Source organism: Astatotilapia calliptera, chromosome 4 (assembly GCF_900246225.1).
Source record: "Astatotilapia calliptera chromosome 4, fAstCal1.2, whole genome shotgun sequence".
NCBI classification, from domain to species: domain Eukaryota; kingdom Metazoa; phylum Chordata; class Actinopteri; order Cichliformes; family Cichlidae; genus Astatotilapia; species Astatotilapia calliptera.
This window is the reverse complement of record NC_039305.1, coordinates 14,917,605-14,989,693: the sequence shown is the minus strand read 5'-3', so window position 1 is coordinate 14,989,693 and position 72,089 is coordinate 14,917,605. Positions and strand designations below refer to the sequence as shown.

At 37.1% G+C, this 72,089-nt stretch overlaps 3 protein-coding genes and 1 long non-coding RNA gene across 4 annotated transcripts; all 4 read right to left on the bottom strand.

Annotated features, from left to right (window-relative positions):
* Positions 1-14,320: 14,320 nt before the first annotated feature.
* On the bottom strand, positions 14,321-19,167 carry LOC113020781 (uncharacterized). Its single transcript, XR_003272231.1, has 3 exons — positions 19,036-19,167; positions 14,656-14,720; positions 14,321-14,557 (listed from the first exon to the last, which is right to left on the bottom strand). It is a non-coding gene; the product is annotated as an uncharacterized LOC113020781 (long non-coding RNA).
* A 3,744-nt stretch (positions 19,168-22,911) lies between these two features.
* Positions 22,912-37,200, bottom strand: LOC113020766 (nuclear GTPase SLIP-GC-like). Its single transcript, XM_026164991.1, has 24 exons — positions 37,107-37,200; positions 36,975-37,022; positions 34,172-34,236; positions 33,992-34,073; positions 33,274-33,386; positions 32,637-32,681; positions 32,525-32,554; positions 32,422-32,446; positions 32,146-32,235; positions 29,892-29,979; positions 29,128-29,344; positions 28,815-29,036; positions 27,649-27,855; positions 27,378-27,553; positions 26,140-26,233; positions 25,972-26,059; positions 25,722-25,843; positions 25,298-25,471; positions 25,055-25,209; positions 24,826-24,943; positions 24,643-24,751; positions 24,407-24,537; positions 24,117-24,198; positions 22,912-23,932 (listed from the first exon to the last, which is right to left on the bottom strand). The coding sequence occupies exons 4-24, from the start codon at positions 34,056-34,058 to the stop codon at positions 23,847-23,849; spliced, it is 2,439 nt and encodes an 812-aa protein (XP_026020776.1). The 5' UTR covers positions 34,059-34,073; positions 34,172-34,236; positions 36,975-37,022; positions 37,107-37,200; the 3' UTR covers positions 22,912-23,846.
* A 2,206-nt stretch (positions 37,201-39,406) lies between these two features.
* Positions 39,407-50,704, bottom strand: LOC113020768 (nuclear GTPase SLIP-GC-like). Its single transcript, XM_026164993.1, has 21 exons — positions 50,638-50,704; positions 50,280-50,392; positions 49,975-50,010; positions 49,639-49,663; positions 49,410-49,496; positions 48,751-48,838; positions 47,592-47,808; positions 47,249-47,470; positions 46,238-46,444; positions 45,964-46,139; positions 45,295-45,388; positions 45,120-45,207; positions 42,745-42,866; positions 42,331-42,474; positions 42,088-42,242; positions 41,859-41,976; positions 41,668-41,776; positions 41,434-41,564; positions 41,144-41,225; positions 40,873-40,950; positions 39,407-40,663 (listed from the first exon to the last, which is right to left on the bottom strand). The coding sequence occupies exons 1-20, from the start codon at positions 50,702-50,704 to the stop codon at positions 40,877-40,879; spliced, it is 2,355 nt and encodes a 784-aa protein (XP_026020778.1). The 3' UTR covers positions 39,407-40,663; positions 40,873-40,876.
* A 3,262-nt stretch (positions 50,705-53,966) lies between these two features.
* LOC113020762 (nuclear GTPase SLIP-GC-like) lies at positions 53,967-67,046 on the bottom strand. The gene is made up of 24 exons (XM_026164982.1): positions 66,628-67,046; positions 66,411-66,492; positions 66,128-66,240; positions 64,664-64,702; positions 63,994-64,035; positions 63,838-63,876; positions 63,396-63,420; positions 63,187-63,273; positions 62,778-62,865; positions 61,773-61,989; positions 61,450-61,665; positions 59,624-59,830; positions 59,356-59,531; positions 58,034-58,127; positions 57,863-57,950; positions 57,624-57,745; positions 57,169-57,342; positions 56,936-57,087; positions 56,713-56,830; positions 56,489-56,597; positions 56,255-56,385; positions 55,967-56,048; positions 55,700-55,777; positions 53,967-55,546 (listed from the first exon to the last, which is right to left on the bottom strand). The coding sequence occupies exons 2-24, from the start codon at positions 66,475-66,477 to the stop codon at positions 55,428-55,430; spliced, it is 2,583 nt and encodes an 860-aa protein (XP_026020767.1). The 5' UTR covers positions 66,478-66,492; positions 66,628-67,046; the 3' UTR covers positions 53,967-55,427.
* Positions 67,047-72,089: the final 5,043 nt, after the last annotated feature.

The window sequence follows — 72,089 nt, the reverse complement described above, 5'->3', positions numbered from 1 at the left end:
TTGCACGCAACAGTGAATTTTGTTCACTCAAAATTAGCTTTTCTTTGCTCAAAATAAATTTCTCCTCAAAATGCAACACTTGTGCCTGCAAATTTTTTTTTACTACGCTCAGAACAGTGGCACAAAAATAACGCCATAGATAAGAAAATCTGCTGGGGGCAAAAAGGTGTCATGTTCTTAATGAAATGACAACAAGACTGAGTGACTTTCAGTTTCTGATTAAAAGAAAATGAAACTGAACTAAAGATCAAATCCTGCCACTTTTCCATTTACATTTTGTTCTCATACACAAATCTACTTAATGCAAAACTTCCCAGAGGTACAGGAAAATTTGCATTAAGCAAATTGTTTCTCGTACACATAATTAACCTCTGCTTCTGTCCTCCTCTTCAGACATGAAAACAAGCACAAGAATCAAACTGTCACGGCTGGGGGAGGGAGCCGTGTGGTGTGGAGGAAAAGGAGGACCCAAAATGCAGCAAACTGATGATACGAATGACGTTTTATTTACAGGGTGGTAGTGGCAAAAACAGGCAATGAAGCACGAGTAATTACAAACGGAAACCTAAACTGGGAGAAACTAAGTGACAAACCTGGGACCATACAAAGGGGTGCGGGGCAGAGAGACGCAGAGACAGGAACACCATAGAACGCAGATGAATGTAGATTAACGCAGTGATACATGGATGAACGCAGACGAGCCGACAACAAACACAGACCGACACCCACTAAATATACACACACAAGGTAATCAGGTAATCGCACACAGGAGGGAAGAACAGCTGATCTGAATACACATGATGACTGGAGGACACAAGCTGAACACAATGACAACAGACACAGACTTTCAGAACAAAACAGGAAATCTAGAACCCGAACCGGACACAAGGGGGGAGGACACAGAATAACTAGACAGAGGGAAATAATCACAAAACAAAACGCTGGGTCAACGACCCAGGACCATGACACAAACGAAGCAGGGAAAACAGTCCACACCCAAAACACTAAAAGGCCTGGATCAGTTCTGTTTTGAAATCTCTCGGCCCTTATTTCTGAAGTGAAGTTGTGGTATATCTTGATTTAAAAAAATTTCTTCATGTAAAACTAACCTTTTCTGGAAGAATAACACAAAAAGAAGGTTGGCAACAAAAGTTACCCTCTCACAATTTGCACCTTTACTAATGTTTTATCGAACAGTATACAATATCAAATACATGCACACCTTTAGATTTAGAGCAGATTGAACTAAATAAAACAAAAAAAAAAGTTGCAAATAGCTGAATGATGTAATTTTCGTCATAGTTTAACAGTTTCTTCTATTTTGCAACATTTCTCATGTGGTCATTGATATGAACCATCATCGTACAATAAGCAAATATTTGTCCTTAAAAACTTTTAATTCAAGACCATTATTGTGGAGTATGTCTCAGCTCTGTGACCAATGAATAAAAAATATTAAAAGAAACTTGCCAAAACTGTTATAACTGTTCTACTTGGACACTTACTCTAAAACCTTACTGACTTTTGTAAGAGAATTGCAACAACATAGATAAATAAAGAGCAATTGTTGAAAAGGAAGATACATGTGAAACTATCGTCTTCTTTCAGCTGCTTCTGTTTAGGGATCGCCACAGCAGATCTGCCTCATTTTACTCTATTCTTGGGATTCTCTTCAGTCACACCCTCTGCATGTCCTCCACCACATCACTGCATCTTCTCTGTGGTTACATGCTTTTATTTGTTTTAACTAAACTTCTTCTGAGAACATACATTTTTATTTGCTTTTAACTGAAGGACAATTTCACTGCTACCACTGACAGTAACCAACTTGCCTCACTCTTTCACACACTTTTGAAAACAGTCTCTACAAATCTCTGCTTATTACCGACAAAAGTAAAAAAAAATTGCAAAAAGCTGCAAGATTAAAAAGAAAATGCATCAACACAACAATATAATGTCTTTGGTAATGATGTTACCAAAGACATGATTTCAGAACTGCATTAAGTGTGTTTAAGTAGAATGAATGTAGGACACATTTTGAAAAGAAACTGTCGTTGGTACAATAATAACAATAATAGTAAAAAACACTTAAATATAAAATTGAAAACAAAACATGTGCTTGAAAAAATTCAAAACTATAGAAAAGATACTTAAAAATCTTAACATAACATGGAACATGAATGGAAATCATATTTGCTTAAAATATGTATTGAAATTTGTATGTTTAAAAAACAAATACAATATTGAAATTGAGAATCTCATTAGTAACATTGTGGAATCAGTTCCTAGTCAAAATATGACCTTTTGATATTCCCTCAGTTAGTGACATTTCTTCATCTGACGACTGCGCTATTTTTAAGTTTGTCATAATTTTCCTTCACCATTGAAAGCTCTGTTGAAAAATCTAAAACAAGCAAACAAAAAAGGTCAAAAATATTAAAAATAAGATATTCAGGTTTTGGTGAAGTTGAAGTTGTATTTATTGTCTTTAGAAATGTTTACCTGGAAGTGAGCAGTTATCAGTCTTAAGTGAGAGTTCAATTGATTCCATCATCGTTTTCTGCAGCGTCTCTAGGATGTATTGCTAAGATAGTACCAAACTTTTAATCACTTATCAAAGAACCAGTGAGAAATACATTTAAAAAACACAACTTAAGATGCGTTGGAGGTTGCTAGGACTGAGGAAAGTACTCAAGGAAACACTTTTCTTATAATATCCACTCAAACAGAAAAAGGCATTGTGTAAATATTGGACAAAGGAAAATTGATGTGCAACAGTATGGTTTAAATTGTGTTCAAATATAAATATGTTTAAATATAAAATATAACAAACCATCAAGGCATTCAGCTTCTCCAACATGGTATTTTTTGCCCGCTCAAACATGTTCTTATTTGAGTGCACATGTCTCTCAATAGTCTCCCTCATGTTGTTCAGTGTGCCTGGTCCTCTGAATGCTGCGGCCTCTAGAGTAAGACATAAAACATCTGTCAGACTTTTGATGCAGAATCATGATAAAAAGAAATGTATCGTAGCGGCAACTTATAAATCTCTTTATTACTGATGTAGCTTTCTTCCATAATTTCTTTAATTTTCTGTGTCACACTGTTGTAGACATCTTTCTTCTGCGTCCGGATGATTTTATTGAGTTTTGCCTTGATTTTTTCCTCCTTAGAAAAAAAAAAAAAAAAATATATATATATATATATATATATATATATATATATATATATATGAATCATTATTTTTCTGTTTTCACTAATATTGGGAAGTTTAATCTTTTACCTCTGTCTTGAGAAATCTCAGCTGCAGTTCAACATCTTTGTGGTATTTATTCAAAAAATCGGTGTTAAGTGAAAATGTTTCAATTACACCATTAAATGCGCTGCATTTAACTTCATTTCTGAAACATTTAAACAGGATGCTTTTAACAGACAGAAGTAGAATTTTTTATTTTAAAACTGACTTTTACATATCCATTTCATGTTTTTATTTGTTAAAAGGTGTGGTATATAATGTGTATCCTTACGGGAAGGTCTTTCTGAAATCTTCATCAATGCTGTCCATCAAGTATGAAGCTAACATCATGTTAATGTTTATTTGCTTCCCTTTTTTTTGTTTGTAGATGCCACCACTCTGAACAACACGCTTTAGTGTCCAGTGAAAAGCACTACCCTTCTTTCTCTGAAACAAAGTAGAGAACATTTTAACACATAATCATATAAAATGCAAAGTTCCTTGTGTTGATGGAACTAGCTTATACATACATAATACAAGAAGGTCTTCAGTTTTTGTCCATATGAACAGATGGAGCTTTCAACTCCCTTGCTAAGGCATCTCTCAAAAGTCCTATAGGCCTCTGCCATTGCTTTTGCGACTTGCGTAAGTTGTTGGCTCATTGTTCTCTCAAGTTCTCCACACACATGTTTTTTACTAGCCTAAAATAAATAAAAAAAAAAGAACATGTTACAATTTTTATCAAACTATATCAATTTTAAAAAGAGCTTCACAAACGAGTCAAAAGTAAAAATACAAGCGAAAAAAAGAAAAAGAAAAAAAAAGCAGCATTTCAGATTAAGGAATAGGTATGGGCAATATTTTTTGGTTTGTTTGGACAGAACTTTGAGATTCAAAATTACTAATTCATCAACTACTCGCTCAATGCAACTTCCAATATTGGATTATTCACAACCTGCAACTTATCTTAGAGAAGTGCTATCCTGGCACTTTCTTATTCATGTCTAAGAATGTAAGAACATCTAACACAATAGCAAGAACTGTTCTACTGGCCCTCTCCTCACTTACAACATGCTTTCAGGATTTAATGAAACTGTTTAAAAACATACATCATACCAATATTCTTTGATTAAAAATTCACTTCTGAGTAAATTTCTTTTATTTTCTCAAGCAGTTGAAAATTGTGTTTTATTCTGCTTTATAAAATGTTGTATTTTTACTTTGCTGTTGCGCTTTCCTAAAAGTCTTTAAGATTCACATTTCATGTGCACCTTGTCATTTTCCAGTGAAACTGAACACACTTTACTAAACTTACTTTCAATAAACACAGCTTTAAAAACATATTAATCACAAATCTGAGTATTTATTACCACTTACCACTCCTCTGCAGTTGGCCCCTTGAATCAAAGACAGAATCCCATAAGCTCCAGACACATAGTTGAATGTCTCTGAGTGACAGTCATTGAGATCTTGCAAAAATTGCTGAAGTTTGGGTATTTCTGTTAAAAGGAATTTGAATGCTGAAATTTTACATGACTGTGCATACTTTGATTTAAATCCAATCGTTCACTCTTGCTTCAGTTAAAAAATGCAAAAAAAAAAAAAAATTTCTTAGCTATAATATTGTCATTTAAGGAGACTTTACCTACCAGTTTCATCTGCATTTAAGCGTTTCTTTTTTAGAAACTCTTTGGAGCTCACTGTGAAGACCTTGAAATGGTCAACAGTGAAGTGTTTCTGGGGAAAATGGATTTCATTTGAACACAATCTTAACATTAAAAAGAGTTGTTGTGTTAGTTTTCTTCAGCTTGCTCACCTTAATTTTGTGTAGCCTGCTGAATTCTTTCCTCACTTCATCTTTGACTTGCATGTTTCTTTTAACTATAAGGTCCCGGCGTTGAGCTGCTGAACTAGAAGAAAAGATATTTGCACATATAGTTGGACAGTAAGGGGGAGTCTCTAACTAGACCCTTTCTAAGTAAGCAATAAGTGCACCCTTACTGGGTACGTAACAGCTAGGTACTGCTGATAAAATGTACTTGATTAATTAATTAACGAGTGAGCACCACTTTAAAAGCAGACGTTGTTGTTGAGACAATCCTATAAGTGGCCATCTAAGAAAATTCACCTGAAGGTCAGACTGAAATTCTCAGTGAAATTCAGGGAAATACAAAAAACAATCAAGAGCTACATGTCAAGCTCTACAGGCTTCAGTTAGCATTCTAAATGTCAAAGTTCACAATGATATGGTTAGAACAAAGACTAAACAAGTATGGCTTGTTTGAAGAGTTATAAGGGGAAAACCTCACTTCTCTGGAAAGAAGGTGGCACCATGAGGATTGCAAACTGGGGCTCATTTTACAGCCACTGGAACTGGTCACTGGTAGCTTGAAGTTATTAAGTTGACCTTGAACTTCTATGGTATACCGAAGTATTCTAGAGCCTGTTGTGACGCATCTGTCTGACACCTAAAGCTTTTCCAGAATTGGGTGTACAGCTATACACATTTTGTGTCATACTTACTGGTCATCTGAATCTTCAATGTGATCTGACTTAGTGCAGATAAATAGGATTTGTCGACACTCGCCACCATTTCCAATATAGCTGCTGGCACTTTCCAGGATCTCCCAGGCTTCTTTTTCTGCGATTACTCTATTAATCTCAGTTACAATCCATACAGTAGAACAATTTTCAACAATCTGAAAGAATATTATAATTCAACTGTAAGTAACTTATTATCAAAACTTCATATTTAAAAATAGACAGTAGTGAATATGTGAATAAATTACTTGTTTCCACATTTTATCTCGACTCTTGTTACGGTCACCATTTCCAGGAAGGTCCACAAGTGTGACATGCTGGAGAAAATCATTGTTTGGCACCCTGACAGTCACACATTTCACTAGAGGCCAGTACCACTTCTTTACATCTTTATCATTTCCCTGTTTAGAGTCACTTCTTGTGTATTTGACACATCTTGCAGAGAGTTCTTTAGCCTGCAATAATTTTAAAAAAGTAAGACATCATTACTCTAAGCACTACAAGTGTTTTACAAGTTAAACCATTAGAGCAGCAGAAAATATGACAGAAAAGCACATTTTTTTAAAAAACAGTGCACACAGAAGAAAAATAAATATTTCATTTATTTTTAAGATATTTACTTACTTGCATGTTGTTCCTGTTTTTAAAGCAAATGTGAACTCCTTACAAACCCAACCAGCTTTGATGTTAGGAAGACCCCAAACAGCAGCCTTGTAAGAATCTCTGGTTTTAATACCAGATCAGTGCATCACATTGGGAGCACAAATGGGATTGTGGGCCTAATTTATTTCACACATTCACTGTGTTGCACATTTTAAAGTCATAACCCAGAATCAGACTATTAAAGTCTGGGTTCTTGCACCTTGTCCTCTTCTCTAAAGTTAAATTCAACTTAAACAATGCACATTGCAAGTACAGATTTGCATTTGTTCAGAGTAGGACTGTTTTGGTGTAATTTAACCCTTAGATACTGGTCAGATCAAATTTGACCTGTTGTGACATTTAACAGTGTGCAATACACATACACTTATTCTTCTTTTTTATACTAAGTTAATATACTGTGTTGTGTTGTTTGTTACGTTGTGATGTGTCATATCGTGTCGTGTTGTGTTATATGTAGTGCCGACGTAGGACAGTTTTTCCAATTTCATTGTACTACTGTACTATGTATGACTGTGCAATGACAATAAAGAGTTATCTTATCTTATCTTATCTTAACAGCAGTAAAATCCTGAAATGTGACAACTTTTATTAAAATGACTCAAAAAACACACATACTTCAGCTGTACTTGAATTTTGAACCAACTTTTCAAATAGAAAAAGTTGATAGATCCATCCATTCATTCTCTTCGACTTATTCAATCTAGGGTCACAAGGGGGCACAGACCTATTCCAGTTGCCATATGGCAAATTGGGTTACACCCTGGACAGGGTTGCCTGTCCATTGCAGGGCTAAAAAGAAACTATGAACTAATGACAGATAATATAACAAAATACAACAGATTTTTAGTTAGTGGACAATGGTCTCATACATGTGATGTATATTGGGCACACTAGTTAAGTTGCACAGTTGAGGATTACTGAAACCAAAGCTGTATGTAAATTATACCATCCTGAATACATCACCCCTGCAAGAATGCGTCAGTAAGTAATAGAGCGGTGATGTCTTACTGATTCACATGACAAAATCTTCCTCCTGCCTTGGAGAAATTCTGGAATTTCTCTGAAATATTTTCCATCCATGAGATCTTCAGAGGACTTTCCTTTCCATTCTTCTCCATAGAGCGCTGAAAACTTTTCACTGATGTCATGATAGTCATTATCAACATCCATTTCACAGTCTTCATTATCCCCAAGAAACTGATGAGATGACCACAACTCATCTTTCCACTCCTAAAAAACAAAAATGCTTCTCAGTTTTATTAAAAGGGCCTAAACCCAGAATACTAAGAAATTATATTTCTGCAGCTAAAACTAATTTTACCTCTGGTGTGATGAACTCAATGTCTGCCTCATAGTTAGAGCCTTGCATGTTAGCCTCCACTTTGATCATGACTGAGGTGCATGCACTGACACTTCCAGAAGGCAAAAGGTTCTTCTCTTCAATGATGGCATTTATCAGAGAACTCTTTCCAGCCCCAGTTTTACCAAATACACCAACCAGCTCCCTCTTGTCTGTCTCCAAATCACTAATTTTTTTCCTGTTAAATAAGATTGTAAATATGGGTTAACTGATCCAACTGACTACACAAATAATCATCACAATGCTTTTCACGTTTCTATAGCTTTTGTTTTTGCTAAGAACTCAATCTTTTAGATGCTATCTCAGAAAAAAAAAATATAGAAATTTAGTAGCTGAAGAGTTAAATTTTTACCTCAAATTTATGGATACCATAAACAGCAAATAAAAGTAGCTGTACTATACAGAATAAAAGTCTGGCAGACTTAAATCGAATCCAAGTGAGACTAATTGTGATCCACACTAAAAGCATTGGAAGAATTCATTTTCTGTTATAACCTGTCTGTCAGCAATACAACTTTAAACTAACTAATAAAGTAAGTAATAGTAAAAAGGTCTTGAGCCTTACAAATTAAATAAGGAATGAATGTCCATGTTACTATGATTATTTATGATTCTAGAATCACTTGCTGGCAAACAAACAAACATGGCTTTCTAACATGGCTATACAGACACAACAAACGTAATACTCACTTCAGGAAAGCACTGAGCTTGTCTTTTTCGTGTAGTCTGGCATGGACGAATTTCATTATGTTTTTTACATCAGACAGAACGATTGCTTCTGTAAGCAAAGAAGTAAACAACTATTTAGCAAGAGCTATAAACCTATGGATCCATCCATCTTCTACTGTTAATCCGAGTCCAAATCTGAATTTGACGCAAAAGACTTTTCTCACAGGATCAAATACCCTGGTGAATCCCAAAAGACACATATAGATTGGTTTGGAAAACTCCCATGCAACCTAGAATATCTTTGGCAGCATACAGTGCTGGTACAGTGTTTTGTGATGATTACGATGGCTGTATTTTTATTCCTGAGTCAAAAGGTTTATTTCATAGCTGGACTGTGCCTAGCACTACACTGGCAAAGACTTTTCGGCGGTAGTCCACCACCTTGGTCTGTCAGTCTAACTGCACTGTCCCACCTCCATGTGACATTGTAGAAGCATATCAACCAAAACAGCCGCACCACATACAGATCCCTGAGAAAAATAAAGGAGAATATCATCCACCCCAGTTGTCTCAGTAACCTTACACAAAGTAATCTCTCTAATTCTCACATTCGATCAGTCTTGCTTCATGGACTCATTGAAAACCCCCCACTTTTTGGTTCAGCTACTGTCAGATCTGGAAGAAGTGGTGAAAAGATGAATCTGAAAAGCTAAGAGAGAAAGAGAAAAAAATCCACTTACAATAAATGAAACAAAATATGTCAAGGTAACTGACACCGACACCAACAAGTAACAAGCCCTCACACTCACAGGAGGCTGATGTTGCTAGCATCCACCATAGAGAAGTACATGAGGGACAGCAGTTCCCAAAAGAGTGAAAAAGGAATGGAGAAAGGTGAAATTACCATGGTAAGAAAATAGATGAAAGGACATAATTTGGGAGAGATTCAAGGATTACGGTAAAATGAATGGCTACTTTGACGATATGCCACACCTAATCTTTAAACTGTGGCTTTTAATTGTCACATGCTACATTGCAGTGCAACTAAGATATGCTGACCAAACAACAGCTTTACCAATCTGATTAAACCTGTTTAGACTAACATCTAGACTAATTGTAAAACAACAAGTATCTCATTGTTCCAGCATCCAAGAGAAGTAACTGCTAACACAACTCAAGACTGATGCTGTATAACGCAAATGCTATGGCAACGGTGGGACAGGTCACGTCAGGTCAGAGGGGATTTTATGATCACCAGATCTCACAGAACTCCAAGAACAACTGGTGTATTGAAGGGATTGAGTACGAGAGCAGCTGAGCTTAAAGAAAATATTGGGGCTACGCTGGAAACCTGGATCCTCCATGGTTGATTACCAAGAGTATGAGATGTATCCTCTGACAGTCTACTAGAAGAAATAAATGCAGCATTATGGATAATCTTTACTATGACCATCACTGAAACCAACCAGTTGATCTACACCACAGAAGCAGTGATCTTTGGGATGCTTGGATACAAGATTAAAAAAAAGGCCACAAGAAGCAGTATCCTCCATGAAAAAGGAGACTAGAGGCCAAGATCAAGGCAGCAAGGATGGAAGTTAGCCAATTATAAGAGCTCCAGAAAGGTGTGATGAAGAAAGGGATGCTTAAGAAGTACAGCAGGCTACCCATGCCTGAAGCAAAGACTCATAGCCTTCACTAGCCACCTGAAGAGGTACACCAGAAAGATAGAGGCCAGGAGGACAAGCCAGATGTCCTTCTTCAGTAAACCATACAAGGTGTACGCTAAGTAGCACTGGAGGAATATAAGAACAGCAGCCCCACCAAGCCTGGAGATGGAGCAAAAAGACTGGCTGTAGTGATAGATGTAACTATATCAAGATATGATGTCATTAGGAAGAAGTAAAACGAGAAGCTTGAGAAATTCCAAGGGCTGAGAGAAGAACTTTATAAGATGTGAAGGGTGAAAGCAGAGTGGTCCCCACCATGGTAATCAGAGCACTCAGGGCAGTAATGCCCAAACTGGGAGGGTGACTACAACAGATCCCAGAAACACCATGTGAGCTCTATGTGTTAGAGCGCAATCCTGAGAATAGCAAAGATACTGAAAGGATCCTCCGGCCTGAAGCTTTCAACTGTCATTAATCTACATTCATACAAATGACATTTAGGACCCATTAACCAGCCCATAGGCTGGAAGAGGAGAAATATGAGTAAACCCAGCCCTGCCAATCACAGCTCACTAAGCTACCACTTCAGGGTTAGTGGTTCAGCTCCTGCCAGTCTCAGCAAGAGTAACTCCAGTTTGGGGGCCAGGGTACCTGGACCTGGGATATAGAGTATGTTTGGGGAGTGTGGGTGTGTGTACAGTGTCCTTTTCTGTTTGTCTCCATATTGGGTGAGTGCAGAGTATGTGTATATGTGTGCATGAGAGTGGGAATGCACGTTTGTCCCGTCGGGTCTTCCCTCTCTGGGAGCATCTCAGGCCCTCCCAGGTATGGGGGCCTGGGAGGGCCTGTGTGAATGTAATGTATCAGGCACACAATATGGTAACTTTAATTATGGTATATGTAGCACTCATGTTGTTGCCTCTTCAAAAGTAAATTTTAATAACATACTTTTACGCCAATAAACCAATACATTAAAAAATGGCAGATTTGTTTAATGGCCAATGTTTAGAGAGAAATACCCAATGGTTGGGAGCTACGTTGTCGTTTAGCTGGTGGTTGCAATTTGCTGGACTCGTCCGGTAGGTCGAACTTTCTCTTTCCTAATTGGATAGAAAAATATTTAAAGAAAAGGATAAATATACAACTTTGTTCTCTGGGATTTGCTCAGGAGTCAAATTTAATATTTAATTTCAATGATATTATTCTGTCCAAGTGACTGTTGTCTTGAAAATACTGCTCAATACTGCTTGTAATAAATAAGATGGCATACATCTTACCTTTACCACTTGTGGATGGCAAAACCTGGGGATCAATGTACATATTAATGCATGAGATTATATATATGTGTGTGTGTGTGTATTAGGGATGCACCGATACCACTTTTTTGAAAAACGAGTATGAGTATGAGTACTTGCATTTCAGTACTCGCCGATACCGATACTGATACCGAGTACTTAATAAAAACACGATTTAAATTTACAGGTAACAGCTTTAGTCCTATAATTTAACAAAAAAACCCAAAAAAACAAAACAAGGGACTGGTTTGGAATTAAGAACATTTATTTAAAATGAAAAGCATGTTGTATGCAACATATTCATGTATTCGTGTATTTTAGTTACAAATATATAATATTTCAGATGTAAAATAATCTTACATTTAGTACTGTAGTTTATCATTGAATACCTATAGCACACAGACTTTACCTTGGGTCAAATATGGTGGAGATGAAGTACAGTGGGTTGTTCTCGACGTCACTGAAGCACTTCTTGACAGCTGCCAGTAAGGTTGCTTTCATTGTCTTGACGCCGTGGTCCTCGTCTGTTTCTCTGTTTAGAAGTCTCACTAGCACAGTCACAGCTGGCATGACATCAGAGGCTAGTGCATCGTAGCTGCTCACTTTTGTAGTTAGTTCCTCAAAGGGGGTGAGGATGGCAACAGTCGTCTCCATAAGAGCCCATTGGTGAGCGGTGAGATAGTCAGAGAGTTCATGCTCGGACACATACACCCCAGCACTCGCTTTTGCTCAATGAGGGACTGGAGCATGTAATACGTGCTGTTCCAGCGCGTCTGTACGTCCTGCTGCAGTCTCTTTATTGGTTGGTTGAGCTGTCCCTGAATGTCCTCGAGGCGGGAGTAGGTTAAGGCGGAATGTTTAAAATGCCCAACTATTTTCCGTCCCACTGCTATAGCATCAGCTATGCTCCTCTGTGCTAATAAGCATGGGTAAATAAGCGTGGGTAAACTCTTTGTACTCGTTGTCGTGTTGGGATTTTAGGTGCTTGATTAAATTACTTGTGTTAAATGCGCTACCTTTTGAGCCTCTGGACAATTTCGCTGAGAACAATTTGCAATCCACCTTTGTTTTGTTGTCTTCATTCACTTTAAAATAGTTCCACACGGCTGATATGTCTCGCCTCGCCTTCTCCCTGCTCTGAACTGCAGCCGGGGCCTGGGGGCGGGCACTCGGCACCTGTGATTAACCCCTTACATGCCGCTCAACACAGATAGGTCTCAGACCATGGTATCGGTCCCTGGTATCGGGGGACTTTTAACGAGTACGAGTACTTTAGAAAATGTGGTATCGAGGCCGATACCAGATACCGGTATCGGTGCATCCCTAATGTGTGTGTACATATATAATTCTTACCCGATCTAATTCAGGTGCATCTTCTTGCTCCTGTTAATAGTGAATACAAAAAATCAGTGCAAAATAACTGAAATACATAATTGCTATCATTGATCTTAGCCAGTTATAGCAAAATTGTATCTAACTTACTTTAGCAGATAAATTGACTGTTTCCTCATTTGCACTTTGTTTTTCCTAGCAACAACAAAAGAGGCCCGGTAAATAGTTCTGTTTTAATCTGTTATTTGCAGATACCAATGTAATTTTAACACAGATTTGCATAAATTGAGATTTATCAGACCAAATGTTACAATGTACAATAAGAAATATTAAATTGCATACAGTAAAATTACCTTTAACTGCTTGAATCTCTTCTTGAACTTTAATCCTGGTCCAACTTTTGGAATCAATTTATCAATGAGTTCATCATTAAGTTCATAAAAGCTTTCCTCTGTAATTTCTTCATCTGTAATTAAATAAATCTTAGTAATGCAGAAGTGCAAATCATTTAAAAATTACTACACATGTCTGTGAAGGTTCTCAGTCATCCAGGTCATTGTAGTCTAAAGAGCTTAGAAAGTAAAGTGTCTGGACTTTTTTAAGTTGCTTGAAGACGTTTCACCTCTCATCCGGGAAGCTTCTTCAGTTCTAGGGCCAAATGGTGGATAGTCCCAGATTTAAGTCCTAGGGGAGTGTCCCCCAACGGGGTCAAGAGCTCCCTGTTGATCCTCTACATAATCCCACGAGCCAAGGTGTGAAAACGTGTGTAGGTAACAATCAGCCAAGGTTTCAGGTGAACTTATTGTGAAACCAAGCCCCAACCATGTGATTTCTTGAGGTCAAGAGGCCAAGGATGTGAGTGGACATTAAGGCGTTTGGGAAAGGATCTCAAAACTGGATTATAGATTTCACAGAGTGGGTGTTGTTTCTGGAGTATTTGGTGTCTGACCCATTGTTATGGGCCATTTGATCCTTATACAACTGTTGCATGAGCTTGGTCCACATAGCATTAAGTACATTATATGTCTCGGGTCTTGTTCATGAGTTATGGGAGAAGGGAGCAGGAGATCAAAAGACAGATTGGTGCTGCAGCTGCATTGATGTGGACGTTGTTCTGTTCCATCGTGGTGAAGAGAGAGCTGAGTGTAAAAGCAAAGCTCTCAATTAACCAGTCGATCTACATGCCTATCATCATATATGATCATGAGCTGTGAGTAACTGAAAGATCGCAGATACAAGTGGCGGAAATGGGCTTCCTCCAAAGGGCAGCTGGCCTCTCCCCTAGAGATCGGGTGAGAAGTCACCCAGGAGCCACTGCTCTGTGGAAAGCCAGTTGAGGTGGTTCAGGCATCTGGCAAGGATGCCTCCTGGGCACCTTCTGAGTGAGGTGTTCCAGGCATGTACAACCAGGACACTATTCACTATTCATTCACTCTCGTATTCACACACGCCCAAGGACACAATGACCAGGACAGAGAGCCCGGGGATTTTGAACCAGCGACCTTCCGGTTACAGATGCACATACCCAACGCCCTGAGCCACGGTCGCCCCAATAGAAGAAAGACAATATGCTCTTCCTGATACAGACCCAAATCTCCAGCTGGAAACAATCCAGTGACCTTTCGCTTGCCAAACTGACATGTTAAACACTGCATCACATCAATATTGTTTAAAATCTGTGCTCATCAGTGATGCATAGTAATACCTTACCTTCAAATTTATCCATCCACTTTTGTAGATCCCATTCAGTCAGTTTGTTTCGCACAAAATCATCCATGACCACGAAGAAAAACTGAAAGATAAATTGTAATTTCTAATCAAACAACAAAATGGCTAGGAATAGGCAGATATATAAACAATACGTTTAGAGCAAAAGTTCAAATAGTTTACCTGCTATTGAAGATGCGGTAGAAAAGGTTCTTTCAGAGAGGGTGAAGTCAGCCAGAAGGCATAGACTGGGAACAGTCAGGAACAAAAACAAAAAGGAGAAGTCCAACAATAAGTAGAAGTTTTAAAAACAAAAGTCGATTAAGGTACAAAAAAAAAAAAAGCAAAAAAGCAAGAGAAGGTAAGTAGAACAAAAGGAGGTGAGTGGAACCAGATCTTATCATAAACAGATGCTAGTCAGGGGATGAGTAAGGGTAAGTGCTAAAAGGTGGAAGAGCTAGTGTTATTGCAGAGGTGATGGAAATGGCTGGATGTTTGGCTCAAGGATTTTAGTGGACATGTAAAAATAAGGAGCTGAATACAGGAACACTGACATTTAGTTTTGTTTAAATGTGACAATTTTTTTTTTAAAAAGCCACTAGGAAAAATGTAAAAAGAAATAACTTTGGAAAACAAATACATTAAGAAAAAACAAACAAACAGTAACTGTTAGGTATGACAAGCAAATGTGCTCTTTGGACACTCATTCTTTACTATTCTGTCAAAATGTCAACACAGATTTGATGAAACAGAAAAAAAAGAGTTTCCAAAAGGAAGTTTTAAAAAGTTCTGTAAAGAATAAACATAAATGACATGACACAGATTTGTTCCATGTCTTCATTATTTATGTATTTATGTTATTCATCTATGTTTATGTTATTTACAAGGTCAGAAAGGCTGCAGGAAGCAAGATTGATTGAATAAGTGATGCAACAGCATGGCAAGATTGTTTTCATAATATACACAAACTGAAACTAAAGAACAATGCATTTACAAATTTTCCTAATACAAAACTTTACAAAATTACTTACAAATTCTTAAGTAATTTAATTGTTGTTATTAAATTACTTAAGAATATATACATTTACCAAATATAAAATTAGTTTTGCTGTATCATAACTGGGTAAAACTTTAACCTTATTAAAACAGCCTTAATTAACTATGATGTGTTTTTGTCCTAAGTAACATTATCAGTGTTTTTAATGACACTGAATGTTAGAGCCAATCTATAGAGAAATATTTTTGATACTGTTTCAGTTATTGTTACATGTTTAATTTTGTATGATATGTTGTTAGAGAATAAATGCTGCGTGTTTAATTTGTGTCGGGTAAGAAAACATTACAGCGCATGTGTTGTAGCAGGTTAGAGTGAGCCAGGACGGCAATGGAAGTGTGCGCTGTAGCAGCAAATAGTTTTTTGACCGTGACATCTTTTGTTTGTATGTACGAGTCAGAAATAAATCTGAACAGCTCACATTAAGAAGTGGAAGAATTATTTTTTCGAAGCTTGGGACAGAAATTCGCCACTACACTGAAGGTGATCTATTCAGCAGCTGCACTGAATCCATGAAATAGTCACAGGTCAATATTAGTAAAGCTGCTACTTAAACCTGAGACTCAAAAGGAGTCCCTGTCTTCACTGCCTTGCAGGCAAAAACAATATAATTCATGCATGTTTTTTGTCCCGTTTTGCAGATTTTGCAGTCATAATCTGAATGCGATACTGCACCAAACAGACTTGCTATTTCCAAGATAACCCCAACCTATAAATTCTCTATTTATCTGTTTATTTATTCATGTCTATAACAGACCTGGGGCCCGTTCTTCGTACGTCGCTCACTACATCCAAGATCAAATGACACATCCAAGACCAAACCATCGCGCTAACCGTGAGCTCGCTAATCCGGTTCCCCGAACACACCTGTTGTTGACGATTAGTACAGCTGGACGCAGTAATGTGACATCACTGGGTGTCGTAAAAGGGGCTACGCATCGATAGTAGAAACATTGATCGGCAACCCGCTGATTGGTCGGCGAAAATGTCGAAGGGGCGCGCTCGGTATTTTCCGGCAGCAGAGCAAGAACTCTTGATTGAGGGATTTCAGGAGTTTCAGCTAACTTACTTAGCGAGGTACGAAGAACGGGGGCCTGTTCTTCGTACCTCGCTAAGTAAGTTAGCTGGATTTGATTGTTGACGATTTCGCGTGATCTTGGATCGTTCGGTTCCCCGAAGCTCATCCGGGACTTGCTGCCATAGCAACAGAGCCGTAAGCGTAAACCTGCTCGGGAGCATCCATTACTATAATGCAAAATTTGTTAGTTTGAAATGCTACAGGGAACTATGTGCCTGTACATTAATGCTGTGGAAAGACTTCCTGTTCACATAGTCTCCTTCATTTACTGAAGGAGCAATGATTGGAATGTGAGTGCCATCTGTACAGCCAATCACGCCTGGGAACCGTGAAAATAAATGTAAAATTTAAGTAGTAGTTCAAGTATCACCACATCATGAATTAAGTTTTGTTCATCCTGATACCTGCAATTTTGTGGAAACCCTCTTTGATAAATCTTGTGGGTCTATGACCGGGGAACACCACAGACGAGTGCAGGAGACGTTTCAGTGCAACTGTAACATTCCTGACTGCCCGACAGACGGTAGCCTTGGAAACGTGCTCAGCGTCACCAATGTTATACAGAAAGCTCCTGTTTGCAAAAAACGAAGTCCAATACAAATAATATGAATAGAACTGAGAGGATGTCCGCGATGTGTCACATGAGTAATATTAGGCCTGAGGATGTTATTCAAATAAATTATAGATTGTGCTGAAAAACGGTAACATTCACACAGAAAATCATCAGGAAATGATAAAATGTCCAAACGTGCTCTAATCACTCTCTCCCGGCGGAGAGCTCTGCGGAGAATTTGGGCTTCATCTACTGGCTCTTCAAGGAAGGGGCACGCCATGTCTGACACTTCCTACAGTCAGGTTTCTGACAAAGAGGCGGAGAAAGTCAGGGTTAGTTGAAGTAAACCTGCTAGGGGGCAGGTTAGCTTCACGGAGTGTGTCGTCATAGTAACTCACTCAGGATCAATCTAAACTCGCTTTGTGAAACCGAAAACCCAGAGTTTTCGTTCACTCAGGGTATACTTACTCAGAGTTTGCACTAAACCGGCTTCCTGAAATAGGGCCCTGAGTGTAAAATAAACAATTTATTGACATCCACTTAAAACTTATCAAATTAAAAGAGCAATTGCAATTGCACATGTACTGTCAATTCAGAGCTGTGGCTTATAGGTGAATGGGATGCCAGACGAGAACAAGTCCAGAAAAGCCACCAACTCACACGTGTGGCTCACTTGCACATACAGGTGCAGACACACTACGGTGCAGCTCAAACAACGGGTACATAAACTGGTACCACCACTAAGGCACCCACTCACTTCCACTTTATTCCTTCAGCCCCTGATTAAAGGAAACAAATTATTAATTTATCTATAAAAATAATAATGTTTTTTGTCCGGTCCCGCAGATTTTGCAGTCATAATCTGTTCATTTCCATTCGTTTTGCTTCTGTTATTACTTTACATGAATAATATGGCCATATCCAAGCACTGACAGCAGGGATAAAGAAAGAAAAAGGAATGAGGGAGAAAAACGGAGAATATAATGAAAGGATAGAGCACAAACGGAAAAGCAAAATGGATCACCAACTACTGCACCTGTTGGACAGCAAGGCACACATACAATGTTCCTGTGTGGGGGGGTTTTTGGGTTTTTTTTTTTGTTGTTGTTGTTGTTGTTGCGTGTGTGGCAGTGCGAGTAAAAGGGAATGATGTAACACGAACACACCAAAATGACGGCGGACCTCAAAAGTTACTTATCAAAAAATGACAATGAATCCACATTTTTGCACAGATTTGGCCTTATAAAGGCATGTGGTCGGAAACTTTTGATCAGCCTGTTGTTTTCAATACATCGCATGCTCAAAAACTGTTTTGTCTCATTCCCATTTCTGTTTGTATGTTGAAGCTCCACGTTAACCTTGTTAAGATCAAACCATGCAAATAATTTTTCTTTTCTTTTTTTTATAACCATTTTTCTAGTGGTCATAAACTTTTGATCAGGACTGTATATTATCAATTTACAAATGAAACGTTCGTTCAAAAACCAAATGTACATACACAAGTACAAACAACAGTACTGGGAAGTTGTTATAAACACAAACTGCTCGAATTGAATAATTCCCGAACGAAAGAAGGGAGAATACAAAGCATAAAGGCAAAGCACCTGCACTTCTCTTAGTGTATGCCAGAGAAACAGTAGCGGCTCCACTGTAATGCTGTCAGCCGCCCACCCAGGGCCAGACATGTTGTGAATGCACGTCAATTTAGCATTTACAGTAAAAGACTATTGTGACAGAAATAATGCTAAGACCGTGAAAAATCAAAGTTACATACCGATCAAACGGCTTCTCCCGATTCTCTGCAACTACGACCTATAAATACACCTGTTTACTGCGATGTAAAATAAACGTAAAATACGGCACAATATTAAAACATACCAGCAATCGATGGAAGGAAAACTTCAGAGGAAACAATCCGCAGGTGATCTCTACAAAAACACGAGTATCACCAAATCAACCAAAATGTAACCAATTCAATCGGAGGGAGCAGCAACATTTTTAAGACTCCTATACCTGTAACAGCTCGAGAAGGCAGGTGACGAAGACCCGGAAGCGAGGAGATGGAAGCTACGATTGAACACAGGACATCTATTTGCCTGATTTCAGTGACATCGTACCAGTATTTTTATTCTCACATAATCCCGCTTTCTTTATTTTTTTGCTCCATGTTGATAGATAGATAGATAGATAGATAGATAGATAGATAGATAGATAGATAGATAGATAGATAGATAGATAGATAGATAGATAGAATATCCACTACAGTATCCAATCCAATTATACAGTTATTGCTATTATTGTTACTACAAAAAAGAAGATTCAAAATAATTTTAAAATATCAGTTGTCATTTCACAAGTGGCACTTTTCTGTGAAATTCTATATGAAACATTTGCACTGAATCGTCTCTTACAGTGACACCTATTAGCTGTTAATGAGTAGTTAAAGCAACATTAATCTGGTGAAAGGGGTAGTCTTTGGAGATGTTTTACACAGCAAGTAAGTTATAAATGCATCAGAATTTTGAGTTTATTTTTGTTCATGATTCACTTCAATTAAATTCCAATTTAATTGAATTTATTTAGAGCTAAATCATGACAATAATTGACTTATGCATTATATTGTAAGGTAAAGAAACTACAATAATGCAACAATGCAAACAGAGAAAAATCCCAAAACCATGTGACCCATATGAGCTCCAGCAGAACCAGACTCAGGGAGGGATGGCCATCTTCCACAACTGGATGTGGTAAGAGGATGAAGATAACACAAAGACATGCTGTGGAAGAAAACCATAGATTGATAGATGTTGAAAGAGTAATGTATAAACAGATTATATGTTTCAAGGCTTGATAGTAGAGATATTGTCTGTCTCCTGAATCCAAATTGGGAGCAGGTTTCACAGAAGAGAAGCCTGAAAACTAAAGGCCTTCCTCTCATTCTACTTTTAAATACTTTAGGAACTACAAGAAGGCCTGCAGTCTGAGAAGGAAGTGCTCTAATGGGGTGCTACTGTACTATAAGGTTATTAAGATAAGGCCTGATCATTTAAGACCTTGTATGTATAGCCTGGAAGAAAGCAGTACGACATATTTGTTTAATATGCACATAGAAGGACATATACAGCTCCAAGATTCCTCACTGGAGGCCAAAGTAATGTCATCCAAAATAAGCATCTGGTTAGATACCATATTTCTAAGATTTTTAGGGTCGGGTACAATAATCTCAAGCACAGTGTAAAGTGTAAAGATAAATGTCGTCATGATAAATAGAAACTGAAACTATGGCAAATAAAAACTATGATCAATCCATTTGCATCATATTCATTTGCAGATCATTTAAGGCTAATTGAAATATTGTATTCAGGAGGAACACCTTCCTCCCTTCTGCTATTACTTTACTATATACACAGTCCCAACAAAAACAAACATTACATCATGTGACAACATGGGACAGATGTGGGAGGCATGGCAGGATAATAAGCACAAGAGCAAGTAACCAATAATGATGACATATATGGAAGACCAGAACAGTCACATGCATCGAAATAGACAATTCTCTGTTGAAATAATTAATTGTATAATGAAATATGCATTTGTAAATTCATTTTTAAAAACAAAATTGTAATTATTTTATTTATTTAAAAATTAAATAGGTAATTTCTTATTTGATAATTTAATTTAAAACAAAAACACTATTTAGAAATCAATCTTTCAAGATGAATTGTTAAACCATTAATAAATACTTCAAAAATAATTTAACTCTCAATAAAAACCTCATTTCAAAAACTATTGAAATCCAGATGACAAAACATCTTTCAAAATCTTTAAGTAACAATTTAAAAAGGAGAAATAAGTAAATGAATTAAAATTTTGTGGAATTGATGTTTAATTTAAAGTTTTTATTAATGGATTAATTTATTTTGAAATATTGATTTTTATTACACACACACACACACACCTACACACACACACACACACACACACACACACACACACACACACACACACACACACACACATATACATACTGATATGGGCAGAAGAAAACTCAAACAAAGCTCTAAAGCTATTAAGTGTCCACCCAGGCCCAGGCTGATCAAACAACTTCATCTGAGTATAAAACAAAGTGGCCCACCTCTAACAGCTGCTCAGATGGCAGCTACTATTTATAGTAGCACCATATAATGGGATTGGCCACTAATTGGTGATTAACAATACAATATGAAATATAATAATCATTCACCTACAATTCCATTCACATTGCATGTAAGTGTAAAGCTTGTTTTTGGTGTTATTTATAATTGATAAACTAGAGATTGTAATGTCCAGCATGTTAGGCTCATAACAAAGAAGGGATATGTCTGTGAAGCTTCTCAGTCATCCAGGTCATCATAGTCTAAGGAGCTTGGAAAGGAAGCTCTGTTCGAACAGAGGCAGGGGTTTATAACACCAACTGCCTGCCATCTCTAATAATGTGATTTCCTGTTGTCAGAAGGCCCAGGATGTGAGTGGCCCTTAATGCCCACTCATATCCTGCCCCATAGGGTTTGGCTTGGTTTTACAATAAGTTCGCCTGAAACCTCGGTTGATTGTGATCCACACCTGTTTTCACACCTGTCTCTTGTGATTACATAGAGGATCATTAGGGTGTCCATTGTCCCTCTTGGGGGGGGGGGGGGGGGGGGGGGGACTCTGGGACTCTCCACCATTTGAGCTTATCAATCGATACTTTATTTATATAGCACATTTAAAGACCAAAGGTACACCAAAGTGGTTCTCAATAGTTAAATATGAAATAAAATTAATTACATGTGAGTACGATAGTAGAGTACAAATACATTGCCAGACAAAAAAAACAACCCCTAAAAAACCGCACCGATTAACCCGGGAGTACTATGTTAAAAGAAATATTTCACTCTTGGTGTAAAAGTTAGGTAAAATCAACACAGAACTATCAACTGGGGAAAAAAAACAGTAACACAATAGGTTAAAAGTACACACAAATGTAACAAAAGCACAAAGTCCGATAAATCACTAACTAATCGAAAATGCAAGATCAAATAAATAACCTTTCAATCGTGTTTTAAAAGATTAAATAGATTCCGACGTGTGAATATCAGCTGGAAAACTGTTCCAGAGGTTAGGTGCAGCAATGGCAAAGGCACGATCCCCTCTGGTTTTCAGCTGGGACCAAGGTTGCACCAAGAGCATTTGACTCAATGATCGAAGTGCTCTCCTAGGAGTATACAGGCTGAGAAGTTCAGTTAAATAGCATGGTGCAATATTATTTATAATTTTGAATGTAAGCAATAAAATCTTAAAATTAATCCGATATTTGATGGGCAGCCAATGTAGATCAGTAAGGTTCAAGGTAAAAGAATCAAATCTTCTAGTACCAGTTAAAAGACGTACCGCTGCATTTTGGACAAGTTGTAGTTTATGTAGAAGGACAGATTGGAAGCCCAGGTAAAGGGAGTTGCAGTAGTCTAATCTTGAAGTAACGAAGGCATGGATAAGTTATGACTGAAGAAGCTTCTCGGATGAGAGGTGAAACATCTTCAAGCAACTTAGAAAAGTCCAGACGGTTTTCTTTCCAAGCTCCTTAGACAACAAAGAAGGGAATTCCACACAAACAATTTTACCATATTCATTTATTAAGCACAGTGGTAAAGCAAAAAAAGCAACAACAACTGTGTGCTTACCTATAACCTAGCTACAAGTGACTGAAACTAGAAAAAAAACGGAAAAGCCACAAAAGGGGAAAAAAACAACAGCAAGAAAAAATAAATAAATAAATTGGGTGCCAGAAAAGCCTCAGCCTTCTTAGAGGAGGGGGAGGGTGGCAGCCATCTTAAAATTATATCACCTTACATAGGTTCCCAAACAGGTGAACTCCTTTTCTCATAATGGATGGGAAGAGCCACTAATGATGGTCTGAACAAAAAGGAAATAAAAACAGGCCCACCAAACGATAACACGACATTAAGGCCTCACAGGATGTAAAACGCATTTTTCATCATAGACCACATACAGCTCACTTCTATCACAGATGGGTCAAACCAAACTCCAATTTCTGTCAATGTAAAGATGTTTAAATACACATGTATACAATGTTATAGTGATTTCATATTTCCAAAAACTGTAATGCAATGGGTTTTTGTATGTTTGTTTTGTTATGGAGCAGGATTGTTTACTAAGTTTGGATCCTAAAACTTAAAAAAAAAAAAAAAGTCAAGAACCAAAGAGGAAATACATTTTTCATAACACAGGACTAAGGAACACCAAGGGAGAAATTAAGCTGTAAACCAACAAGACAACATGACTAAATGAGAGGAAGAATACAAGAAATAATCTAAACATTACACAACTCTATAATGTCATGTAATGATTTAATATGAAAAACTGTAACTCAGGGTAAGCAGATCAAGCACATAAAAAATATATTCTCAAGCTTTTTAAACAGTATCAGTCAAAATGCATAAATAGTTTTACTTAACTACTGAACGATGACAAATGGAAGATATGAATTATTTACATCTTAATATTGCTTTTAACAATCCTCACACTACACTAGTCCCTAAAATGGACTAATTGCAGCCTCTAAGATGATCAGCATATGTACTTAAAACAAATTTTAACATTTTTAAAGACAAAAAACATTGACATTTGACAGTTGATAACATTAGGATTTACAGAGTTAGTGATATTTCATCATCTGGAGTGCCTACAAGTTGATCATAATATTTCTTCACCATCTCAAGCTCTGTTGAAACATCTGAAAAACAAAATATTTTTTGAATTGTTTCCCCCCAGAGTGACACACATATGTGTGAATGAGTAATCAGTTATTTATTCATTTATTTTTTTAAAGATAAATATATAGACACCCCTGCAAGACTGCAAAGATAAAGAGGGAAGGGAAACAATTTGAACCAATGTAATTACATCAAACTGTTTACCTGGGAGTAAGCACTCTCCAGCTTTGAATGAAAGTCCAATAGATTCCTTCATAGTTTTCTCCAGAGTCTCCAAGACGTATACCTAATTTAAAATTTTAAAGTTTTTCATCACTTACCACAGACTAAGATACTGTGTTAAAGTTGTATTTAGAAGGTTCTCAGACTGGATGAAAAATATGAATGGAAACAACCATTTTTGTATAAGGCTAATCCAGTTAAATACAGAAAAAGGCTTCAGGTGAGTTATGAGAAAATATGTTCATCATAATTCTTTATAAAACATGACAAACCATCAAATCGTGCAACTTCTCCAACATGGTGTTTTTTGCCTGCTCAAACATGTCCTTCTTTGAGTGCATGTGGTTCTCAATAGTCTCCCTCATGTTGTACAGCGTGCCTTCTCCTGTAAATGCTAAAGCCTCTACAAAAAGACAGAAAACTCTTCAGACTTTTCATGCCAAATAATTCTAAAAAATAAAATATCTGTTTCACTGCCAAGTTGTGAATCTCTGATTTTATTTCTTACTCTTGTAGCCTTCTTCCATAATGTTCTCAATCGTCTCTGTCAGACTGCTGTAGACATTTTTCTTCTGTTTCTGGATGATTCTGCTCAGTCTTGCCTTAATATTTTCTTCCTTACAGACAAACATGAAATAAGGATGAACTTTACCATCAGTCCATTGATAGACAGTAAAGTTTCACTTCTTACCTCTGTCTTGAGAAATCTGAGTTGCAGTTCAGCATTTTGGTACTTTTCAATCAGAGAATCAATGTCAAGTGAAAATGTCTTGATGACTCCATTGAATGCTCCACAAGTTACTTCATTTCTAAAACATGTAAACATTGTAGATCATAATGGCTTAACTGGCAAGTTTATATGTTATAAATTACATATCTTGAATGATATTATGTGACTGTTTAGAACATGTTTTTATTACGGGAAGGTTTTTCTGAATTCTGCACCAATGCTGTCAATCAGACAGGAAGCCAACTTCATATTAAGGTTTATTGGTTTCCCTTTTTTTGGTTTGTAGATGCCACCATTCTCAACGACACACTTCGGTAAATTGTAAAAAGCACCACCATTCTTTCCCTGAAACACAAAAGAAAACTCAGAATTATTGCATTTTACATTGTCATGCAAAATCTGTATGTATTTTAACTATGATTAAACTACATACATCATACAAGAAGTTCTTGAGTTTTTCTCCATATGAACGTTTGGATTTCTCAACACCATCATCAAGACATTTTTTTAAAGCCGTATAGGCGTCTTCCATTTCTTTTCTGACATTATCAAGTTGGAGGCTCATGTTTATCTCAAGTTCTTCACACACCTCGCCTTTTTTACTATTCTGAAAAATATTTTTATTAGTAAAACCATAAAAACTACTTGTTGTTGTTTCTTAATGAAATTCAGTTGGTTTAAAAAGTCACTCTCCTGTAATACGGACCTAAGAAGCAAAATAGAACAGCAAACCTACACGAATCAATCAAATAATAACTCATAAATTAGTAACAAAAACCAATAAAAGAAACACAAATACATATGAGAAATCCAAACATTTAAGAGAATATTATTTTGTATCTCTTACTTGACCTTACCACTCCTCTGGAGTTGGCGCCTTGAATCAAAGACAGAATCCCGTGAGCTCCCTTCACATAGTTTACCGTCTCTGAGTGACAGTCATTGAGATCTTGCAAAAATCTCTGAAGTTTGGTTATTTCTGTTTCAAGGACATACATACATAGTTTAATTAAAATTAAACAATTCTTCTTTCAATCAAAGCAAACTGAAAAAACATTAGCATTCTAGCTATGCATGTTATGTTTACATAAAGGAGACTTCACCTACCAGTATCTTCTGGACTTAAGTAGTTTTCTTTTAGGAACTCTTTGGAGCTCACTGTGAACACTTTGAAAGTGTCGTCAGTGAAGTGTTTCTAGGGAAAAATGTGATTTCAATTTAATGCAAATGTGGAGAGACTTTGCATTAGACTCTCTGTCGGACTATAAAATTCACCTTAATCTTGCTTTGCTTGTTGAATTCTATCTTTATTGCATCCTTGGCTTGCACATTTCTTTCAGTTAGTAGATCATGGAAATCAGCTGACGAACTAAAAAAAGGGGGGTAACACACACACACACACACACACACACACAAAGAAATATACTTGTCTCAATGGCAATAACCCACCAACAGACTAATGAGGTACCTTCCTTAAGACTGTAATGGATATTTGAGAAAAAAGTGATACAAATCAAGAATGTTTGTGATAATAGAAAATAAGTGACAGGAAGACAGTGGGAGAAACAGGAAGTCTACTTCAGAGTCGGAAGCTCCTGCAGAGTTAAGTTGACGGTGAATATCTGAGATTTTACGGGTGAAAAAAAGAGATAAGAGAATTACAAAAGTCAGCAGAATACATATGGGAGGAGAATATGTCTCGAGTTTTTGTAATTTTACTGAACAATGAAAAGAGAGACCTGGAGTTACCTTCATTAGAACTGATTAAACCAAAGTAGTATGCGAATTTGGCTGAAACAATGCAGTCCTTATAGAACAAAACATGATCATTATACATTTCTTTATGTATAGCAAGTCCAGTTTTCTTGAATAGACGTTCGAGTTGGCGTCCTTTAGCTTTAAGATGACGCAGGTTGGGGGTAAACCATAGTGCTGAATGGGAAAATGAGACAGTTCGATGTTTAAGTGGAGCAAATATGTTACGAAGGTTATGAAGGTTGACATTATAATGAGAAACAAGTTCATGAGGGGTTGAGGAGCTGTGAATAGACGGAAGGCCATGGATGGCAGATCTCTCTGGAAAGAGGGATTTTGTCATTGTCCATATGAATATTGAAGTAGTCAAGAAGTCACTTGGATAAGTGATGAAATATTTCTCCCACAAAACGCTACATCCAGATGAACAGATTCAACTTTTGGAGACATGATCTAGATGGATTATGATTTGTTCGGAAGTTTCCTATAATCTCATAGATTTTGTACCCATACATAAAGCTGCCTTGCCTGCGTCACTCTCAAATAACTCAATTTCCTTCTGACCAGGCAATTCTCTTTTCATTACTCAGTGCACCTTATTTAGTAAACTTTATAAAATTGTCTCAGCGTCTGAGACTCCTTTTGACCTAAATGTTCTGCATTAATAAAGCCAAACCCTTTGCTTCACTCTCTGTCTAGCCTGGGTTGATCTTCTATGGAAACACCCTGCAGCTGATCAGCATGGGAAATTTACTTACAGATCATCTGAGTCATCAAGAAGATCAGACTTGGTGCAGATAAAGTGAATTTGCTGACATTCGCCACCATTTCCAATCAGACTACTGACACTGTCCAGGATCTCCCAGGCCTCTTTCTCTGACGTTGCACGATTAATTTCAGTCACAATCCACACAGTAGAACAATCTCCAACTATCTGAAAGGAGAATAACATCATCGTCTCAATGCTTCATCAAAAGATGACATTACTGTTTGCACAGAATAAAGCAAAGAGCAGTAAATGTGAATTACCCCTTTCCACATCTGATCTCTGCACTTGTTACGGTCGCCATTTCCAGGAAGGTCCACAAGTGTGACATGCTGGAGAAAAGGATTGTTTGGCAACCTGACAGTCACACACTTCACCAGTGGCCAAAACCACTTTTTTCCTTCATTACCTTCTCCTTGTTTTGAATCACTTCTTGTGTATTTGACACATTCTGCAGAGAGTTCTTCAGCCTGCAATAAATAACAAAAATAAAGCAATGCAAGACAGTTTTACTTCAATCCTACACTGCAAGTGTGTTACAGATTGCTTTAAAGAATTACAGTGCCATAAAAGATGACAAAAAAGCAATTAACTAGTCTCAGTAAAAGTTTGCATGAGTCATTAATTTTAGATTTAAATGTGATCAGCAGACCTGTTTTATATCCGTGTGGAATAGTTTTCTATAGGAGATTGCTGCAAAAAGTGCAGCCTTACCTAATGCCCACCCTACTGTTACTCATTTTATATTAAGACTTAAAATCTAGTTGGTATGGTGAGTAACCTTCAGTAACAGTAATAAATCACTGTGTTGCACATAGTGAAATCACCCAAGAATCAAACTGTTAAATGGTGTAATTTAACCCTTAGATACTGTTCAGATCAAAAGTCACATTTAACAGCAGTAAAATCTTGAAATTTGATGACTTTTCCTAAAATGACACACACACACACACACACACACACACACACACACACACACACACAACACACACACACACACACACACACACACACACACACACACACACACACACACACACACAACTTGAATTTTGAACCAACTTTTCAAATATAAACAGTGTTTAAAATGACTGATCCATCCATTCATTCTCTTCAACTTTCTAATTTAGGGTCTCAAAGGGGGCTGCAACCTCTCCAGTTGCCATATGGAGACAGTTGGGGTATACCTGGAACAGGTTGCCTGTCTGTCACAGGCCTAAAAAGAAAATATGTCTGAAAATGACAGATAATATAACAAAATAGAACAGATTAATTTTTTTTGTTAGTGGACAATTGTCTCATACACCTCTTACTGTAGGTTGCACAGTTCCTAAATTACTGAAACCAAATACTATACTTAATAACAGCAAATTTATAAAATTTTAACACATCACACTTCCTGTTTAGTAATAGAGCGGTGATGTCTTACTGATTCACATGACAAAATCTTCCTCCTGCTTTGGGGAAATTCTGGAATTTCTCTGAAATATTTTCCATCCATAAGATCTTCAAAAGACTTTCCTTTCCATTCTTCTCCATAGAGCGCTGAAAACTTTTCACTGATGTCATGATAGTCATTATCAACATCCATTTCACAGTCTTCATTATCCCCAATAAATTGATGAGATGACCACAACTCATCTTTCCACTCCTTAAAAACAAAAATGCTTCTCAGTTTTATTAAAAGGGCCTAAACCCAGAAAAATAAGATATTATATTTCTGCAGCTAAAACTAATTTTACCTCTGGTGTGATGAACTCAATGTCTGCCTCATAGTTAGAGCCTTGCATGTTAGCCTCCACTTTGATCATGACTGAGGTGCATGCACTGACACTTCCAGAAGGCAAAAGGTTCTTCTCTTCAATGATGGCATTTATCAGAGAACTCTTTCCAGCCCCAGTTTTACCAAAGACACCAACCAGCTCCCTCTTGTCTGTCTCCAAATCCCTAATTTTTTTCCTGTTAAATGAGAGGAAGAGTTAAATTTTTACCTCTAATTTGTGGATACCAGAAACAGCAAATAAAAGTAGCTGTACTATACAGACTTACCAGAAATTCACAAGAATAAAAGTCTGGCAGAAGTAAATCGAACCCAAGTGAGACTAACTGTGATCCACACTTAAAGCATTGGAAGAATTCATTTTCTGTTTTAACCTGTCTGTCAGCAATACAACTTTAAAGTAACTAATAAAGTAAGTAATAGTAAAAATACTTCACCAGTCAAGAAATACATTGGTGAATACTAGCACAAAATGTAGGTTCATGTAGGCTCAGCAAAAAGAAAACTGTTATTTCTTGTAATGAACATCCCCCAACAATGAAAGACAGCTCATGTGCTCCCAAACAATGGAGGTCTTGAGTCTTACAAATTAAATAAGGAATGAATGTCCATGTTACTATGATTATTTATGATTCTAGAATCACTTGCTAGCAAACAAACAAACAAACATGGCTTTCTAACATGGCTATACAGACACAACAAAGAATATGGAAACGTAATACTCACTTCAGGAAAGCACTGAGCTTGTCTTTTTCGTGTAGTCTGGCATGGACGAATTTCATTATGTTTTTTACATCAGACAGCACGATTGCTTCTGTAAGCAAAGAAGTAAATAATTATTTAGCAGGAGCTATAAACCAGTGAAACCATCCCAATGATCCTTTCTCTGAGTCCTTTCTGAATGACCATCTCACCATATCACTAATTTCTCACTCCACTCTCACTTGTGAACAGGACCCAAAGACATATTTTACTCGAAGCAAAAGTGCTTTCCTGAGTGGCCACTCCATTCTTTTCTCACAGGATAAAATACCTTCTCGAATTCCAAAAACCCCAAATAGATTGGTTTGGAAAACTCCCGTGCAACCTCAAATATCTCTGACAGCATAAAATGATGGTACAGTGTTTTGTGATGACTACGAATGCTGCATTTTCATTCCTGACTCAAAAGGTTCATCTAATAGCTGGACTCTCCTCTGCACTGGCAGTTCGGAGTTTTTCGTTCAGCTACTGCCAGATCTACATTCCACTTGGCCTATCAGTAACTGCCAGCTGATTCTCGAGCCCCACAAGCTCAAAACCATGAGTGACAGGATTCCTCCCCAAACCTGATCCCTCCACCTTCAGTGCCCACCAGGGCTTGACTGGTAATCTGGCATACCAGACATTTGCCTGTTTTGCCAATGTGCTTTTAGACCAATGACTGCTGTGGACCATCCACACAAACACTGACAGCTGCCTATTCATTAATTAACTGCTATCATTAACTGACACTGTTTTACCCAATCAAATCGCTTAACACAACCAGGCCCTCTCCACCTTTGCTGTGCACTCACACACCTTGTAGAACAGAGTTTATTGTGGAAGAAGTGGTGAAAAGATGAACCTGAAAAGCTAAGAGAGAAAAAGAAAAAAAATCCACTTACAATAAATGCAACAAAATATGTCAAGGTAACTGACACGTTAGCAGCTGCGCCATCAACGGTGGTACCAACAACAACACCGACACCAACAAGTAACAAGCCCTCACACTCACAGGAGGCTGATGTTACTAGCATCAGCAAAGGAGAAGTACAGGAGGGACAGAAGTCCACAAAAGAGCGAGGAAGGGATGGAGAAAGGTGACATTACCACGGTAAGAAAATAGATGAAAGGACATAATTCGGGAGAAATTCAAGGATTCCGGTAAAATGAATGGCTACTTTGATGATATGCCACCTAATCACTAAACTGTGGCTTTTAATTGTCACATGCTACATTGCAGTGCAACTAAGATATGCTAACCAAACAACAGCTGTACATCTAGCATCTAGACTAATTATAAAACAACAAGTATCTCATTGTTCCAGCAACCAAGAGAAGTAACTGCTACCACAACTCAAGACTGATGCTGTATAACACAAATGCTATGGTATTGGTGGGACAGGTCACGTCAGGTCAGAGGGGATTTTATGATCACCAGATCTCACAGAGCTCCAAGAACAACAGGTGTATTCAAGGGATTGAGTATGAGAGCAGCTGAGCTTAAAGAAAAGATTGTGGCTACGCTGAAAACCTGGATCCTCCATGGTTGATTACCAAGAGTATAAGACGTATCCTCTGACAGTCTACTAGAAGAAGTGCATGCCAAGGTCAAGGCAGCACAGAGGGAAGTTAGCCAATTATTAGAGCTGCAGAAAGGTGTGATGAAGAAAGGGATGCTTAAAAAGTATAGCAAGCTACCCATGCCCAAGGCCTTATAAACTGCTAGGCAAAGACTCATAGCCTTCACTAATCACCTGAAGAGGTACACCAGAGAAAGAGAGGCCAGGAGACAGTCAGGACCCATTAACCAACCCATGGGCTGGAACTGGGGAAATATGAGTAACTCGGCCCTGCCAACCACATCTCACTAAGCTACTGGAGTAGTTCAGCTCCTGCCAGTCTCAGCAAGAGTAACTCCGGTTTTGAACACTCCAGCCCCCTTCAAGATGACTGGTTCTGAGCTCATGGTGTCTTGTAGTAAGCCCAGCTAAGTCAGGCTCCTCGGCTCCAATGTTAGTCAATACAAAATGTAATACAAAGAGGAAAAATGTTTGAACATTATGTATCATGCTCATAATATGGGAACTTGGCAAAAACATTAAATATTTAATTATGGTATATGTGGCATGCGAGCCGTTGCCTCTTAAAAATTCTATTTTATTAACATACTTTTACACCAATAAACCAATGAAAAAAATGCCATTTTTGTTAAATGGCATTGTTTATAGAGAAATACCCAAGTATGGTCTTGGTTGGGAGCTACGTTGTCGTTTAGCTGGTGGTTGCAACTTGCTGGACTCGTCTGGATGTTCAAACCTTCTCTTTCCTAATTGAATAAAAATAAAATAAAATAAAAATAAAAATGTACAAATAAATAATTTTAAATGGGATTTGCTCAGGAGTGAAATTTAATACTCAAACTGACTGGTATTATTCTGTCCAAGTGAAAACACTGTTGTCTTGAAAATACTGCTAATACTTGTAATATAGGTAATAAAGGCATACATCTTACCTTTATCACTTGTGGATGCCAAAACCTGGGGATCAATGTACATAATTAATGCATGAAAAATTATGTAATCAAATATAGGAATTTAATTATATATAAATCTTACCTGATCTATATCAGGTGCTTCTTTTTGCTCCTGTTAATAGTGCAAAGTAACTGAAACACTGTAATTGCTATTATTGATCTTGGCCATTTAAATGAAATTGTATTTAACTTACTTGAACAGACAAATTGACTGTTTCCTGATTTATGTTTTGTTCTTCCTAGTAAGAACAAAAAATTCCAGGTAAATAGTTTTGTGTTAATGTGTGTTTGCATATACTAATCCAATTCTAATATAAATTCACAGAAATTGAGATTTATCAGACCAAATATAACAATATGCAAAATAACTTTAGAAATAAACTGACTGAGAACCTTCACAGACAACTTTAGAAATACTAATTACATGCAGTACAATTACTTTTTAAAATTTATTTATTTATTTATTTCTGTGTCTGTCCCGTTTGGTTCTTTAGCTGTCAGAATTGTTGTCTGAAGGCCAACAAAGATACCCAACGGATTTACTTTACCAAGTGGATCATCACAGCTTTGCCGTATTGGTCCATTTGATCAACATTTGTTATTATTATTTATTTTATTTTCAGTTGTTACAGATGGGACAGACATGGTTAGGGGATAGGAAAGGCAGAAAGAAAGATGAAAGAAAAGAAAAACAGAATGGAAGAGGGACAGTGCGAAAGGGTACTTAAAAAGAAAAACAAAAATCTCGCTGATCACCTATTAAGAGAAAAAAAAAGAGAAAACAAGCAAAAAAAGAGAGCAGCATAATAAACACAACACAAGTACAATTACCTTTAACTGCTTTAATTTCTGCTTGAACGTTAATCTTGGTCCAACTTTTGGAATCAACTTATCAATGAGTTCATCATTAAGTTCATATAAACTTTCCTGTGTAATTTCTTCATCTGTAATTAAAAATTTAAATCTTAGTAATGCAGAAGTGCAAATCATTTTAAAATTACTACACATATGCATATGATGAAGGAGAGTTTAGTTATTGACACAGCTGTTAAAGTGTAATTTGCCCTCACAGGGGCAATTTAATACATTGGCTCTTTGAATTGAAGGCATGTCATTTGTGTTTTCTTTTATTAATTTATATTTTACTTTTCTCTGTTAAATTAACAACCTACAAGATGCTACAGAAAAGTAACTATCATAACTATTATCGAGATTTGTATAAAATGTACCAATGTGTTGCCGTTGGTGCATATGTACTACTCCAGTACAGTAGGAAAATTACCTGCTTTGCTGCTCAACAAAGTTGCAGCATTTATGTCTACACTAACAGATTCTTTTTCAGTATTCATTGGCTACTCTCTTGCTACAAGTTGTTGCCGCAGTGGGTGGCTCCAAATGCTTCATTAGGCAATATGCTCTTCCTGATACAGACCCAAATCTCCAGCTGGAAACAATCCAGTGACCTTTTGCTTGCCAAATTGTCATGTTAAACATCACATTATTATTGTACAAAATCTTTGCTCATCAGTGATGCATAGGCATACCTTACCTTCAAATTTATCCATCCACTTTTGTAGATCCCATTCAGTCAGTTTGTTTCTCACAAAATCATCCATGACCACAAAGAAAAACTGAAAGATAAATTGTAATTTCTAATCAAACAACAAAATGGCTAGGAATAGGCAGATATATAAACAATACGTTTAGAGCAAAAGTTCAAATAGTTTACCTGCTATTGAAGATGCGGTAGAAAAGGTTCTTTCAGAGACGGTGAAGTCAGCCAGAAGGCATAGACTGGGAACAGTCAGGAACAAAAACAAAAAAGGAGAAGTCCAACAATAAGCAGAAGTTTTAAAAACAAAAGTCGATTAAGGTTAAAAAGAAAAAAAAAAAGCAAAAAAGGAAGAGAAGGTAAGTAGAACAAAAGGAGGTGAGTGGAACCAGATCTGAACATAAACAGATGCTAGTCAGAGGATGAGTAAGGGTAAGTGCGAAAAGGTGGAAGAGCTAGTGTTATTGCAGAGGTGCCGGAAGTGGCTGGATGTTTGACTATAGGATCTTAGTGGACATGTAAAAATAAGGAGTGAGTGAAAGACTAAATATTGAAACACTGACATTTAGTTTTGTTTGAATGTGGGAAAAAACCCAGCTAGGAAAAATGTAAAAGGAATAACGTTGGTAAACAAATACATAAAGACAAAACAAAACTAACAGCAACTGTTAGGTATGACAAGCAAATGTGTTCTTTGAAAACACTCAGATTCTTTACCATTTTGTCAGAATGTCAACACAATTTTGATAAAACAGCACAAAAAGAGTCTGGGTTTACTTCCAAAGCTATGTTTAAAATAAAAATTTATATAAATAAACACCAAACTTAAAAAAAAACAACTTTCCAAAAGGAAGTTCTCTGAAGAATAAACATAAATGACATGACGCAGATTTGTTCCATGTCTTCAGTATTTATGTATTTATGTTATTCATCTATGTTTATGTTATTTACAAGGTCAGAAAGGCTGCAGGAAGCAAGATTGATTGAATGAGTGATGAAACAGCATGGCAAGATTGTTTTCATAATGCATATACAATTTCGCCTAATACAAAACTTTCCAAAAGATGCAAGAATATATGCATTTACCAACAGTTTTGCTGTATCATAACTGGGTAAAACTTTAACCTTATTAAAACGGCCTTGATTAACTATGATGTGTTTTTGTCCTAAGTAACATTATCAGTGTTTTTAATGACACTGAAGGTAATCTATTCAGCAGCTGCACTGAATCCATGAAATAGTCACAGGTCAATATTAGTAAAGCTGCTACTTAAACCTGAGACTCAAAAAGACAAGATTTTGAGTTCCCCATCCCTGTCTTGCACACACACTGGTGCAGTTTAAACCAGAGGTCCATAAATAATCAAGGCACATGGAAGGTCCCACCACTAAGGCATCCAGTCACTTCCACTTTATTGCATCAGCCCCTGATAAAAGGAAACAAGTTATTAATTTATATAAAATATTCATCTAAAAAAAAAAAAAAAGCCTCTGTGGTTAACCCTACTGCAGAAACACTGGTGCAGCTGCAGCTAGAAAACGGAGAGAGGGCCTATGTAACTACAGGGGTCCAACAAAGAATGGCCACGCATCATACTGATGTCTTCGGTAATTTATTTTTCTCTCTCTCTCACTCTTATTGTCTTCAGACACCATGAAAACTGAAGAAACACAAAGTTTACAACATAAATGCTTTGAGCTTATCAGTCTCTCATATCAGTGTCCATAAACAGTCTTGTGCAAGCAGAACAGAAAAAATGCATAATAATGGATATCACAAAAATGTCCTCTCATTACCAGTGTAGAACACATATGCAACATTATACAAACAATATACATGAAACCATACCATGTGCGCCTCTTGGACCACATGCAGAATAACATTAACGTTGAGGCTGTAGATGCATCTGTAGCCATGTATCCATGCTAGCTCCACAATGCCATGGTTGTGCTCTCAACCAAACTCTGGTCATGTGACAAACTCTACCTCATACAAACTTTACAGCACTTTACATATTTAACAAACCCATATTTTGTAATCACATATTTTAGAAATGTTTTTTTTTAATTAATGTTAGACTTTTATCATCTTATCTTGTAAATAAATGAACTAAATTAAGCATGAATCTATCACAGAAACATGAAATAACCAACTTTATTTGAACTGTCTCAGGGACAGTTACAGCCTACTTCCAATGGTGTAACACAGTCCTGATCAAAAGTTTAAGACCACTTGAAAAATGGCACAAAAAAAAATCATATTTTGTATGGTTGGATCTTAACAAGGTTCCAACTGGAGCTCGAACATGCAAAAAGAAGAAATGGGAGTGAAACAAAACATTTTTAGAAGGTTATTGAAAACAACGCTTAAACTGAAACAGGCTGTTTTACAGTTGATCAAAAGTTTAGGACCACACCTCCAAAAAACCCAGTAAACACCCAAATAGAAGTGTTATTGTTGATCACTTCAAAAATTAATATTAATTGTTATATATTCAAACTGCTCGAAATGAATAATTCAATACATCAAAAACACATTAACAGGCTTCCATATGCTCTACATACGGCTTAAAGGCTATTCTAAAATCTTAAACCAGAGCAATGCACAAAGATCAAACGATCAAGATCAAATCACTGCCCAGACAGTTACTGAAATGAGAAGAATAAAATCCGAACGAAACAAGGGAGAAAACAAAGCATAAAGGCAAAGCAGCAGCACTTCTGTAAGTGTAAGCCAGAGAAACAGTAGCGGCGCCACTGTAATGCTATCAGCCGCCCACCCACATGCTGTGAATGCACGGTAAAATTAGCATTTACAGTAAAAAGACGATTGTGACAGAAATAAAGCTAAGACCGTGAAAAATCAAAGTTACAAACGGCGTCTTCCAGTTCTCAGAATGGAGGTTTCTGCAGCTACGACCTATAAACACACCTGTTTACTGCGAAGTAAAATCATTAAATGCACAGAATTAAAACATACCAGCAATCGGTGGAGGGAAAACTTCAGAGGAAACAATCCGCAGGTGATCTATACAAAAACATGAGGAGCACCAATCAACAAAAATGTAACCAATTCAGTCGGAGGGAGCAGAAAAATTTACACGACTTCTACCTGTAACAGCTCCAGAAGGCAGGTGACGAAGACCCGGATGTATACAGCAACAGGTGAGCTAGTGAGGGATGCTTAGATGGAAGGGCGTCTAATTCGTGATATCGTACCAGTAGCTTTATTCTGAAATAATCCCCCTTCCTTTAATTTTGTGCCGGAGACTGACGAGGTACAACAGGTCCGGGGGTGGGGGGATATAAACCACATATTTGTTTAATATTCACATTGACGGACATAACTTCAAGATTTGACGCAAAAGTAATGTCATCCAGAGTAATAGATAGTCTCGAGGACAAGTGTAAAAATAAATGTCTTCGAAGACATTTATTTTTACATTTATTTACATTTATTTTACACAAATAGAAACTGAAACTCTGGCAAGTAAAAACTATGATCAAGCCATTTGCATCACATTCATTTGCAAATCGTGTAAGGCTAATTCAAATACTTCATTCAGGAGGAACGCCCTCCTCCCTGCCATCATTGCTTTACGCACAGTCACAACAAAAACAAACATTACATTTGACAACACGGGGCAGACGTGTGTGCGTGTGTGTGTTGCGAGAGCAAGAAACCAATGATGTCAATACGAAGGACCAGAAGAGTCAAGTGCATCGAAGTGCATCTGTGTTAAAATAATGAATAGTGTAACAAAATACAAAATTATTTTATTCATTTAAAAATTAATAAATTAATGTATTACTTAATAACTTAATAACACAATTTATAAATCAATGTTTCAAAATGAATTATTAATCAATGAATAAATACTTCAAACTAAAACAGATTTCACAATTTTTTTTAACTCTCAATAAAAACCTCATTTCAAAAAGCATTTTAAAATGACAAATTAGAAAAAACTGATTTTCAAGTTGCAATTTAAAAAAGAGAAATAAGTAAATTAATTCAAATATCAAGGTTTTTAATTTTCCATTTTTGTTAAAATCCAAGTTGAATTTAAAGTGTTTAATTGGATAGATAATTTAGTTTGAAATATTGATTTGCAATATTATAAATATGTATATACTGATGGGCAGAAGAAAACTTGAACAAAGCTCTAAAGCTATTAAGTGCCCACCCAGGCCCAGGCTGATCAAACGACATCACCTGAGTATGAAACAAAGTGCCCCACCTCTAACAGCTGCTCAGATGGCAGTTATTTATAGTAGCACCATATAATGTGATTGGCCATTAATTGGTGATTACCAATGCAATATTAAAATATATCATTATTATTTCTCCTACAGTTCCATTCACATTGCATGTCAGTATAAAGCTTGTATTTGGTGTGAATAATAATTGTTAAACTAGGTATTACTGTAGAGTTTTTGACAGTACTCTCTCATTTCAGTCTCACATTAATTACATAACTCGCTCTGCATACTTTCACTTATGTAACATTAACCGACTTCGTCCCTTCCCACCCGGTATCCAGTAAGGGTCCTGGCTAGACCCCCCATGCTAAAACCAAGCCCTGGAATGGCACGGCTACGTCTGCAGCCAGTCCACAGCTCGGACACAAGCATTTTATACATGTTGTACTCTGTATGATTGTGTATGTGTCAAATAAAGTTGGTTGCTTAGTTTGCTTAGTTCCCTACTCCCCATGCTGCTGCCATCCTTGTCCATAGTCTTATTACTTCTCTGATTGATTATTGCAACTCCCTCTTATTTGGTCTCCCTAATAAGTCCCTCCATAAACTTCAACTTCTTCAGAATCCTGCAGCTCGGGTCATAACTCATACGCCCTTAAGGGACCATATCACCCCAATTTTTCAGCAGCTTCACTGGTTACCCATACAAGCTACGATAAACTTAAAAATTTTAGTTCTCACATTTGAGTGCATCCACGACCTTAACACTCCTTATCTTTGTGATCTGCTTCATATCACCACTGTTTCCCGCTCTCTCAGATCTTCATCTGCCATTCATCTTGTTGTCCCTTCTGCTGGTCTTATCACAATGGGGAACAGAGCTTTCAGTCGCTCTGCTCTTTGGCTCTGGAACTCAATAGATTCCCTTCCCTTATTTAAGCCAGATTTTACTTGTTAATCTTGGTTGCTTTTTTATTTGTGGGGGGGGGGGGTTGTATTTTAATTTATTTTTAATCTATTTTAATCTACTGTTTTATTTATCTTTATCCATGTTTATCTTTTTCTCTTTGTAAGGTGACCTTGGGTTTTAGAAAGGCACCCTCAAATAAAATGAATTATTATTATCATCATCATCATTAGTAGTAGTAGTAGTAGTAGTATTAATATGCACAGCTTGTTAGGGACATGACAAAGGGAATTCCACACAAATAATTTTACCATATTCATTTATTAAGCACAAACAGAGGTAAAGCAGAAAAAACAACAACAACTATGTGCTTACCTATAAACAACAAGTGACTGAAACTAGAAATAACCACAAAAGCCACAAAAGCGGGAAAAAACAAAACAAAAACTAAATTGGGTGCCAGAAAAGCCCCAGCCTTCTTAGAGGAGGGGGAGGGTGGCCGCCATCTTAAAAGAATATCACCTTACATAGGTTCCCAAACAGGTGAATTCCTTGTCTCGTAATAGATGGGAGGAGCCAGTAATGATGACCTGAACAAAAGGAAATAAAACAGGCCCACCAAATAATAACAAGGCTTAAGGCCTCACAGGATGTAAAACTTATTTTTCATCGTAGGCCACATACAGCTCACTTCTATCACAGATGGGTCAAACCATAGAAACTCCAATTTCTGTCAATGTAACGATGTTTAAATACACATTTCTACACTATTATAGTGATTTCATAGTTCCAAAAACTGTAATGCAGACGTAGCCATGCCATAAGGAAAATCAGTGAAGGTACACACATCAGGGACAAGAGGAGACAAAAAAAAAGACTTAAACTGGGCTCCTAACTGGGAGACCAGTTTGAGGACAGTAAAAAAACACCTTAGCACAAAAAAAGCACATGAATATTCACATGTACACCACGTAAGCACATGACATGCATTGGAGGCGTTTGGGATGGGTGAGGGTAGGTGAGTGCGTATCTGTGTCAGTGTACTTGTGTGTGTGTGTGTGTGTGTGTGTGTGTGTGTGTGCGTGTGTATGTGTATCCTGTGTTCAGCTTGAGAGACTGTCCTTTCACCTAGTTAAGCAAAAGTCAATAGTCCACAGCCTTTGCAGGAAATCAGAATTTTACAGTTGTTCTGACTACTCACAGCTCTACCCATAGCTTCGATCATAGCGGGTAGCCTTGTGGGGTTTATAACAACTGTCACTGCTTTCTTCAATTTCCAATAAACCAGGGCCAAGCCATCTCCGATCAGCAAGAATCCTGTTATAATGATTCCAAATAGGTAGATGTCTTCAATGTCCTCAGTCGAAAGTCCCGCCAGGCACACGACATGCCACTTCTCCTGCCATCGTGCCATCGGCAGGGAACGTCCCTCCAGGACGGTTGAACTCTTCCGAACCCAGGCTTTTCATCGAGAAGTGAGTGTCAATTGCATTTAGGGATCAGTTGATCAAATTCATAGTTCTTCTTTAGGTATTAGAGATGAGGACTGAGAGGCTCTTCTGGGGTTAGAGATAGACACGACCAGATAAAAGACACGAGAAGCCAAGCAGGAAAGATAAGGGAGGGAGAGGGAGAGAGATGCGTCCACCTCCATCAGAGCCAAAGCAAGCAAACAGAATCTATTGTCTATTAAAGACAAAAACACTGACATTTTTTAAAAAAATTAACAACAATAATTTCATACTGAAGATAAAATCTTAGGATTTACCCAGTTATATTTCATCATCTGGAGTGCCTACAAGTAGATCATAATGTTTCTTCACCATCTTAAGCTCTGTTGAAACATCTGAAAAACAAAACTTTTTTTGAATTGTTTCCTCCCAGAGTGACACACATACGTAAATGTGTGGCTAAATGAATAATGAATAAATTTTAAAAAAAGATAAATAGACACCCTTATTGTTATCAGCAGCAAGATTGCAAAGATAAAGAGGAAAGGCAAACAATTTGAACCAATGTAATTACATCAAACTGTTTACCTGGGAGTAAGCACTCTTCATCCTTGAATGAAAGTCCAATAGATTCTTTCATAGTTTTCTCCAGAGTCCCCAAGACGTATACCTAATTTAAAAATGTAAAGTTTTTCATCACTTACCACAGACTAGGATATTGTGTTAAAGTTGTATTTAGAAGTTTCTCAGACTGGATTAAAAATATAAATGGAAACATACATTTCTGTATAAGTCTATTCCAGTTAAATACAGAAAAAGGCTTCAGGTGAGTTATGAGAAAATATGTTCATCATAATTCTTCATAAAACATGACAAACCATCAAATCGTGCAACTTCTCCAACAAGGTGTTTTTTGCCTGTTCAAACATGTCCTTCTTTGAGTGCATGTGGTTTTTAATAGTCTCCCTCATGTTGTACAGTGTGTCTTCTCCTGTAAATGCTAAAGCCTCTAAAAAAAGACAGAAAACTCTTCAGACTTTTTATGCTGAATAATAACAAACATAAATATCTGTTTAGGTGATAAGTTGTGAAGCTCTGATCTTATTTCTTACTCTTGTAGCCTTCTTCCATAATGTTCTCAACTGTCTCTGTCAGACTGCTGTAGACAATTTTCTTCTGCTTCTGGATGATTCTGTTTAATTTTGCCTTAATCTTTTCTTCCTGAGAGAAAAACATAAAGTATAGATGAACTTTACTTATTGTTTATCAATGGGCTAATGTATAAGAAAGTCTCATCTCTTACCTCTGTCTTGAGGAATCTGAGCTGTAGTTCAGCATTTTTGTACTTTTCAATCAGAGAATCAGTGTTAAGTGTAAATGTATTGATGACTCCGTTGAATGCTCCACAGTTTACTTCATTTCTAAAACAAGTAAACATTATGGTTTATAATGACAGAATTGGCAAGTTTACATGTTATGAATTACATATCTTGAATGATATTATGTGACTGTTTAGAAGATGTTTTTATTACGGGAAGGTCTTTCTGAATTCTGCACCAATGCTGTCAATCAGACAGGAAGCCAACTTCATATTAAGGCTAATTGGTTTCCCTTTTTTTGGTTTGTAGACGCCACCATTCTCAATGACACACTTCCGTAAATTGTAAAAAGCACCACCATTCTTTCCCTGAAACACAAAAGAAAACTCAGAATTATTGCATTTTACCTTGTCATGTAAAATCTGCATGTATTTTAACTATGATTAAAAAACATACATCATATAAGAAGGATTTCTTAACACCATCATCAAGACATCTTTCAAAAGCCCTACAGGTGTCTTCCATTTCTTTTCTGACATTATCAAGTTGGAGGTTCATGTTTCTCTCAAGTTCTTCACACACCTCGCCTGTTTTACTATCCTGAAAAACATTTGAAGGAATAAAACCATGAAAACCACTTATTGTTTTTTTTTAAAAAAGATTAATGGAATTCAGTTGGTTTTAAAAGCCACTCTCCTGTAATAAGGACCTGAGAAGAAAAAATGGAGCATCAAAACCTTATGAATCAGTCAACCAATTAATAACTCATAGTTTAATAAATATAGCAAAACCAAAATTAGACACACAAACACAATTGATAAATCCCAACATGTAAGAGAATATTATTTTGTATCTTTTACTTGACCTTACCACTCCTCTGGAGTTGGCGTCTTGAATCAAAGACAGAATCCCGTGAGCTCGATTCACATAGTTTACTGTCTCTGAGTGACAGTCATTGAGATCTTGCAAAAATCTCTGAAGTTTGGGTATTTCTGTAAAATAAATTTCAATGTTACAATTTTACATTACGTACTTATTTGAAATTAAATAATTCTTTCAGTCAAGGCAAACTAAAAAAAACAAGTGCAATCCTATGGAGGACCAGGATTATCAAAATGAATGAATTAAAAATGCAATTAAATAATTAAATATATGTTTCATTATTTAATTAAAATTGGAATTAATTAATTAAATAAATATTTCAATAATCAATTAAATGTCCATTCATTACATTTAAAGCATTTATTTATTTCAAATTTTATTTTATTAATGACATATTTAATTAATTGTTTAATGATGTATTTATTTAATTCATTTTGGCACTCTTGGCCCTGCCTCTGTCTTCATGAATTTATTTTATCTGTCAGCCTCACCCATCAAAGTCAGGGGTCGGGGTTAACACTGCAACCGCAGCTTGTCTAACATCTGAATGGTTACAGTGCAAAGTAAGTCAAGACAGGTTGATCCTAAATAATTGACTGCTATGAAATGGTGATAGTGTGGACTTGGGGCAGCCAGGTATCCCAGAATGCATTTCAAAACAGAAGCGGCAATGGTGGTGGCGCTCTAAACTGTAAGTAAAGTTTTAAAATACCCCGTTTTTCTGTCATAAACTCTACTTTTAATATTATTTTAGCTGAGAATTCAATGGCGTAATCTTCACGTATCAGGTCAGGTTGTCAACATAGAATATGTTTGCAAAAGTTACCTGGTTATCGTCACAGTTTAACGTGGGCACTGTTGCTTTATGTAACGTAATGTCGGAGCAATATTCTGCACAAGATAATCAAATGTATTTTTTTTTTCCTGAGCGCAGAGCTGCTGGAGCTTGTTTCCCTTGTTTCTCTGTAAAACGGGATTTACGGAGAGTGAAGGACACTTATAAAACTACAGAGCACCTCATAGGCGAACCCACTTTATCAGCAGCTGATATCGAATCACCGGCACACGGCTTTAATACCTCCGCTGAGTTTTAGCTCTCAGTGGAGGTTAAACAGCAGACATAATTTATTCAGGTTCTGTCTGTCAGGTCATGTTTACTTCACTGTTTCATTTACAACAGAGCAAATCTGATCGGCTCTGATTAAAGTTTTAGCTCTCATGTCTTTCGAATAGTCTGATAAAGATGATTTTCTGTAAAAGAATATCGATATGACCCCTGGCGTATATGACCGTTAGATTACTTTGATGCTGCCAACACTTTGTGCCTGCCCTGGGAAACCCTGGGTTAATTTAGAGAGCTGACAACCAGCTTCGTGTGAGCATTTATCCTGGTCCCAGTGTTAGGGTCAGTGATTCCAGAACACTGAAAAATATCCTGGATATGCTGATCTCGCTCTTGGTATACAGGGCTAAAAGACAGCAGCTGGACTTCATTGTTTACCTTCATGGTTAATATTCATAATGAAAATATTAGTTGAACATTGTGAAGTCTGTATGTTTCAAAGTGTCTAACAAGCCTGGTACACTTAAACCTGACAGTTAATATATGAGGGAAACACCAACGCCGTTATCTCTTTTAAAAAAGATTATGCGTTTATGCACTGGTGACACTGATTATTGAATGTAAAAGTCAAAGTTCATCAGATTTATTTGCTCTCTCTCCTCCTTAAACATAATTTTAATGTTAGTTTTAATTCAGAATTGGCGACTGAAACAAGTGTGGCACCTAGGAACATCAGGAGATAAAGACCCGATAGATATAACCTTAGTAAAGGAAGTTGGTGTTCAACCTCCAGTCAGCTGGGGTTATGACAGCCATGACACACCAACCAGATATCTGAAGATTAAAACATTACATTCTTGGCTAAAAAAATATTTAAAGTGTATTTGGTGACACACAAACTGGGTTTTTCAAAGTACAGCTCGGTTAGTTTTTACATGTCCTTGTTGGCGCAGAGAAACGCCCACTTAAAGAATAGCCACCAGGCCACAGCTATGGTTTTGACTCGAACAACATTAACCCCGCCCCCTAAAGTTGATGGGTGAGACTGACAGCTAAAATAAAATTCATGAAGACAGTGCCAGGGCCAAGAGTGCCAAAATAAATGTAAGATATATATAATTAAATAATTAATTAAATGTGTCAATAATTAGCTGATCAAATGTCTAATTAATTAAATAAACGTTTGAATAAATAATTTATTACATGTTTTAAATACATATATATGGTATATTTAATTAATCAATTTGGTCACTTCTGGCCCCCTATACATTTGAGTTATTTAGAAGGAGACTTCACCTACCAGTTTCTTCTGGACTTAAGTAGTTTTGTTTTAGGAACTCTTTGGAGCTCACTGTGAACACTTTGAAACTGTCATCATTGAAGTGTTTCTAGGGAAAATGTGATTTGATTTTAAAGCATTCTTGCAACTGTGGAGAGTCTTTGCATTAGATTTTCTGTCAGACTACAAAACTCACCCTAATTTTGCTTCGCTTGTTGAATTCTTTCTTTATTGCATCCGTGGCTTGCACGTTTCTTTCAGTGATTAGATCATGGACGTCAGCTGATGAACTAAAAGAAATGTAAATATATATATGTATATGTTCTGTACACCATCATCAGTTTGCAGGAGGTTGTGTGGTTTTGGCTTTCAGGTGGAGTTGTGGGAGACTCCTTTTGTGACCAAGCTGAGCTTTGCCTAGGTGGCTTTTGCACACTACTATTATTGTTATTAATCTTAAAGCATTATGAGACATGTCAGCAGGTTCTCGTTGGACCATGATTTCTTAGGAAGTTTCCTATAATCTCATAGATTTTGTACCCATACATAAAGCTACCATGATCCCATCATTGCATCTCTTTCTCCTCCTACTCCTGTTTTATTCTTCAGCCCCTCTTGCTGTTCCAAACCCTTGCCTGTGCCTCTCTTAAATAACTCAATTTCCTTCTGACCAGGCAATTCTCTGTTCATTACTCAGTCCACCTTATTTAGTAAACTTTATAAAATTGTCTCAGCATCTGAGACTCCCTTTGACCCAAATGTTCTGCATTCATTACAAAAAAGTCTCAACTCTGTGCTTTATCTCTCCTAGCTTGATTTTAAATGGAAACGCCGTGTAGTTGATCATCATGCAACATTAACTTACAGATCATCTGAATCATCAAGAAGATCAGACTTAGTGCAGATAAAATGAATTTGCTGACATTCGCCACCATTTCCAATCAGACTACTGACACTTTCCAGGATCTCCCAGGCCTCTTTCTCTGATGCTGCTCGATTAATTTCAGTCACAATCCACACAGTAGAACAATCTCCAAGTATCTGAAAGGAGAATAACATGTCTCAGTGCTTCATCAAAAGATGACATTACTGTTTGCACAAGAATACAGTATAAGCAAAGAGCAGTAGATATGAATTACCCCTTTCCACATCTGATCTCTGCTCTTGTTGCAGTCGCCATTTCCAGGAAGGTCCACAAGTGTGACATGCTGGAGAAGAGACTTGTTTGGCACCCTGACAGTCACACACTTCACTAGTGGCCAAAACCACTTTTTTCCTTCATTGCCTTCTTCTTGTTTTGAATCACTTCGTGTGTACTTGACAACTTTTGCACAGAGTTCATTAGCCTGCAATAAAAAACAAAAGTAAAGTAGTGCAGTTTAATTTCAGTCCTCAATGCAAGTGCTTTACAAAAACCATCAAAAAGTCAGTGACATAAAAGATGACAAAAGAACAATTAATTAAAGAAACTGGATCACTAAAGCTGGAGTAATTAGTTTTAAAGTTTAGCTTTAAATGATCAGATTGTGTACAAGTATGTCTATCACAGAAGTATGGGATAATGTAGCTTCCCCTTGTTTTATATTATACCAAGACAGTCCCCCACTCTGAGGGGTACTGAGGGGGAATTCAGGTAACGGTAATTTCTATGGAAATTGTTGCTTTGTTGAACTGTTTAAAACGATCAACCATTTGATAATTTAGAAAAAGGATCATTGCCAGCCACAATTAAAATGTATTTAAGAAGTTACTTAGGAAAAGTTTTATATTCTTTATAACTAGTATTGCTCTTAGCAGAAACAACTTTATGTGGGCATGTTGTATAGTTGTCCACAAATTTGAGACATTAAAAAGCTACTTTACACTGCTCCCTTATTTAAAAGGGGGCACCTCTGTGGGTAACTCAGCATGTTTTGATTGACAGAGTTGTACGCCCTTTTGCCTTTCCTGATGCAACCGACTGTCAGACATTAACTTGCTAAAATATCTGGCCCCTTTGATTCACTTTTTGCAAAAGGTGCTCAGTAGTGGATTTCTATGAATAAATTTAAAAGTCGTTAAAAATTTAACATGTGAAAAAGCCAACTATTTAATTAATTTTGCTGTATATATATGATAGATATAATGTAATATGAGAGTTTTTGTCTTACCGATTCACATGTCAAAATCTTCCTCTTGGATTGGAGAAATTCTGGAATTGCTTTGAAATATTTGCTCTTCATGAGGTTTTCAGAAGACTTTTGTTTCCATTCTTCTCCGTACACTGCTGACAGCTTTTCCACAGCATCATGATAATCATCATTATCTTCCATTTCGTGATCTCCATTTTTGCAAGAAAACTGATGAAATGACCACAACTCATCATTCCACTCCTAAAATAACATTTTTACATATTATTTATTGAGGCATGTACCCAGCCTTAAGCCCCCAGAACTGCACTGTAACACATGATTTAGTTTTAAGTAAAAATGAAACTTTTATAATTCAATTTACCTCTTTTGTGATGAACTCAATTTCTGCCTCATACTTTGAGCTGTAGGTGTTAGCTTCCAATTTAATCATGACTGAGGTGCAGGCATTGATACTTCCTGAGGGTAAAAGATTCTTCTCTTCAATAATGGCATTTATCAAAGAGCTCTTTCCAGCCCCAGTTTTACCAAAGACACCAACCAGCTCCCTCTTGTCTGTCTCCAAATCACTGATTTTTTTCCTGTTGAACAAGATTTTAAATATGGGTTAAACGATTCAGTCATGAAAACATTTTCAAATGTAATTAAAAAGGTTTAAAACAATATTTTGACATCACTAATGCATAAAAGAATAGTGATAGTCATTATAGTATATATGTCATTATAGAATATCCAAAGAATTATCATTAGACGTTTCAGTTTTAAACACTTATTCAGCTCATTGTTTATTGTTGTTTTGGTTCATAGCTTCATTGTTTATCAGAAAAAGTGCTGATGTTTCTATTATTAGCTATTGGATGACATTTTTTTTTAAGTCTAAGTGGGATACACATTAAAAGTCAGATGTTCAAACCATACAAATTATAGATGATTTAATGCTTTAGTATCATTAAATCATCTATAATTTGTATGGTTTGAACATCTGTTGTTGTTAGTCAGAAGTAAAACTTAACCTCCGAAGACCCGAACTCTTTCATGGCATGCATTTTTAATTTCTCTTTGCTATTTGGGCTGATTGGGACCTGATGAATGTAAAAACAAAGAATTATCAGATTTTTTCTTTTTACCTGAGTTTTGTTTCTAAAAAATTGGGATCCACATATGAGGACATTCGTTTTAATTTTGATAGAACAGTGGCAGTATAATGTCCTCGTAAGTGGATATCAGGCCCTTGTAGAGCAAAATTTAGTATTTTGGTCTAGACAACCCAAATTGTGATGTCTACATATGTGGACGCCAGGTCCTAGGAGGTTAAAAATAGATAAAGAAACCAACATACCAAACAGACTGACACTAGAAATAAATGGTTGAATATTGAACCAAAAGGATTTGAGACGAAGCTAAAAAATAAACTGCTTTGTTTGTGAAACCTGCACATGGTCATGAGTGGAACCATGCACATACATTACAAAACATAAAAAATTAAGGCCCATTCATTAAAAAATATGAAAATTAATACTCACTTCAAGAAAGCACAGAGTTTGTCTTGGTGATGTAGTCTGGCATGTGCAAATGTCATGATGCTTTTTGCATCAGACAGTATGACTGATTCTGTGGGGATGAAAGTAAAGAACTATTTAGCAGGACTTCTAAACTAGCATGTAGTCAATGTAAAGTCTCATAACAACAACAACAAAAAAACAACAAAAAATTTTGTTCACAAAATTCACAAAAAGTGTGAATTAGAGTATATCAGGAGCATAATGTGACAACTTACCGACAGACATTAATATATCATGCAACATGCTGACTGTTAAAATTTGATAGCAGCCCAAAGAAAAAGTAATTTCTAACACCAAAGCAGAAACTGACTGTGGCGGGTCGTGGGTGGCGGTGTTGCGACAGGGAAGGCAGAAGCACCTGTAATCATAATCACTCTTCGCTAGCTTAAGAATGGTGTAGGGTCCTGTAATATTGTTGTTGTTGTTGTTGTGGGTATGTGTGGAAGTGTATTAGAACAGCAACCATAGATAAAAGTATGTTGAAGAACGTAGAATTGTGGTCACGTCATGCCTCATTCCTGCCACGCCGACATTTTATATTTTGGAAAAATTGTCCTGCACAGAAATTTAACCCTATAGTGGCTTCAACTGTAAAATTGTTCAGAAAGAGTTGTAAATACCTGCAAATCCCGGCACAGACAGACGTTGTCGCTTAGCTGGTGGTTGTAACCTGCTGGCGTCACTTTGAAGATCAGATTTTCTCTTTCCTGATTGGACAAAAACAAAAGAGAAAGAACAAAAAAAGTTTCTCTCAGCATTGAAAGTTGTTCTCAAAGTTTGATTGTACAAAATAGTGCTGCCTTTAAAACAGATTAATGAGATGCAATAAATAAGATGCATGTGTCTCACCTGTATCACTTGTGGATGGAAAGACCTGAGGATGAAATTTAGTTATACAGATAATTATTCAACCAGCAGATTGATGAAGAATAGATTATAATTATATTCCTGCTTAACATCTCATCCTGTGAGACTATTCTTTTTCCTAATTAAGTCTCAGTCACACTGACCTGTAGAGACGGTCGGTGAACCCCTACAGCAAGTTGTAGTTGCTAGGTTAAAATGTATATTAACCAACCCCCGATGAATTAAGTTTTTAGATTCAGTCTCTATCAGCCAGAGGATGGAGCTTTACTTTGTCTCAAGCAGTTGGCCCAAATGTCTGAAATTCAGTATAATCCTTACCTGAGCCAAATCAGCTGCTTCTTGCTCCTGTTTACACTGCAGATAAAAAGTGCAAAGCTGTGTACAATATTGAGCACTTAAACATGTATTAAAAATGTCATTTGTCATATAGACACTAAATCTTAAGGCAACAAAACAACACAATTGAAAAGAAATGACTGTTTCCTGATTTGAGTTTTGTTATTCCCACAATCAAAAGATTTTAAATCCAAATTAGTGAAGAATTAACAAAAATTCCACTACATACGGTATCTAGATAATTCAAACCTCTATGCACTAAAATAGAAATGATAGAAATTAATTACCTTTAACAGCCTGAGGTTCTTCTTTAATTTCACTCTTGGTCCAGCTTTTGTGATCACATGATCAATTTCTTCATCATCAAGATCATACAGACTTTCTGCATCAATTTCTTTATCTGCAGTTAAAGATAAAGTTGAAGAGATAAAGATTATTCTCAACTTGCTTCAGAAATTCTTGTTAAATGAGTGAAAGAGATGAATGCTCTTCAGTTTTAATTTAACTCACTTTTATGTCTAAAAACATTTTGTGCAGTATGGACAAAAATCTCAAGAATCTATGTTATCAGATGTTGTTTCAGAGTCAACAGATCACATCAGTATCAATATCTGTACTCATTAGGGATTCACGTTAATACTTTACCTTTAAATTTCTCCACCCACTCACTTAGCCCCCATTCAAGCAGTTTGTTTCTTATAAAATCGGCCATGATGAAGAAATGAAACTGAAATATACAATTTAATATTTAACCAGACAGTACTGCTTTACAGATTAGACCTTCGTGATCACCTTCTGCCTCAATGCATATATAATCAGTGAGGCTAACATTAAATTTAAATTAAAAGTTCAAACTGCTCACCTTTTGTTGAAAGTAATGCTGGAAAAGGCTGGTGAGGGAGATGCGAAGTAAGCAATGAGACACAAACAGGGAACAGGCGGGAAAAATAAAAATCAAGCAAAAAGCAAAGTCCACAAACAGATACGATTAAAAACAAACTGGAACTGTGTGGCTCAGACTGCACAATTGCAACTGCTTCTATTCATATAATAGAAAGGCAAATCCAACATGAGTAAAGTGCCTGCAGGGAAAAGCAGAACTGATAACAGAGAAAAGCAGGAAGAGGTGGTGTTTGTGCAGAAGGGTGTGGCTGAAAGACAGGTAGCAACCTGCCAGACAGTGTTTTTTTTTTGTCTTACACAACCCAAAGGGATAAAAGTTTACAAATGTTATGGGTTAAAAACAAGACAAAAACACTGTTTTATGTATACTTACAGTAAACTGGAAAACAAAACATTAAAAAAGAAGAAAAAAAAGTGGTCAACACAACAGACAGCTCCACATGTTAGGAATCTGCTCACTTATACATTTTGCATAGTTTTAACATTACACCATCCAGCTGCTATATCTATATATCTGTATCTATCTATATCTTATATATATACACATGTCAAACATACTACTGTTTAATTATCATATATTACCCTATCATATATCACTGACATCACTTTGTGACATAAGGTATATAATCTCACAAATATACTGGTTTGTTACTTATTTATGATTTTTGGGGATGTTGACAAACCCAAATTTTTAAAATCAAGCTCATGCATAAGGAAGACGTTTTATACTTAAATTAGTCATTATTACTTATGTCAGGGGTTCTTAAACTTTTTTTTTTTTTTTACCTCGGGGCCCAACGTTTTCACTACAAAGTGACTCATGGCCCATTCAGATATTAACACTGTATTCAATAAACCGAGTTTACTTTTGGTTTGATTTATATTTAATAACTAAATCAAATGTACTTCATTTTAACAACTAAAACTAAATAAACAGGATGATGACATAATGCAATGTAATAATCACAAAGACATTTATTACTTGTATGTGAACCTGGACATAAAACAAAATGCCAAACAGGTCAACAATTCATGGAACAAATCCAACTGCAAGTAGAAATTGAAAGGCTCGAGTCAAGCTTAATAATAATAATAATAATAATAATGGATTGCATTTATATAGCACTTTTCTAGGCACCCAAAGCGCTTTACAATACCACTATTCATTCACTCTCACATTCATACACTGGTGGAGGCAGCTACAGTTGTAGCCACAGCTGCCCTGGGGCAGACTGACAGAAGCAAGGCTGCCATATCGCGCCATCGACCCCTCTGGCCAACACCAGTAGGCAAGTAGGGTAAAGTGTCTTGCCCAGGGACACAACGACCAGGACAGAGAGCCCAGGGATCGAACCGGCGACCTTCCGGTTACAGATGCGATCCCCAACCCCCTGAGCCACGGTCATTATTTTATAATGATAAAAATAATAACTCGTCTAGTTGCAAAGAGAAAAATGTAGTACTTTTTAGTCTTTCCAGAAGCTGATGCTGTATGTCTAAGACCATGTCTGTAATATGGTGGCTCAGAGTTTCGTTTGAGAGTGGGATGGTCAGTAGCTTGTTTGCAGCAGCCTCTCCCATCAGCTCATGACACATATACAGTATACAGCAACGGGTAAAATCAGTTCAGTGCTTTGTTGGGTATCATTAGTCCACACTTTGCACACTGGGCTCTCAGGTCCGCCTCGTTTCCTCCGTTCACAAACACATACTTCAGGAAGTCAGGGTTAAACTTGCACAAAAATGTTGCCTTGTGGACGGGGGGTTGTCACTTTTATATTCATTTTTGCATTTTAAGAACTTCTCCATATATTTTGCTATTTATAAACAGCGGGCAGACTGTCTTCTTCCGGTTGCTTATTGAGGCTGATTAAACAACCCCCAACAAGTGGTGGGAAGCTGCATTGGAAGTGAAATTATTTTTAATGGACAGGGACACAGGTGTAAAATACCTTTTTTTTTCCCAGCCCTCAAAGTGTGGCTCATGGCCCAGTGGTTAAGAATCACAGACTTATGTGATGCAGTATCAGTTTATACTGTAAATAACTACAAGAGGGTGGACAGGGTATGCTTTGACACATTTGTGAATCATTCAGAAAAACTGAGAAAAAGGTTGATGAAAGATTGATATTTATTCTGGTTCTTCCTCCCCCCCTCAAAAAACAAAAAGAAAGCAAACAAACGAAAACAACAAAAAACAATTCAAATTCAGAAGGATTTCCATAAGAGTAATGGGAGTAAAGACTATTCAGAGACTTATTTCAATGACTTTAAGCATTGAAAAATGCCTTAGTGGAATAAAATAAACTTCTGGCTATAATATTATGAATATGGCTGTAAAACTGTAATGAAGAAGGTCAAATGTTTTTGTCAAATTTTTATAACTTATATTAACAACTGAACCTAAACAAAAATGATGGCATTTTAGGATACTCATACTGATAGGTTTGTAGCTTGAACCTATTCGCTGGAAAGTTGAAGACAATATAATTACACAGCAAGCAAGACACGAAGTAGGCAAAGTTCTTCATGTTCCTCGTGCACGGGAGAGAACCGGACAAACGCCGTTCCTTCGCTTGACCCCAGTTGCTCTCTCTGCTCCCCCGTAACACTGCTCTTTTATTGAGGTTACATGAATATGCATAGGTTCATTAACATATGACGTCTACATACAAACAAAGAGTACCTTTCCTGTGCGTTGTGTAAGTGTGTGTGTGAGTGTGTGGGGTCAGAGTGTGACCCCATAAATGACTTCCCTTAACCTGCTGGTCTGGAAAATCCAACAATCCATCTATATGTAAAAAGCACTTAGACTAAAACTGACATAGCTACGTTAATCCTACCGTAAAACATTAAAACAAGGTACGACCTCTTCCCATGCTCCCAGGATGTAGGTGTGCATTCCTGGAATGCATTCCAAGCCTTTGCAGCCTGCTAAAGATCACACATCCTATCACTACACAATTGATTATACACCTCTAAGCATATATGGTTAAATATTGCTAAGCATAAATGACAATCAACAATACAAAACCTAACACATGCTAAAAAAAAAAGAAAAGAAAAGAATATTTCCTGAAATGTAGAATTTATTACAAAGGTAAATTGGGTTTAACATTTTAAGACAAGCTTTTAGAAATAATGTGATAATATATTTTTAATACAAAATATACTCAATTCTTTTGTGGGGAAGGAGTTAGTGCCTCAAATGGCACCGAGTACTTGGAAAGACCTGCATAACAACAAAAATGGCTGTTAGGTGTGACAGAGGTCAAATTCTGTTAACAACACACAATGTTGTCAAAATATCACAACAGATTCTGCTAATACTACTGCCAAAACAATGTTTATGTAATATTTTTTGTGAAGAATAAACATAGATGACAGGTCAGAAATGTTATTGGGAGCAAGAAACGTACAATTAAATAGCGTGACAAGAAGTATGAATGTGTCCTTGAAAAAAAACTTTTACAAATAAATCTATGACTATTGGTGTTTCTTATACACAAATCCATCTAATCCTAATTCCGATATTGTTTTCAAGAAAAACACCCTCTGCTGTGGCTCTAATGTATGAAAACCTGTCAAAAACACATATTTGAGTGTGAAAAGTTGAGATGAAAAACTACTTTTAATCTCATAATCAGACAATTAATTCCACAGTGAAAAGAACTCCTGAAATTGAGGGAAAAGATGGACACAATGTAGAGGGATAAAACTAGTCATGTAGCTACAGGACGGAGATGGAGCTACTTACCCTAACTGACCAATCCTGTCTCAAAGTTTACAAGATCAATTTTAGGATTCATTAGATTATAGTACTAAACATTTTAGAAGTATTTGTAGGTAAATACAATTACAATTTTAATTTTAATTTTAGATAAAATACATTGATATTCCATTTAATTACAGGGGAACTACGCGTTAGGTATGGGCTGTATTATAAAGTGTTGCCATGTTTTTATCTTCTGTGTTAAGTAGACTGATTTTACATGTACTGAAATGTGTTATATAAATGTCATTGGCATCTGAATGAGCCATAACTAAATTCATAAAATAAAAACATTAAAATAGATTTGAAATATATGTAGAGTGATGTAATGTAAATCTCTTTCAGTTTTTCCTCAAACTGCTCTGTCAGCCTCAAGATTTGAATCATTAAAGATACAGACATTCTCAAAATCAAAGTCAAATGTCACCAAACAACTTTTAAATAGACCCAACAAAAACAACTGAAAATGATTGAGACAAAATCAATCAAAGATGGTTTTTTGATTTAATCAGCACTTCCTCTGGGAGAACCTGTATGTGTCCAGGTTTCTGCAGTTTCTATCCAGTCAGCAAATCTGAAACATCCAAAACTATCACGGTTCTGGGCCTGTGGCCCAGTGTTTTGATTCAATATTATTGTTTATTGGTCTGTTTTCCTTTGGATTCTTGGCTTATGACTGCTGGTGTTTTGGTTTCTGTTCTATATTTCTTAGCTTCTGTATTCCTTTGCCCCGTGAGTTTATGTTGTTTCCCAGTTCAGTTTAGTTTCCTTTGTAAGCTTGATTTCCTGTGCCAGCAAATAAAGCTGAGATCAAAGCTTTTGAGTTCATCCCTTGAGTCTGAGTCCTGCATTTTGGGTCCACCACTCCTGCTTGCCTGCCTGCCACACAGCCAACCATGACAAAAACAGAAAAGGAGGTTTAACAAAGAGCGATAACAAATGGAAACTTTGGTTTCCATTGGTTCCATTAAGGACAATTGTTTGAATTTAAAACATTTAATGTAATACTGATGATGACATTTAAGGATTTACCAAGTGATGTTTCATCGTCTGGAGTGGCTGCAAGTTGATCATAATATTTCTTCACCATCTCAAGCTCTGTTGAAACATCTGAAAAACAAAACATTTTTTTAATTGTTTCTCGCCACAGTAACAGGTCACTCAGTAATTTAGAAGTTAATTAAAAAATAGATAGACAAAAAGGTAAACAGACTGTGCTATCAGGTGCAAGACTGTAAAGATAAAGTGAAAAGGAAGGAAGCATTATCAAATGTAATTACAGCAAACTATCCTGTTTACCTGGGAGTAAGCTCCCATCAGTTTTAAATGAACTTTCAATGGATTCCTTCATAATTTTCTCCAGAATCTCCAGGATGTTTACCTATTTTAGAAATTGTAATTACTTATCACAGATCAAAATGTGTTAAAGTCAAATACAATGACATTTAGAAGTTTCTCAAACTGCATTAAAAATATAAATTGAACATACATTTTTGTATAAGTCTATTCCAGCTAAACATAGAAAAAGCCTTTGCGTGAATTATAACAAAATATGGTAATCATATTTCTTCATAAAACGTGACAAACCATCAAACTGTGCAACTTCTCCAACATGGTATTTTTTGCCTGCTCAAACATGTCCTTCTTTGAGTGCACGTGGTTCTTAATAGTCTCCCTCATCCAGTACAGCATGCCTTCTCCTTCAAATTCTGCAGCCTCTACAATAAGACAGAAAACTCCAATCAGATTTCTCATGCCATATAGTGTTAAATATAACTATGTGTTTGTGGTAAGTAGTGATGCTCTGATCTTATTTCTTACTCTTGTAGCCTTCTTCCATAATGTCTTCAATTGTCTCTGTCAGACTGCTGTAGACTCTTTTCTTCTGTTTCCGCATCATTCTGTTCAGTTTTGCCTTAATTTTTTCTTCCTTAGAGAAAAAACATGAAATATGGATGAACATCATTTTAAAATCACATCAAGTCATAATACATTTTTTTCCTTTTACTGTCCATTAGTTTAGACAGGAAAGTTTCATCTCTTACCTCTGTCCTGAGAAATCTGAGCTGCAGTTCAGCACTTTTGTACTTTTCAATCAGAGAATCAGTGTTAAGAGAAAATTCATTGATGACTCCGTTGAATGCTCCACATTCTGAGTCATTTCTAAAACATATAAACGTGGTTATTAATGGCAGAGTTGGCAAGTTTATATGTTATAAATTATCTTGAATAATATTATGTGACTGTTTAGAACTTGTCTTTTCTTACGGGAAGATCTCTCTGAATTTTTCATCAATGCTGTCGGTCAGACATGAAGCCAGCTTCATGTTAAGGTTTATTAGGGTCCCTTTTTTTGGTTTGTGCACGCCACCATTCTCAACAACACACTTCAGTACCCTGCAAAAACCACTGTTCTTTCCCTAAAACACGAAACAGAATTATTTAAACACATATTCATGTAAAATCTGTTGTTTTGTTACAACTATATTGAAAATACATACACGATACAAGAAGTTCTTGAGTTTTTCTCCATATGAACCTTTGGATTTTTCAACGCCATCATTAAGACATTTTTCAAAAGCCGTAAAGGTCTCTTCCATTTCTTTTCGGACATTTTCAAGCTGGAGGTTCATGATTCTCTCAAGTTCTGCAAACACCTCGCCTTTTTTACTATCCTGAAAAATATTTGAAGTAATAAAGCCATAAAAACTACTTGTCGTTTCTTATAGGTTTTTGAATTCAGTTGGTTTTAAAAGTCACTCTTCTGTAATAAGAACCTGAGAAACTAAATATAACAGCAAAAATGCATGAGACAATTAATAACCCATAAATTAATTAAAAATAAATAAATAAATAAATAAATAAATAAATAAATAAATAAATAAGAAACACAAAGATAATTGATGAATCCCAACACGTAAGAGAATGTTGTTGTATATCTTTGACTTGACCTTACCACTCCTCTGGAGTTGGCTCCTTGAATCAAAGACAGAATCCCATAAGCTCCATTCACATAGTTTACTGTCTCAGAGTGACAGTCATTGAGAACTTGCAAAAATCCCTGAAGTTTGGTTATTTCTGTTAAGAAGAAATTTCAGTGCCACAGTTTGACATTACACACTTTAATTCAAATTAAATAATTCTTCTTTCAGTCACAGCAAACTAAAACAACATGTGCATCAAGACTTCACCTACCAGTCTCTTCTGGACTTAGATGCTTCCCTTTTAGGAACTCTCTGGAGCTCACTGTGAACACTTTGAAACTGTCATCAGTGAAGTGTTTCTGGGGGAAAAATGATTTAATTTTAAAGCATCCTTACAACTGTGGATAGTCTGTATTATTTTCTGTCAGCCTATAAAACTCACATTAATCTTGGTTCGCTTGTTGAATGCCTTCTTTACTTCACCCTTGGCTTGCATGTTTCTTTTAACTATTCGATCATGGATATCAGCTGATGAACTACAAGAAATGTGCATATATGTACTGTTACCATCATCACTATTATCATCACCATCATTAATTTGGGGCAGGCTGGGTGGTTTTGATTTACTCTTGGGCTACATCCACATGTCCACAGGTATTTTTGAAAACTGGGAATTTCTGTTTTCGTTAAAAAAAAAACCCCAAAAAACATTCACATGTGCACTTAAAGGAAAATATCTCTGTTCACATGTAAATGCAAACACAAAGTCAAACGCTGTCAAGAACATGCCAAATCCTAACCTTCTAGAAATGTTGGCCAATCAGAACTGTAGAAGCCTGGGAGGGAACGAGTAATGACAGTATTTTAGATTTTGCCTCACTGGCTCTCTTGGCCAGAGTTTATTCAAATAAGAAAGAAACTGACAAATACTACATTAGTCTGAGTGATTCAAAATCATAAGTCACAGCGCTGTGAAATATGGCTGGTGTAGATTCACAACTTAGGAATAGACAAGATGCATACAGCATACAAATATTTAGTTTTATAAAATTAAATTTAAATGACGTGCCAGGAGTTCGCTGTTCTCGAGTTATCGAGCTGGTGGGTAACAGATGTCTCCGAAAAAGTCGGCGCACTTTTGCAAATATGTGATGTTTTGATAAACCAAGCACATACTTGAAGTTTACACAGCTACATTCTCACCTGAAAATCTCTTGAAAGTTTATTTTGTGACCCAGAAAGAGTAATATGAGTAATATTAAAACTAAGTAGCTGCCGCCATTGTTGGAAACTGGAATAGGCTGGGCCGCGCTATGAATTCTGGGATATGGTGGGCCACGAAGGATACACCCGACCCATCCTTCAAATCTGGGGAAATGAAGGACTTCCGATTTCCTATAATCTCATACATTATGTGCAACATACATAAAAGCTGCCATGATGTCAGTTACATCACTTTCTCCTCCTGCTCTCCTGTTATTGCTCACCCTCTTCTCTCTTGCTGTCCCTCTAGAACTAAAAAAATTCCACTGCCTGTCCCATTCTCCGCTGTTCCACTCTGGCCAGGGAATTCTCTGTTCATTACTAATTCCACCATCTTCAGTAAACATCATAAAATTGTATCTCATCTGAGACTGCTTTTGACCCAAATGTTCTGTATTAATTTTTAAAAAAGACTCCACCCTGTGCTTCATTCTTTGTCTAGCCTGGGTTTATCTTACATGGAAACACCGTGTAGTTGATCAGCATTCAAAATTTACTTACAGATCATCTGAATCATCAACAAGATCAGACTTGGTGCAGATAAAATGAATTTGCTGACATTCGCCACCATTTCCAATCAGACTACTGACACTTTCCAGGATCTCCCAGGCCTCTTTCTCTGATGCTGCTCGATTAATTTCAGTCACAATCCACACAGTAGAACACTCTCCAACTATCTGAAAGGAGAATAACATGTCTCAGTGCTTCATTGAAAGATGACTGTTTACAGACAACACAGTATAAGCAAAGAGCAGTAAATGTGAATTACCCCTTTCCACATCTGATCTCTGCTCTTGTTACAGTCACCATTTCCAGGAAGGTCCACAAGTGTGACATGCTGGAGAAAAGGATTGTTTGGCACCCTGACAGTCACACACTTCACTAGTGGCCAAAACCACTTTTTTCCTTCATTACCTTCTCCTTGTTTTGAATCACTTCTTGTGTACTTGACAAATTGTGCAGAGAGTTCATTAACCTGCAATAAACAGCAAAAGCAGTGCAGTTTAATTTCAATCCTCAGTGCAAGTGACGATCGCTTTCTCAGAGATTTTGAGAAAGCAATTCATGCCTTCATCTCATCGCGTCTCGACTTCTGTAATAGCCTCTATTCTGGTATTGCCGCTACATTAATTGTCCGACTGCAGCTAGTCCAAAACACTGCAGTACAGCTCCTAACTGGGACACGCAAGCAGGATCACATATCTCCCATACTTGCATCATTACATTGCCTACCAGTCAGCTTTCTAATTGATTTTAAAAATTTTAACACTTGTTTTTCAGACGTTACATGACCAAGCCCCTATATATCTTGCTGATCTCCTAACCCGGTATTCTCCCCCAAGATTTATTTATTTTTTTTAATTTTTAATTTTATTTAGAACGAGGGGCAATACATATCAATGAACATTTTAACAAATATAAATATGCCAGGTTATAGCCTTGGGCTAATTTCCATCTGCACACCCTCTGGCAGGTTGGTGTTAAACACAAGTTAGTAAAAACATACAGAGACACTATTTACAGGTCATGTGACAAGGACAAAAACAGTGATCACATTATACCAGAACAAACAATGACAAGAAGAGTGGACACAGAGGACAGTATAGATAACAATAACGGAAACACATCAATTATATTGCACAAACCCCAGTATTGCACATGCCCTGACTGTCCTGATATTGCACTCACCCATTACACTCATAGTTGTTTCCCTTTTCTTTAATACACTAACTCTTTTTTCACGTCCAATATAAAGCATGATTAGTAAACATGATCACATGTTTGAGTGTACCTCAGTCGCCCTTTTAAGTGACTCTTAAAGATGGGTAGACTTGTAGGGTCTTGAGGTCTGCCGACCAAATGCTTTTGGTTGTCCCAAGGTCGAGGTTAAAACACAGAGGAGACCGGGCATTTGCCGTCACTGCTCCTAAATTATGGAACTCATTGCCTTTTCATATCAGGACCTCTCCAACAATGGAGACTTTCAAAACCCGTTTAAAGACCCACTTTTAATCTCTGGCTTTTAAATCAAGATGAGACTGTTTCTATTGTTCTTTCCATGATTCCATTTTTGTTTAATCTATACTTAAACGAAAATACAATATATTTTATTTGGTATGTCTTCCGCTTTGACTGTGTTGATGTACAGTACTTTGGTCAACAACTGTTGTTTTTAAAAGCGCATTATAAATGAATAAACTTGAAACTTGAAGTGCTTTACAAAAACCATTAAAAAGTCAGTGACATAAAAAAAAATACTAAAAGAAATTGGATCACTAAAAGCTGAATAATTAGTTTTCAATTTTAGATTGTGATCATCTAAAGATCATTGTTGGATCTCAGTAGGATCTGTTTTGTTGGGATCACTGGATCTGTTTTCAGTGTTTTGTGTTTTTTGGACTTTTGAATCTACGCTGCATGCTATTTTCAGAAGCGAGATATGTTTCCAATTCTTAGTCTTTTGTTAATTTGGTCAGTTCCCTTTTGTGTCCCGGGTTGTCCTAGTTTCACCTGTGTGCATTTTTCCCAGCATCCCCAGTGTGTAGTCTATAATGGCTGACTGTTATAGTAGTAATATGAGAGTTTTTGTCTTACTGATTCACATGTCAAAATCTTCCGCCTGGATTGGAGAAATTCTGGAATTTCTTTGAAATATTTGTTCTCCATGAGGTTTTCAAAGGACTTTTTCCATTCTTGTCCATACAGTGCTGACAGCTTTTCAACAGCATCATGATAATCATCGTCTTCCTTTTCCTGATTTTTATTATTGTCAAGAAGCTGACGAAATGACCACAACTCATCTCTCCACTCCTACAAAAATAGATGACAAGCCATTTATTGAGCCATGTACTCAGGCGTAAGCCCCAAGAACTGCAGTGTAACACACATACTAAACAAACTTTGGGAATTTGTTTTACCTCTTTTGTGATGAACTCAATTTCTGCTTCATACTTTGAGCTGTGTGTTTTAGCTTCCAGTTTTATCATGACTGAGGTGCAGGCATTGATGCTTCCTGAGGGTAAAAGATTCTTCTCTTCAATGATGGCATTTATCAAAGAGCTCTTTCCAGCCCCAGTTTTACCAAAGACGCCAACCAGCTCCCTCTTGTCTGTCTCCAAATCACTGATCTTTTTCCTGTTGAACAAGATTTTAAATATGGTTAATGGATTCAGTCATGAAACATTTTTAAGCATGCTTCAAAAGATTTCAAATGTATAATCATGGTAGTGATTATTCAATGAATCATTACTAGATATTTCAGTTTTATACACTGGTTCCACAAATCGTTTATTATATGTTGTTTTATTTTACTACAGAATTATTTCAGCATCTGTAATTGTACTGCTGTATGTCAGCAGTCTGTGTCATACAATCTGACACAAGAGACAAATTGGTGAATATTAAACCTAAAGGGTTCATGAACAGGTGGCACGGTGGCATGATGTTTAGCACTGTTGTCTCACACCAACATCTGGCTGGGGGGCTTTTTATTTTGAGTTTATCTCCATGTTTGCCTCGGTTCTCTCCCGGTACTCTGTCTTTCTCCAACAGTCCAAAGACGTGCAATTAGTATTGATTCTAAATCCTGATCAATGTAGTTACTCATTCCTGTGACTGTTTCTTGGTGTAACCAGTGTGACATCCATAAAGTTTGTTTGGACTGAATTATTTTAATTGTTGTGATTATCTGAATATACTGCTTATTTTTGCGTGTGTCAAGACTCTTGAAAGATGGACCATCTTCTCTGTGTGACTAAATTACACATAACTAGCAGCTTCTGAGGATGTTTTACAGCCATTTGCATCTGCATTTTTGCTTTCTTTAAAAACAATCTCTCTTTGATCTGTTTGTGAAACTGTCACACGATCAGGAGTGGAACCAGGCCCATACATTACAAAATATGAAAAAACTTAATACTCACTTCAAGAAAGCACTGAGTTTGTCTTGCTCATTTAGTCTTTCATGTACAAATGTCATGATGCTTTTCACATCAGACAGTATGATTGATTCTGTAGACAAAAAAAGTAAAAAAAAAAAAAAAAAACTATTTAGAAGGAATTATAGATTAGAATCAACAGAAAATGTAAAATCTCATGTTAAAAAAACAAACCTGTGTGAATTAGAGTATATCAGGATCATAATGTGACCACTTACCAATCAAACTTACTATACCATGCATCATGTTACTGTTAAATTTTGACAACAGCCCAAAGAAAAAGTAATTTCTAACATCAAAGATGAAACTGGCATGTTGGACAAATTGTGCTGAACAGAAATTTAACCCTATAGTGGCTTAAACTGTGACACTGTTTAAAAAGAGACGTAAATACCTGCAAATCCTGGCAAAGACTGACGCTGACGCTTAGCTGGTGACTGCAACCTGCTGGCATCACTTTGAAGGTCTGATTTTCTCTTTCCTGATTGGATAAAAACAACAAAACAATAAGAACAAAGCATTGAAAGTTACTCTTAGTAAAGTTATGTGCCTTTAAAACACCGACTAATATGAGATGCAATAAATACGATGCATGTGTCTCACCTGTATCACTTGTGGATGGCAAGACCTGAGGATGAATATGAGTTATACAGGAAATTATCACTATTTGTATTGGCATTGCTCTTTAACAGCATTTAAAGGACACTAACGTACAAGTTTTACAATCAACAAACTTAAATGCAGTTATGTTTTCAACCAGCAGGCTGATGAAGAATACATTATAAATCACCTTCTTCTTAGTAAACATCTATGAGACAATTCTTTTACATAATTAAGTCCCAGTCATAAAGACCTACAGAGACAGTTGGCGAATTCCCTAGCTAGGGCAAAATGTATATTTCCCAACCCCCTATGAATGAACTTTTTAGATTCGGTCATTTATTGGTTTCTGTAGAGAGTCGTCAGTTTCTATAGACCAGAGAATGGAGCTTTACTTTGTCTCAGGCAGTTGGCTCATGTGTCTGAAATTCAGTATAATCCTTACCTGAACCACATCAGCTGCTTCTTCATGCTCCTGTTCATACTGCAGATAAAAAGTGCAAAGCAGTGTTTAATATTAAGCTCTTAAACATGTATTAAAAATTGTATTTGTCATATGGACATTAAATCTGAAGGGGGAAAAAAACGGTTTTAAACTGACTTGAAAAGAAATGACTGTTTCCTGATTTGAGGTTTGTTCTTCCTACAACAGTAAAAACAGTTTAAATCTATATTAGTTAAGAATTAACAAAATTACTCTACAAATAATTACTGCCAGTGAGACACAGGAGGCCAGGATCACAGAATTGGAGATTCTGCTTCGCACCCTCAAAAATCCCTTAGCTAGCCAAGCCCCTTTAGCCCATGGAGCCAAAGGTAGCGTAGGCCCAGTTAGCTCCCTCTGGCAGATTGTCCCGAGCAGCCGGGGAAACAGGATGACTGGGTGACGATGAGGACGAAGCACAGTCTTAAACAGAAGCTCCTGGTACACCACCAATCTGTTCATGTGTCTAACTGTTTTTACCCACTTTTCGAAACACCTGCCAGGCATCAAACTCTGGTAATTGGTGATTCTGTTCTGAAACATGTAAGGCTAGAGAAACCAGCAAAGACGACCAGAACAGATGACACTGAGGGAAATGTAAAACTGAAAGGTAAACATAAATTCGGCAAAACTGTAATTTACGTCGGCAGTAATGACATCTGGTTATGTCAATCGGAGGTACTAAAATTAATATTGAATCAGTATTTTACCGTATAGGCAACAAAATCAAGCTTTCCTTTGTCTCAGGCAGTTGGCTAATATATCTGAAATTCAGTAAAATCCTTACCTGAACCAAACCAGCTACTTCTTCATGCTCCTGTTTACCCTGCAGATAAAAAGTGCAAAGCCGAATACAATACTGAGCACTTAAACATGTATTAAAAACTGCATTTCTTGTATAGATACTGAACCTCAATGCAACAAAATAGTTTGTAACTTAATTGAAAAGAAATGACTGTTTCTTGATTTGTGTTTTGTTCTTTCTAGCACAATCAAAACATTGCAAATCCATCTTAGTAAAGACTTAACAAAAATTGCGCTAGATATTATTACGAGTGTTGGGCAAATTACTTTGAAAAATTAATTTGTTATAGTTAGTAGTTACTTCTTCAAAAAAACTAATTGAGTTAGTAACTGAGCTACAATATTTTAAAAATAAATTATTACTAGGAAAAGTCACTATTTGTCATGGTGCTGGCTCGTTGACCCAGCGTTTTCTGTTTTTATGATTATTTTCCTCTGTTCTAGTTATTCCGATTTTGGTATTCTGTGTCCTCCCCCTTGTGTCCGGTTTGTGTTCTAGATTTCCTGTTTTATTCTGAAGGTCTCTGTCTGTTGTCATTGTGTTCAGCTTGTGTCCTCCAGTCATCATGTGTATTCGGATCAGCTGTTCTTCCCTCCTGTGTGTGATTACCCGATTACCTTGTGTGCGTATATATAGTGGGTGTCGGTCTGTGTTCGTTGTTGGCTCATGTGCGTTCTATGGTGTTTTGTTCCTGTCTCTGCGTCTCTCTGCCCCGCACCCCTTTTGTATGCTCTCAGGTTTGTCATTTAGTTCTCCCAGTTTAGGTTTCTTCAGTTGTTTTGTCATGCCTCACTGCCTGTTTTTCCCCACTCCACCACTTGTAAATAAACGTCACTCGAATCATCAGTCACTGCCGCATTTTGGGTCCTCCTTTTCCTCCAACACCACACAGCTCACCCCGCCAGCCGTGACACTATTACGTTACAAGGTTACAAAACTGAGTTTACAACTACACATTTGATTTACAAGTACAAAATATTTATGACCACAATTTAAGCCCATAGAAAGGGTGGAGTTTTTTGTTTTTGCTCCTTAGAAAATGCAGCTTTTACAGTTTCCTTCTGCAGAAAAATAGCAATAGTATTCAGGAGAAAATCTATCTAATTTATAGTATCCACTTTAAATTAGCTGAAGACAGCTTCATACATCTGTGTGTTGAAAAACTGTAACACGTCCACACCACATTTTCTTGTTAGTAACAGTAACAGCGTTGTAACAATAGAAATAGCAAATAGTTAGATTACTAGTTACTGAAAAAAGTAACAGCGTTCCTTTTATCGCTGCTGTTTCCATCACTGATTATTACTGCCAGTGCATTTTTAAATATACAGATAATTCTAACAAAAATTCACCTCTGTATATAGCAATATATATATATATATATATATATATATATATATATATATATATTTTTTTTTTTTTTTTTTTTTTTTTAAACTTAATTACCTTTAACAGCTTGAGTCTCTTCCTGAATTTCACTCTTGGTCCAGCTTTTGTGATCAAATTCTCAATTTCTCGATCATCAAGCTCATACAGACTTTCAGCATCGATTTGTTCATCTGTAAGAAAAAATAAAGTTGCAGAGATAAAGTTTATCCTCAACTTGCTTCAGAAATTCTTCTTAATGAGTGAAAAAGCAATCAGCCCAAATCTATGAGCTGTTTTACAGTTAACAGATCACAACAGAATCAGTATCTGTACCAATCACAGATTCACGTTAATACTTTACCTTTAAATTTTTCTACCCACTCACTTAGCCCCCATTCAACCAGTTTGTTTCTTACGAAATCATCCATGACCAAGAAATGAAACTGAAATATAAAATGCAATATTTAACCAGACAGTACTGCTTTACAAATTAGACATTTGTGATCGACTTCTCCTTTAATCCATATATAATCAGGGACACTGATATTAAATTCAGATTAAAAGTTCAAACTGCTCACCTTTTGTTAGAAGTAATGCAGGAAAAGGCTGCTGAGGGAGATGTGAGGGAAGCAGTGAGACAACAATAGGAAACAAGCGGGAAGAAAGAAATCGAGCAAAGAGCAAAGTCCACAAACAGATATGGTTAAAAACAAACTGGAACTGTGTGGCTCAGACTGCACAGGTGCAACTGCATCTATACATAAAATAGAAAGGTTAATCCAACATGAGTAACGCAGGAGCAGGAAAAAGCAGAACGGAGAACTGAGAAAAGCAGGAAGAGGAGGTGTTTGTGCAGAAGGGTGTGGCTGGCAGACAGGTAACAACCTGCCTCGGAGCAAATGTTTTGTTTTTCTTTTTTGTTTTACTTTTTAACAGAGGAGTGAAACGATGTTGGGTGATGAACACTTTAAAAAATAATTATTAATACCATCTTTAATCCTCAAAAGTATTAATAAAAATAGAAATTGCCACTCTGTTATGTCACAGTCATCGGGCCAGCCACAACCATCCCACAATAGATAAATGTAACTGTTAATGCTGGGCTTATGCTGGGCAGACACTGTGCGATTTTTTCAGTCGCGTTATTCAGCTTCTGCTCAAACTGTACGATTGACTCGCAGGGGTTAGAAGTTCGTAGGTCACGATGCAGGGTCTCACACTATACGGCCCGATGCTCTGATGCGACCTGAGTGCTCAAACTGTGCGTCCATAAAATGAAGGTTATAACAGAAATTCTGTCGCTCGCTCTCCCTCTCTGTCTTTCACTCACACAGACATGCACACCACCACCATCAACTTTGCTAAATTGCTAATGAAAAACATTTATCAAGCAGCTGTGATTGAGCAGCACTATACATCCAACTATTTTCACGGTTGTTGTGGTCGTGATAATTTTGTGAGGCCACATCGAAAAGGCTCGGATGAGCTTGCCATAGTTCTACAAGTTGTGCCTCCATCGCTTGTGTCCAGATCACACGCTGCACTGCCGTGCTACGCCGTCTTTTTCGCTGACATTTGTGTTTGCGGGTCCGCAGTGTGAGAAGCTGCGGTGACACCCTCACGACCAAGCGATTGATGATCGGGAGCTGGTCGTGAGGTATTAATCGCTTCTCGTTACCCCACGTATACTACACGATGCACGACGCACGATGAAGGCCAAAATCGGGCCGATCGCCAAAACGGTCGCACGACTCAAAAATCGGCTCAAAATGGGCCAGAAATCGCACACTGTATGCCCAGCATTAGTTTGACTTGCTGAATTATGGTGTATAGGTAGTAGATTCACTGACAGTTAGAAGGAAAAAGAATTTATAAATCTTGGCTGAAAGTTGTTGCTTAATCAGTGTTTGTGTTTTTAGAATGGCGTATTTAACATGCTCAAATGTTGTATCACTACATAAAAGGATTGCGGTTCACACAAACATTCCTTCTTATCCTCCCTACGCTATTCGTTTTAATGTTAATGTATTCACATTGTAAAACAAAAAAAAAAGGGACAGCATATGAAAAGGCAAGGCAAGGCAAGTTTATTTGTAAAACATACATTTGTAGGGCCACATAAAGTATCTGCAGTTTGTGATGTGATAGAACTGAAACAAATGATTTTCCTTCCATATTCAAAGTGCCAAAGACAATGAGATCCCTCGGTTCATCTCTGTCTAAAAGTGGAAAAGAAGGACTTAGCATCCAGCCTTTTTATGGGAATCGTGATGCAGAGTGATAAAACTGAGTTTACTTAGATGTTATTTTGCTAATGGTTAATCATGTTTAAATGTAATCAATATGATGAAATAGAAAGTGTAGTTTGAGTAATAAAATTATTTGATGCCTGACTTCTTCACCTGGATTGCGGGAGTGCTTTTGACTACGCTGCTCATCCTTTAAAAGCAGGGTCAAACCATCCGCAGCTCTTATTACGCTGCCTTGATGATGTCAAACAGTGGTTGTCATTAAATTTTTTAAAGCTAAATGAAAATAAAACTGAGGTTGTCATTTTTGGCAACTTTAATCATATCGACAGCACTCTGGGCACCCTTTCCTCGTATTCTAAAACACATGTAAAAAACCTCGGTGTTGTTAGGATATTGCTTCAGGGAGCAGACATGAAACCGTCTTAGGTTTTAGCCATCACTTTTTTATTGTCTCCACACCACCCTCCGGTGGCTTCCACATGAACTGCACCTTAAACAACAACTGTTTACTCATATCATGACATCCCCCTTTTTTTTTTTTTTTTTTCTACAACAACAGGGGCAAACAACAAAGCAACCCACACCACCACTCAAGGCCCACGACCTGTGGAAAAAAGAAAGGGAGAAAAAAAAAATGCCTCTTGGCATACTCACATTTCTCTCCAGTGAACATATTTTTTCTTCCCATTTTTTTTTTAAATTTATTTATTTTTTTTATATCAAAGCATGTGCTCAAAACATAATGTTCATTTTATTCCTCAATAAGCCTTCTGGGCTTGGAAACAATACGTCCACTCGCAGTTTTGGGTGGGGAACTTGGAAACTCTGTGGGAGTGACATTTGTACTTTGCATGTCCATCTCACTTTGTCCCTGTGTTTCATCACACTCATTTTGCTGTGTTACATTTTGATTGTCCCTTGACTGCCTTAGAAACTTTCTGTTCCTTCTATATGTCTGTCCATCAGGCATCTGAACAACATAAGATCTTGGATGTTCAGATAAACCTGTCACCTGAGCTGGATTCCATACGCCCTGTTGCCACATTCTGACAGTGTCACCAACCTGCAGTTGCTTAAGTGCTTTGGTTCCTTGGTTAAAGTATTCTCTCTGTTTCTGTTGTCTTGTTTCTAACAACTGCTGCACTGTCTTAGTGACCATGTGAGGTTTCAATCCTTGCGATGTCGGTGGAAGTATTGTTCTTATGCGTCGACCCATTAGCAGCTGGGCTGGTGACGCTCCAATGTCCTCCAACGGTGTACTCCTCAGATTTATTAATGATAGATACGGGTCATTCCCCTCAGCTTTTGCCTTTTTTAACAAGAGTTTCACTGTTTGTACTCCTCTCTCTGCCATTCCGTTTGACTGTGCATGGTGGGGGCTCGTAGTGTTGTGACAAAACTCCCACTCTTTTGCAAAGTCTTGGAATTCACGGGAGCTGAACTGTGGTCCGTTGTCTGAAATCACCGTTTCAGGAATCCCGTGTCTGGCAAATTGTGACTTAAGATGAGTGATAACTGTTGCACTTCTTGTGTCTGACTTCAGCCACTCAACCTCAATGAACTTGGAATAGTAATCCACTAAGAGGAGATATTCCTGCTGGTCAAAAGTAAGTACACCTATCTTCTGCCAAGGTCTTTCAGGAACACTATGTGGATGTAGTGGTTCTTTGTTCTGTCGTTTCTGGTGAGTACTGCACACATCACAGCAGTTCACCATCTCTGTGATACTCTGTGACATTCCAGGCCAAAAGGGTACTTCTCTCGCTCTGCGTCGGCAGCTTTCAATACCCAAGTGACCCTCGTGAATGCGCTTTAGCATTTCTGCTCTCAGTGCTGCAGGAACAATAAGCTGCTCTCCTTTGAACAGAACTCCATCCACTACTGAAATTTGTTCCCTGTAATTCCAATACACTTGGATTTCTGTTGCAGCTTGGTTTCTTGTTTCTGGCCATCCATCCAGAACTGTCTCTGTAAGTTTAGTCAGTGTCATATCATTCCTTGTTTCCTTTCTGAATTCCTTTAGTTTTGCACTTGTCACAGGTAAGTTGGAAATTACCATGTGCACCTGGTCTTCTATCTCATTATCAGATGAGCTGGTCACTGGCAAATATGCTCTGGATAATGTGTCTGCGATGTACATTTCACTTCCTGGCTTGTGCTGTACTTGTACCTGATATTTTTGCAGTCTCATTAGGAGTCTCTGTATTCTTGCTGGAGCACTGCTCAACGGCTTTTTCATTATCACTTCTAGTGGTTTGTGATCTGACTCCACATTCACTTCTCTGCCATACACATACTGATGGAAACGCTCTGCACCAAACACAATTGCCAACATCTCCTTTTCTATTTGTGCATAACGCTGTTCAGTCTCTGTTAATGAGCGTGATGCATAAGCAACTGGCTTGCCATCTTGTAGTAAGACAGCACCGAGTCCACTTTTAGAAGCATCGACAGATAGTGTTACTGGAAGCTGTACATCGTAGTATCTGAGCACAGGAGCTTCAGTAAGAATTGTTTTCAATTTGTTGAATGCGTGCTGATGCTCACCTTCCCACTGCCATGCAACATCATCTCTGGTAAGGCCGCGTAATGGCTCTGTGTGTTGTGACATGTTTGGAATGAACTTTGCTAGGTATGTCACCATACCCAGAAATCGCTCCACATCTTTTTTGCACTCTGGTGTAGGCATTTTCTTTACTGCCTCTATCTTGCTCTGATCTGGTTTCAAACCATCTGCCGAGAAGATGTGGCCAAGGTATTTAATTTCCTCCAGGCCTACCTTGCATTTGTCCTTGTTCAGCTTAAAATTTTTTGCTCTTGCTCTCTCCAGCACTTGCCTCAGTCTGTCGTCATGCTGTACTTTAGTATCTCCCCAGATCAAAAAGTCGTCTATGTATGTCTCGACGCCATCAATCCCCTCAAACAGCTGCCTCACCGTCCTGTGGAATACTTCTGGAGCTGAATTAATTCCAAAAGGCAGGCGAAGGAATCTGTAACGACCAAAAGGTGTGTTGAATGTACAGAGACGAGAGCTGGCTTCATCCAATTTAAGTTGCCAAAATCCTGAGCTTGCGTCCAGCACAGTGAAGTATTTGGCCTTTGCCAGTCGGCTCGTTATCTCTTCAACTGTTGGCAACTGGTAGTGCTCTCTCATGACTGCTGTATTGAGATCACGAGGATCTAGGCAGACTCTCAGTCGTCCAGTAGCCTTTTCCACAATGTCGATTGGATATACCCACTGGGTAGGCTCTTCAATTTTTGTAATCACCTCCATTTTTTCCATTCTGTCCAGTTCTACTTTGAGTTTTTCTTTGAAGATGTCCATTTCATCACTTTTATTCAGTGCCATCACTCTCTTGATGAGTCCCATTTCTTCACATGTTTGAATTCCCAGAATTGGCTTGGTTTCTGATTTTACGACAATGAACTCCAAAGCAAAACTTTTCTTTTTGTATTTCACTGCCCAAGTGCACTTTCCTTTAACTGCTATTTTGTCTCCGGTGTATGTTGACAACCTGACATTTGTGGGTCTAAGCATTTGCTTATTTCCTATTCTTCGTAGTAGACTGTAGGGAACCACATTGGCTTGTGCACCAGTATCAAGTTTGAATTTCACAGGTTTATGGCCAACTTTTATTTCTACAGTCCATTCATCTGTTTGTGTCCGTGTTTTTGCATTTACAGCCCCAATGAACAGACTTGCCTGCTGATCCGTGGCTTCATCGGCGACAGTGTGCACTTTTCTCGATCTACACATTCTGGCAAAGTGATTCATTTTCCCGCAGTTC

Bases quoted from the DNA above. Each gene is read 5' to 3' on its own strand.
- LOC113020768 (XM_026164993.1), bottom strand. From the start codon at position 50,704: ATGGCCGATTTTATAAGAAACAAACTGCTTGAATGGGGGCTAAGTGAG. The intron at 45,389-45,963 runs GTAAGTTAATGT...CATTTCTTTTAG, and splicing joins CTTGATGATTCAGATGATCT to TTCATCAGCTGACGTCCATG. The intron at 42,243-42,330 runs GTATGTTTTTTA...TTTGTGTTTCAG, and splicing joins AGAAATCCTTCTTATATGAT to GGAAAGAATGGTGGTGCTTT.
- LOC113020762 (XM_026164982.1), bottom strand. From the start codon at position 66,477: ATGGATGATTTCGTAAGAAACAAACTGGTTGAATGGGGGCTAAGTGAG. The intron at 63,877-63,993 runs GTCAGTTTAAAA...TTTTATCTGCAG, and splicing joins AAACAGTCATTTCTTTTCAA to TATGAACAGGAGCATGAAGA. The intron at 56,598-56,712 runs GTAAGAGATGAA...TTTTTCTCTAAG, and splicing joins TCAGATTTCTCAGGACAGAG to GAAGAAAAAATTAAGGCAAA.
- LOC113020766 (XM_026164991.1), bottom strand. From the start codon at position 34,058: ATGGATGATTTTGTGAGAAACAAACTGACTGAATGGGATCTACAAAAG. The intron at 29,345-29,891 runs GTGAGTATTACG...CTCATTTAACAG, and splicing joins AAGCTCAGTGCTTTCCTGAA to GAAAAAAATTAGGGATTTGG. The intron at 26,060-26,139 runs GTGAATTTTATA...ATTTTTCCCTAG, and splicing joins ACAAGCAAAGCAAGATTAAG to AAACACTTCACTGACGACAC.